Source organism: Somniosus microcephalus, chromosome 1, assembly GCF_052327205.1.
Source record: "Somniosus microcephalus isolate GS21.2 chromosome 1, FLI_Smic_1.0, whole genome shotgun sequence".
Lineage (NCBI taxonomy): Eukaryota > Metazoa > Chordata > Chondrichthyes > Squaliformes > Somniosidae > Somniosus > Somniosus microcephalus.
In genome coordinates, this window is record NC_140987.1 from 180,681,727 (window position 1) to 180,753,387 (window position 71,661).

Consider the following 71,661-nt stretch of genomic DNA (forward strand, 5'->3'; position numbering starts at 1 on the left):
CTATCTCACCCTGACTGTTTGGGGGCCTATAGTACACTCCCAGCAAAGTGCTTGCCCCCTTTTTGTTTTTAAGTTCTACCCATATGGTCTCATTAGAGGAACCTGCTAAGATATCATCCCTCCTTACTGCAGTAATTGACTCCTTGATTAATATTGCAACACCCCCTCCTCTTTTATAGCCCCCTCTGTCTCGCTTGAAGATTCTATACCCCGGAATATTGAGCTGCCAGTCCTGCCCCTCTCTCAACCATGCCTCTGTGATAGCAACAGTATTATACTCCCATGTGTTCATCAACACCTTCAATTCATCTGCCTTACTCGCAAGACTCCTTGCATTAAAATAAATGCCATCCAGCCTTGCCATACTCCCTTGTGCCGTTACATATTTGCTCTGCCTTCCAGACTGACCTATTTTTCCCTCTATATTTGGCTGTGTATCACCCCCTACTATAGCTCCACTCCGTATCCGATCCCCCTGCCAAGTTAGTTTAAACCTCCCCCAACAGCACTAGCAAACCTCCCCGCATGGATGTTGGTCCCGTTCCGGTTAAGGTGCAACCCGTCTGACTTGTTCAGGTCCCACCTTCCCCAGAAGCAGACCCAGTGATCCAGGAAACTAAAGCCCTCCCTCCTGCACCAACTCTTTAGCCACGCATTCATCTGTTCTATCCTTCTATTCCTATACTCACTAGCACGTGGCACCGGGAGTAATCCAGAGGTTACAACCTTTGAGGTCCTGCTTTTTAATCTGCTACCTAGCTCCCTGAATTCTTGTTGCAGGACCTCATCCCTCTTTCTACCTATGTCGTTGGTACCAATGTGAACCACGACCTCTGACTGTTCGCCCTCCCCCTTCAGAATGCCCTGCAGCCGTTCAGTGAAATCCTTGACCCTGGCCCCAGGGAGGCAACTTACCAGCCGCAGAAACGCCTGTCTGCACCCCTCACTATTGAGTCTCCTACCACTATTTCCCTTCCACTCTTACTCCTCCCACCTTGTGCAGCTGAGCCACCCACAGTGCCGTGAACTTGGCTCTGGCTGCACTCCCCAGAGGAACCATCACTTTCACCATTTTCCTACACAGAAAAACGATTGTTGAGTGAGATGCACTCTGGGGCTTTCCTGACTACCTGCCTGCCCCACTTCTTCTGACTGGTGGTCACCCATTCCGTTTCTGACTGCACTTTCTTAAGCTGTGGGGTGACCACGTCTAAAAAGGTGTTATCCATGTAACTCTCAGCCTCGCGGATACACCGCAGTGCCTCCAGCGGACACTCGAGCTCTGAAAACCGGATCTCAAGTTGGCCAAACCATTGGCACTTACTGTACATGTGGTCATCCTGCCTGCAAGAAGCGTCAAGGAATTCTCACATGCTGCAGGCCGTGCAACGCATGGGACTGAGGTCCCCTATCATACTTTTAGTTAAAAAACTCTTACCTTAAATTTAAACTCTCGGATTCTCGCTCTCCCGAACTACCTTAACTATGGACTACCTTAAAAGAAATAGACTTAAAATTGAAGAAAAAAAATGCACTCACCCACTACTCACCAATCAGCTTCTTCCCCTGCGCCGGCATCACTTTGGAACATGTATATCTTTTAATCTACACCAAGGCACTTAAATTTAGACGCCCAAGTTTGGAAAAAAAGCGAGAAATAGAGAAATACTCACCAACCAATCACTTACCTGTTACGTCCGTGTATAATAAGACACAGACTGCGGAGAACGGTACAACAGGTGTTTACTCAACGTGGCTCACACTGCAACTGCCTGTACAGATTACTACTCAGTGCTATATACAGGTGTGGTCACTGCCGGTACTACAGTATACATGAGCTGTAAAAAGTAGTTCCCCCCTTAAAGGTATATACATTACAATTCCTCCCCTTTTAGATTAACAGTACCATAACACTCATTTAACAATTAAATATCAAACTAATTACAATTAACACTTTTAACATGCAACATTAGCTGAAAATAGTCTATTTATATATTCAGTCTTTGGGGAGGCCTCCTGATCCTTTCTGGACAGCGCCTTTCCCGAGTGTCTTGCTCTTGGTGCGGAGGCGATTCTGGCCCCCTGTTGTCGGTTGGTTCATCAGCTTCCGATGCTACTGTTTCTGGGGTAGATGCGACCTGTACATTGGGTTCATCACCAGGTACGTATGGGCGAGGCATGGGGTTGACTTGTTCCTGTGACTCTAGGATCTGGTCAGCATGGCGTCTCCCAATGGCTTAAAATGGCATCTCCCGCGCTTTCCTTCCTCCCCCGCTGCTGCCAACGCCGCTCCCGGCAGTTCTCGTGTCAATGGCAGCGCCCTGTAGGTTTCACGCGCTTCTCCTGCGCTGCTGCCAATGCCGCTCTCGGCGGTCCTCGTGGCAATGGCGGTGCCTCGCGGGTTTCTGCGCGTCTCTCTCTCCCTCTCTCCAACGCAGCTCGGCCCCTGAACACCGGCTGCGCCCTGTGCACTCTGCCCTCTCTCTCTCTTCCCCGTCGATGCTGCTCAGCCCTTTGCTGTGCCGCTTGGTCGGGCTCTAGCCCGCCACTGTCCGGGAAGGGTCTGCGCACTACCTGTTGCTAGCCCGTTTCGCTGGACCACCTCGACTGGAAAGCCAAGCCTGGCTCTCGACAGCCTCCCCTGCAATTCTCGAGTCTCTGCTGGATGACTGGGCGGTTGCCCGTGGTTGACGCCTGAGTCTCTGGCCTTGACCTCCAATCCACTGATCTCCAGGAACGAATCCCCGGGAGGTGATGCAGAGTTGCAGGTAGGTTCGAACATGCCTCGTCGCCAATGCTGCGTCCGTGTATAATAAGACACAGACTGCGGAGAATGGTACAACAGGTGTTTACTCAACGTGGCTCATACTGCAACTGCCTGTACAGATTCCTACTCAGTGTTATATACAGGTGTGGTCACTGCCGGTACTACAGTATACATGAGCTGTAAAAAGTAGTTCCCCCCTTAAAGGTATATACATTACATTACCTGCTTTCTGGTGACGTCACACTTCGATTACTTTTTACTTCTTTACACTCACCGGTCCTTTGTAGCCGCTCTCGCTCTCCTGGGATCCTGCTGCTGTTCACTGCCGCTGAAGTCTCGCGCTCTCCTGGGATGCCGCTGCTGTTCACTGCCGCCGAAGTCTCGCGCTCTCCTGGGCTCCCGCTGCTGTTCACTGCCGCCGAAGTCTCGCTCTCTCCTGGGCTCCCGCTGCTGTTCACTGCCGTCTAAGTCTCGCTCTCTCCTGGGCTCCCGCTGCTGTTCACTGCCGCCGAAGTCTCGCTCTCTCCTGGGCTCCCACTGCTGTTTACTGGCGCCAAAATCTCACGCTCTCCTGGGCTCCCGCTGCTGTTCACTGCCGCCGAAGTCTCGCTCTCTCCTGGGCTCCCGCTGCTGTTTACTGGCACCGAAGTCTCGCTCTCTCCTGGGCTCCCGCTGCTGTTTACTGCCGCCGATGTCTCGCGCTCTCCTGCGCTCCCGCTGCTGTTTACTGCCGCTGAAGTCTCGCTCTCTCCTGGGCTCCCGCTGCTGTTTACTGCCGCCGAAGTCTCGCTCTCTCCTGCGCTCCCGCTGCTGTTCACTGCCGCCGAAGTCTCGCTCTCTCCTGGGCTCCGGCTGCTGTTTACTGGCGCTGAAGTCTAGCTCTCTCCTGGGCTCCCGCTGCTGTTTACTGCCGCCAATTCTCGCTCTCTCCTGGGCTCCCGCTGCTGTTCACTGCCGCCAAATTCTCGCACTCTCCTGGGCTCCCGCTGCTGTTCACTGCCGCCGAAGTCTCGCTCTCTCCTGGGCTCCCGCTGCTGTTCACTGCCGCCGTAGTCTCGCTCTCTCCTGGGCTCCCGCTGCTGTTTACTGGCGCTGAAGTCTCGCTCTCTCCTGGGCTCCCGCTGCTGTTCACTGCCGCCGTAGTCTCGCTCTCTCCTGGGCTCCCACTGCTGTTTACTGCCGCCAAATTCTCGCACTCTCCTGGGCTCCCGCTGCTGTTCGCTGCCGCCGAAGTCTCGCTCTCTCCTGGGATCCCGCTGCTGTTTACTGCCGCTGAAGTCTCGCTCTCTCCTGGGATCCCGCTGCTGTTTACTGCCGCTGAAGTCTCGCTCTCTCCTGGGATCCCGCTGCTGTTTACTGCCGCTGAAGTCTCGCTCTCTCCTGGGATCCCGCTGCTGTTTACTGCCGCTGAAGTCTCGCTCTCTCCTGGGATCCCGCTGCTGTTTACTGCCGCTGAAGTCTCGCTCTCTCCTGGGATCCCGCTGCTGTTTACTGCCGCTGAAGTCTCGCTCTCTCCTGGGATCCCGCTGCTGTTTACTGCCGCCGAAGTCTCGCGCTCTCCTGGGCTCCAGCTGTTGTTTACTGGCGCTGAAGGCTCGTTCTCTCCTGGGCTCCCGCTGCTGTTTACTGCCGCCGATGTCTCGCTCTCTCCTGGGCTCCCGCTGCTGTTTACTGGCGCTGAAGTCTCGCTCTCTCCTGGGCTCCCGCTGCTGTTTACTGCCGCCGAAGTCTCGCTCTCTCCTGGGATCCCGCTGCTGTTTACTGGCGCTGAATTCTCGCTCTCTCCTGGGATCCCGCTGCTGTTTACTGCCGCCGAAGTCTCGCTCTCTCCTGGGATCCCGCTGCTGTTTACTGCCGCCGAAGTCTCGCTCTCTCCTGGGATCCCGCTGCTGTTTACTGCCGCCGAAGTCTCGCGCTCTCCTGGGCTCCCGCTGCTGTTTACTGGCGCTAAAGAGTCGCTCTCTCCTGGGCTCCCGCTGCTGTTTACTGGTGCTGAGGTCTCGCGCTCTCCTGGGCTCCCGCTGCTGTTTACTGCCGCCGAAGCCTCGCTCTCTCCTGGGCTCCCGCTGCTGTTTACTGCCGCCGAAGCCTCGCTCTCTCCTGGGCTCCCGCTGCTGTTCACTGCCGCCGATGTCTCGCTCTCTCCTGGGCTCCCGCTGCTGTTTACTGGCGCTGAAGTCTCGCTCTCTCCTGTGCTCCCGCTGCTGTTCACTGCCGCCGAAGTCTGGCGCTCTCCTGGGCTCCCGCTGCTGTTCACTGCCGCCAAAGTCTCGTGCTCTCCTGGGATCATGCTGCTGATTACTGCCGCCGTAGTCTCGCTCTCTCCTGGGATCCCGCTGCTGTTTACTGGCGCAGAAGTCTCGTTCTCTCCTGGGCTCCCGCTGTTGTTCACTGCCGCCGAAGTCTCGCTCTCTCCTGGGATCCCGCTGCTGTTTACTGGCGCAGAAGTCTCGTTCTCTCCTGGGCTCCCGCTGCTGTTTACTGCCGCCGAAGTCTCGCTCTCTCCTGGGCTCCCGCTGCTGTTTACTGGCGCTGAAGTCTCGCTCTCTCCTGGGCTCCCGCTGCTGTTTACTGCCGCCGAAGTCTCGCTCTCTCCTGGGATCCCGCTGCTGTTTACTGGCGCTGAAGTCTCGCTCTCTCCTGGGCTCCCGCTGCTGTTCACTGCCGCCGAAGTCTCGCGCTCTCCTGGGCTCCCGCTGCTGTTTACTGGCGCTAAAGTCACGCACTCTCCTGGGCTCCCGCTGCTGTTTACTTGGTGTTGAAGTCTCGCGCTCTCCTGGGCTCCCGCTGCTGTTTGCTGCCGCCGAAGCCTCGCTCTCTCCTGGGCTCCCGCTGCTGTTCACTGCCGCCGAAGTCTCGCGCTCTCCTGGGCTCCCGCTGCTGTTTACTGCCGCCGAAGTCTCGCGCTCTCCTGGGCTCCCGCTGCTGTTCACTGCCGCCGAAGTCTCGCGCTCTGCTGGGCTCCCGCTGCTGTTTACTGGCGCTAAAGTCTCGCACTCTCCTGGGCTCCCGCTGCTGTTTACTGGTGTTGAAGTCTCGCGCTCTCCTGGGCTCCCGCTGCTGTTTGCTGCCGCCGAAGCCTCGCTCTCTCCTGGGCTCCCGCTGCTGTTCACTGCCGCCGAAGTCTCGCGCTCTCCTGGGCTCCCGCTGCTGTTTACTGCCGCCGAAGTCTCGCGCTCTCCTGGGCTCCCGCTGCTGTTTACTGCCGCCGAAGTCTCGCTCTCTCCTGGGCTCCCGCTGCTGTTTACTGGCGCTGAAGGCTCGTTCTCTCCTGGGCTCCCGCTGCTGTTCACTGCCGCCGAAGTCTCGCTCTCTCCTGGGCTCCCGCTGCTGTTTACTGGCGCTGAAGTCTCGCTCTCTCCTGGACTCCCGCTGCTGTTTACTGCCGCCGAAGTCTCGCTCTCTCCTGGGCTCCCGCTGCTGTTCACTGCCGCCGAAGTCTCGCGCTCTCCTGGGCTCCCGCTGCTGTTTACTGGCGCTAAAGTCTCGCTCTCTCCTGGGCTCCCGCTGCTGTTTACTGGTGCTGAAGTCTCGCGCTCTCCTGGGCTCCCGCTGCTGTTTACTGCCGGCAAAGCCTCGATCTCTCCTGGGCTCCCGCTGCTGTTCACTGCCGCCGAAGTCTCGCGCTCTCCTGGGCTCCCGCTGCTGTTTACTGCCGCCGAAGTCTCGCGCTCTCCTGGGCTCCCGCTACTGTTCACTGCCGGCGAAGCCTCGTTCTCTCCTGGGCTCCCGCTGCTGTTTACTGGCACCGAAGTCTCGCTCTCTCCTGGGCTCCCGCTGCTGTTTACTGCCGCCGATGTCTCGCTCTCTCCTGGGCTCCCGCTGCTGTTCACTGCCGCTGAAGTCTCGCTCTCTCCTGGGCTCCCACTGCTGTTTACTGCCGCCGAAGTCTCGCTCTCTCCTGGGCTCCCGCTGCTGTTCACTGCCGCCGAAGTCTCACTCTCTCCTGCGCTCCCGCTGCTTTTTACTGCCGCTGAAGTCTCGCTCTCTCCTGGGCTCCCACTGCTGTTTACTGCCGCCGAAGTCTCGCTCTCTCCTGGGCTCCCGCTGCTGTTTACTGGCGCTGAAGTCTCGCTCTCTCCTGGGCTCCAGCTGCTGTTCACTGCCGCCGAATTCTCGCTCTCTCCTGGGCTCCCGCTGCTCTTTACTGCCGCCGAAGTCTCGCTCTCTCCTGGGCTCCCGCTGCTGTTTACTGGCACCGAAGTCTCGCTCTCTCCTGGGCTCCCGCTGCTGTTTACTGCCGCCGATGTCTCGCTCTCTCCTGGGCTCCCGCTGCTGTTTACTGCCGCTGAAGTCTCGCTCTCTCCTGGGCTCCCGCTGCTGTTTACTGCCGCCGAAGTCTCGCTCTCTCCTGGGCTCCCGCTGCTGTTTACTGGCACCGAAGTCTCGCTCTCTCCTGGGCTCCCGCTGCTGTTTACTGCCGCCGATGTCTCGCTCTCTCCTGGGCTCCCGCTGCTGTTTACTGCCGCTGAAGTCTCGCTCTCTCCTGGGCTCCCGCTGCTGCTTACTGGCGCTGAAGTCTCGCTCTCTCCTGCGCTCCCGCTGCTGTTCGCTGCCGCCGAAGTCTCGCTCTCTCCTGGGTTCCCGCTGCTGTTCGCTGCCGCCGAAGTCTCGCACTCTCCTGGGTTCCCGCTGCTGTTCGCTGCCGCCGAAGTCTCGCTCTCTCCTGGGCTCCCGCTGCTGTTTACTGCTGCCGAAGTCTCGCACTCTCCTGGGCTCCCGCTGCTGTTCAATGCCGCCGAAGTCTCGTGCTCTCCTGGGCTCCCGCTGCTGTTTAATGCCGCCGAAGTCTCGCGCTCTCCTGGGCTCCCGCTGCTGCTTATTGCCGCCGAATTCTCGCTCTCTCCTGGGCTCCCGCTGCTGTTTACTGCTGCCAAATTCTCGCACTCTCCTGGGCTCCCGCTGCTGTTAAATGCCGCCGAAGTCTCGTGCTCTCCTGGGCTCCCGCTGCTGTTTAATGCCGCCGTAGTCTCGCTCTCTCCTGGGATCCCGCTGCTGTTTACTGCCGCTGAAGTCTCGCTCTCTCCTGGGATCCCGCTGCTGTTTACTGCCGCCGAAGTCTCGCTCTCTCCTGGGCTCCCGCTGCTGTTTACTGGCACCGAAGTCTCGCTCTCTCCTGGGCTCCCGCTGCTGTTTACTGCCGCCGATGTCTCGCTCTCTCCTGGGCTCCCGCTGCTGTTTACTGCCGCTGAAGTCTCGCTCTCTCCTGGGCTCCCGCTGCTGTTTACTGCCGCCGAAGTCTCGCTCTCTCCTGGGCTCCCGCTGCTGTTTACTGGCACCGAAGTCTCGCTCTCTCCTGGGCTCCCGCTGCTGTTTACTGCCGCCGATGTCTCGCTCTCTCCTGGGCTCCCGCTGCTGTTTACTGCCGCTGAAGTCTCGCTCTCTCCTGGGCTCCCGCTGCTGCTTACTGGCGCTGAAGTCTCGCTCTCTCCTGCGCTCCCGCTGCTGTTCGCTGCCGCCGAAGTCTCGCTCTCTCCTGGGTTCCCGCTGCTGTTCGCTGCCGCCGAAGTCTCGCACTCTCCTGGGTTCCCGCTGCTGTTCGCTGCCGCCGAAGTCTCGCTCTCTCCTGGGCTCCCGCTGCTGTTTACTGCTGCCGAAGTCTCGCACTCTCCTGGGCTCCCGCTGCTGTTCAATGCCGCCGAAGTCTCGTGCTCTCCTGGGCTCCCGCTGCTGTTTAATGCCGCCGAAGTCTCGCGCTCTCCTGGGCTCCCGCTGCTGCTTATTGCCGCCGAAGTCTCGCTCTCTCCTGGGCTCCCGCTGCTGTTTACTGCTGCCAAATTCTCGCACTCTCCTGGGCTCCCGCTGCTGTTCACTGCCGCCGAAGTCTCGCGCTCTCCTGGGCTCCCGCTGCTGATTACTGCCGCCAAAGTCTCTCTCTCTCCTGGGCTCCCGCTGCTGTTCACTGCCGCCGAAGTCTCGCACTCTCCTGGGCTCCCGCTGCTGTTAAATGCCGCCGAAGTCTCGTGCTCTCCTGGGCTCCCGCTGCTGTTTAATGCCGCTGTAGTCTCGCTCTCTCCTGGGATCCCGCTGCTGTTTACTGCCGCTGAAGTCTCGCTCTCTCCTGGGATCCCGCTGCTGTTTACTGGCGCAGTAGTCTCGCGCTCTCCTGGGCTCCAGCTGCTGTTTACTGGCGCTGAAGACTCGTTCTCTCCTGGGCTCCCGCTGCTGTTTACTGGCGCTGAAGTCTCGCTCTCTCCTGGGCTCCCGCTGCTGTTTACTGCCGCCAAAGTCTCGCTCTCTCCTGGGATCCCGCTGCTGTTTACTGGCGCTGAAGTCTCGCTCTCTCCTGGGCTCCCGCTGCTGTTTACTGCCGCCGAAGTCTCGCGCTCTCCTGGCTCCCGCTGCTGTTTACTGGTGCTAAAGAGTCGCTCTCTCCTGGGCTCCCGCTGCTCTTTACTGGTGCTGAAGTCTCGCGCTCTCCTGGGCTCCCGCTGCTGTTTACTGCCGCCGAAGCCTCGCTCTCTCCTGGGCTCCCGCTGCTGTTCACTGCCGCCGATGTCTCGCGCTCTCCTGGGCTCCCGCTGCTGTTCACTGCCGCCGATGTCTCGCGCTCTCCTGGGCTCCCGCTGCTGTTTACTGCCGCTGAAGTCTCGCTCTCTCCTGGGCTCCCGCTGCTGTTTACTGGCACCGAAGTCTCGCTCTCTCCTGGGCTCCCGCTGCTGTTTACTGCCGCCGAAGTCTCGCTCTCTCCTGGGCTCCCGCTGCTGTTTACTGCCGCCAAATTCTCGCGCTCTCCTGGGCTCCCGCTGCTGTTTACTGGCGCTGAAGTCTCGTTCTCTCCTGGGCTCCCGCTGCTGTTCACTGCCGCCGAAGTCTCGCTCTCTCCTGGGCTCCCGCTGCTGTGTACTGGCGCTGAAGTCTAGCTCTCTCCTGGGCTCCCGCTGCTGTTTACTGCCGCCGAAGTCTCGCTTTCTCCTGGGATCCCGCTGCTGTTTACTGGCGCTGAAGTCTCGCTCTCTCCTGGGCTCCTGCTGCTGTTTACTGCCGCCGAAGTCTCGTGCTCTCCTGGGCTCCCGCTGCTGTTTACTGGCGCTAAAGTCTCGCTTTCTCCTGGGCTCCCGCAGCTGTTTACTGGTGCTGAAGTGTCGCCCTCTCCTGGGATCCCGCTGCTGTTTACTGGCGCTGAAGTCTCGCTCTCTCCTGGGATCCCGCTGCTGTTTACTGCCGCTGAAGTCTCGCTCTCTCCTGGGATCCCGCTGCTGTTTACTGGCGCCGAAGTCTCGCTCTCTCCTGGGCTCCCGCTGCTGTTTACTGGCGCCGAAGTCTCGCTCTCTCCTGGGCTCCCGCTGCTGTTTACTGGCGCCGAAGTCTCGCTCTCTCCTGGGAACCCGCTGCTGTTTACTGCCGCTGAAGTCTCGCTCTCTCCTGGGCTCCCGCTGCTGTTAACTGCCACCGAAGTCTCGCGCTCTCCTGGGCTCCCGCTGCTGTTTACTGCTGCTAAAGTCTCGCTCTCTCCTGGGCTCCCGCTCCTGTTTACTGCCGCCGAAGTCTCGCTCTCTCCTGGGCTCCCGCTGCTTTTCACTGCCGCCGAAGTCTCGCGCTCTCCTGGGCTCCCGCTGCTGCTTACTGCTGCCGAAGCCTCGCTCTCTCCTGGGCTCCCGCTGCTTTTCACTGCCGCCGAAGTCTCGCGCTCTCCTGGGCTCCCGCTGCTGTTTACTGCTGCCGAAGTCTCGCTCTCTCCTGGGCTCCTGCTGCTGTTTACTGGCGCCGAAGTCTCGCTCACTCCTGGGCTCCCGCTGCTGATTACTGCCGCCAAAGTCTCGCGCGCTCCTGGGCTCCCGCTGCTGTTTACTGCCGCTGAAGTCTCGCTCTCTCCTGGGATCCCGCTGCTGTTTACTGCCGCTGAAGTCTCGCTCTCTCCTGGGATCCCGCAGCTGTTTACTGGTGCTGAAGTGTCGCCCTCTCCTGGGATCCCGCTGCTGTTTACTGCCGCCAAAGTCTCGCGCGCTCCTGGGCTCCCGCTGCTGTTTACTGCTGCTGAAGTCTCGCTCTCTCCTGGGCTCCCGCTGCTGTTCACTGCCGCCAAAGTCTCGCTCTCTCCTGGGTTCCCGCTGCTGTTTACTGCCGCCAAAGTCTCGCTCTCTCCTGGGCTCCCGCTGCTGTTTACTGGCGCTGAAGTCTCGTTCTCTCCTGGGCTCCCACTGCTGTTTACTGGCGCAGAAGTCTCGCTCTCTCCTGGGATCCCGCTGCTGTTTACTGGCGCTGAAGTCTCGCTCTCTCCTGGGCTCCCACTGCTGTTTACTGCCGCCGAAGTCTCACTCTCTCCTGGGATCCCGCTGCTGTTTACTGGCGCTGAAGTCTAGCTCTCTCCTGGGCTCCCACTGCTGTTTACTGCCGCCGAAGTCTCGCTCTCTCCTGGGCTCCCGCTGCTGTTCACTGCCGCCAAAGTCTCGCTCTCTCCTGGGCTCCCGCTGCTGTTCAATGCCGCCGTAGCCTCGCACTCTCCTGGGCTTCTGCTGCTGTTCAATGCCGCCGAAGTCTCGCGCTCTCCTGGGCTCCCGCTGCTGTTCACTGCCGCCAAAGTCTCGCTCTCTCCTGGGATCCCGCTGCTGTTTACTGGCGCCGAAATCTCGCGCTCTCCTAGGCTCCCGCTGCTGTTTACTGGCGCTGAAGTCTCGTTCTCTCCTGGGCTCCCGCTGCTGTTCACTGCCGCCGTAGCCTCGCACTCTCCTGGGCTCCTGCTGCTGTTCAATGCCGCCGAAGTCTCGCGCTCTCCTGGGCTCCCGCTGCTGTTTACTGCCGCCAAATTCTCGCACTCTCCTGGGATCCTGCTGCTGATTACTGCCGCCGTAGTCTCGCTCTCTCCTGGGCTCCCGCTGCTGTTCACTGCCGCCGTAGCCTCGCACTCTCCTGGGCTCCTGCTGCTGTTCAATGCCGCCGTAGTCTCGCACTCTCCTGGGCTCCCGCTGCTGTTTACTGCCGCTGAAGTCTCGCTCTCTCCTGGGATCCCGCTGCTGTTTACTGGCGCCGAAATCTCGCGCTCTCCTGGGCTCCCGCTGCTGTTTACTGGCGCTGAAGTCTCGTTCTCTCCTGGGCTCCCGCTGCTGTTCACTGCCGCCGAAGTCTCGCTCTCTCCTGGGCTCCCGCTGCTGTGTACTGGCGCTGAAGTCTAGCTCTCTCCTGGGCTCCCGCTGCTGTTTACTGCCGCCGAAGTCTCGCTTTCTCCTGGGATCCCGCTGCTGTTTACTGGCGCTGAAGTCTCGCTCTCTCCTGGGCTCCTGCTGCTGTTTACTGCCGCCGAAGTCTCGTGCTCTCCTGGGCTCCCGCTGCTGTTTACTGGCGCTAAATTCTCGCTTTCTCCTGGGCTCCCGCAGCTGTTTACTGGTGCTGAAGTGTCGCGCTCTCCTGGGATCCCGCTGCTGTTTACTGGCGCTGAAGTCTCGCTCTCTCCTGGGATCCCGCTGCTGTTTACTGCCGCTGAAGTCTCGCTCTCTCCTGGGATCCCGCTGCTGTTTACTGGCGCCGAAGTCTCGCTCTCTCCTGGGCTCCCGCTGCTGTTTACTGGCGCCGAAATCTCGCTCTCTCCTGGGCTCCCGCTGCTGTTCACTGCCGCCGAAGTCTGGCGCTCTCCTGGGAACCCGCTGCTGTTTACTGCCGCTGAAGTCTCGCTCTCTCCTGGGCTCCCGCTGCTGTTAACTGCCACCGAAGTCGCGCGCTCTCCTGGGCTCCCGCTGCTGTTTACTGCTGCTAAAGTCTCGCTCTCTCCTGGGCTCCCGCTCCTGTTTACTGCCGCCGAAGTCTCGCTCTCTCCTGGGCTCCCGCTGCTTTTCACTGCCGCCGAAGCCTCGCTCTCTCCTGGGCTCCCGCTGCTTTTCACTGCCGCCGAAGTCTCGCGCTCTCCTGGGCTCCCGCTGCTGTTTACTGCTGCCGAAGTCTCGCTCTCTCCTGGGCTCCCGCTGCTTTTCACTGCCGCCGAAGTCTCGCGCTCTCCTGGGCTCCCGCTGCTGCTTACTGCTGCCGAAGCCTCGCTCTCTCCTGGGCTCCCGCTGCTTTTCACTGCCGCCGAAGTCTCGCGCTCTCCTGCGCTCCCGCTGCTGTTTACTGGCGCCAAAGTCTCGCGCGCTCCTGGGCTCACGCTGCTGTTTACTGCCGCCAAAGTCTCGCGCGCTCCTGGGCTCACGCTGCTGTTTACTGCTGCCGAAGTCTCGCTCTCTCCTGGGCTCCTGCTGCTGTTTACTGGCGCCAAAGTCTCGCGCGCTCCTGGGCTCACGCTGCTGTTTACTGCCGCCAAAGTCTCGCGCGCTCCTGGGCTCACGCTGCTGTTTACTGCCGCCGAAGTCTCGCTCTCTCCTGGGATCCCGCTGCTGTTTACTGCCGTTGAAGTCTCGCTCTGTCCTAGGCTCCCGCTGCTGTTTACTGCCGCCGACATCTCGCACTCTCCTGGGCTCCCGCTGCTGTGTACTGCCGCCGTAGTCTCGCTCTCTCCTGGGATCCCGCTGCTGTTTACTGCCGCTGAAGTCGCGCTCTCTCCTGGGATCCCGCTGCTATTTACTGGCGCCGAAATCTCGCGCTCTCCTGGGCTCCCGCTGCTGTTCACTGCCGCCGAAGTCTCGCTCTCTCCTGGGCTCCCGCTGCTGTTCACTGCCGCCGAAGTCTCGCTCTCTCCTGGGCTCCCGCTGCTGTTTACTGCCGCCGAAGTCTCGCTCTCTCCTGGGATCCCGCTGCTGTTTACTGGCGCTGAAGTCTCGCTCTCTCCTGGGCTCCCGCTGCTGTTTACTGGCGCTAAAGTCTCGCTTTCTCCTGGGCTCCCGCTGCTGTTTACTGGCGCTAAAGTCTCGCTTTCTCCTGGGCTCCCGCTGCTGTTTACTGGTGCTGAAGTCTCGCTTTCTCCTGGGATCCCGCTGCTGTTTACTGGCGCTGAAGCCTCGCTTTCTCCTGGGCTCCCGCTGCTGTTTACTGGTGCTGAAGTCTCGCGCTCTCCTGGGCTCCCACTGCTGTTTACTGCCGCCGAAGCCTCTCTTTCTCCTGGGATCCCGCCGCTGTTCACTGCCACCAAATTCTCGCTCTCTCCTGGGCTCCCGCTGCTGTTCACTGCCGCCGAAGTCTCGCACTCTCCTGGGCTCCCGCTGCTGTTCACTGCCGCCGAAGTCTCGCGCTCTCCTGGGCTCCCGCTGCTGTTTAATGCCGCCGAAGTCTCGCGCTCTCCTGGGCTCCCGCTGCTGCTTACTGATGTGCCTCAATAATTCCGAGACTCGATGTTAGCGAAACAAAACAAGGCTTTTATTAACTTAGAAGGTAACACGCAGTGGAGAGAGGTATCTTCCATCTGGAGGTCTGCAGTACTGGATATGAGGCCAGGCTGAGCTTGCTTACATAGGGGCCAGGTATGGGTGGAGCCCTACACACAATACATTACAATATACAATACAATGGTGAGGAGACGGAACTGAGGTAAGGGAACTGAAACCTGAAACCAACCACAGTCACAGGCAGTGATGAATGGAATATTTCATCACATTCACCCCTTCTGTAGATTTAGTCTGCTCGGGGGCTTGATAGTCCTCTGCGACCGACGTGGCTGTTGTGGTGTCGCGGGTGTCGGCTGGGTGTCCCCAGTGGCCTCCTGTGTCTCTGCCGGGGGTGCCACCAGGGTTGTTGAAGGGGTAGTTGGTGGGGGCACCATTGGTCGATGTTCTTCCGGGGGTGATGAAAGAGTAGTGGGTGGGTGAGAGTTGCTGTGATCGTTGTTGTTGCTATTGCCGTGGTTGTTGTCGTTACCGGCTGGGGCGACGTCTTTTATGGACACGGTGTCCTCTCTTCCGTCGGCGTGCCGGACATACGCGTATTGGGGGTTGGCGTGGAGTAGGTTCTCTGGCTCCACGAGAGGGTCCGTCTTGTGGCCGCTCACATGCCTTCGCACGAATACCGGACCTGGGGTGGAGAGCCATGACGGCATGGATACGCCTGAGGTGGATTTCCGGGGAAAGACAAACATTCGTTCATGAGGCGTGGCATTAGTGGCAGTACACAATAGCGACCGTATCGAATGGAGCACATCTGAGAGGACTTCTTGCCAGCGGGAGATAGGGAGGCCCTTTGTCCTTAGAGCTAGAGTGACTGCTTTCCATACTGTCCCGTTCTCTCGCTCCACTTGACCATTACCCCGGGGGTTGTAGCTGGTGGTACGGCTCGTGGCGATCCCCCTGGACAGCATGTACTGGCATAGCTCTTCACTCATGAAGGACGCCCCCCTATCCGTATGGATGTAGCTCGGCATACCGAACAGGCAGAACAGGCTGTTGAGGCATTTAATGACCGTGGCGCTGGTCATGTCTGGGCAGGGGAAGGCGAATGGGAAACGGGAGTGTTCGTCCACGATGTTCAGGAAGTAAACATTGCGGTCGACTGACGGGAGGGGGCCCTTGAAATCTAAGCTGAGCCGCTCAAAGGGCCGTGTAGCTTTGATTAAGTGGGCTCTATCTGGGCGGTAGAACCGAGGCTTGCACTCAGCGCAAGTGCGGCAGTTCCTGGTCAGAGACCGAACTTCCTCAATCGAGTAGGGTAAGTTACGGGACTTTATGAAGTGGAACAGCCGCGTGACCCCTGGGTGGCAGAGGTCGTTGTGGAGGGTCTGTAGCCGATCCCCGGTGGCGCTGGCACACATCCCTCGTGAGAGGGCGTCAGGGGATTCGTTAAGGGCCCCTGGCCGGTAAATGATGTCATACTCGAAGGTGGAGAGCTCGATCCGCCACCTAAGAATCTTATCATTTTTAATCTTCCCCCTCTGTTTATTATTGAACATAAACGCTACCGACCGCTGGTCGGTAAGTAGGGTGAAGCGTTTGCCGGCTAGGTAGTGGCGCCAGTGGCGCACTGCCTCCACAATGACTTGGGCCTCCTTTTCTACGGAGGAGTGTCTGATCTCGGGCCCTTGGAGGGTCCTCGAGAAGAAAGCTACGGGCCGCCCCGCCTGGTTGAGGGTGGCCGCCAAGGCAAAGTCAGACGCATCACTTTCCACTTGAAAGGGAGTGTTCTCGTCCACTGCCCGTCGCGTGGCCAGCTCAATATCCTGCTTAATGCTTTTGAAGGCGGCGTGGGCCTCAGCAGAGAGCGGAAAAGAGGATGCTTTCAAGAGGGGGCGGGCTTTGTCGGAGTAGTTGGGGACCCATTGGGAATAATAAGAAAATAACCCCAGGCACCTTTTCAGGGCTTTGGGAGTGTTGGGCAGGGGCAGCTCCCGTAGGGGGCGCAATCGGTCGGGGTCTGGTCCGATTTCCCCATTCTCCACCACGCTGCCTAGTATGCAGAGACGCGTGGTGTTGAAAATGTACTTGTCCTCGTTGTAGGTGAGGTTGAGTTTTTGTGCGGTTTTCAGGAACCTCTCGAGGTTCGAGTCGTGATCCTGCTGGTTGTGACCGCAGATGGTGACGTTGTCGAGGTAGGGGAAGGTTGCCTGCAAGTGGTGGTCATCGACCATGCGGTCCATCTCCCTCTGGAAGACCGAGACCCCATTCGTCACCCTAAAGGGGACACTGAGGAATTGGTAGAGGCGTCCGTTCGCCTCGAAGGCGGTGTACGGGCAGTCCTCTGGTCTGATAGGGAGCTGGTGGTACGCTGACTTGAGGTCGATGGTGGAGAACACCCGGTATTGGGCGATTTGGTTCACCATTTCTGATATGCGGGGTAGCGGGTAGGCGTCTAGTTGGGTGTACCTGTTGATCGTTTGGCTATAGTCGATCACCATCCGTTTCTTCTCGCTACCCCTTACCACTACCACTTGGGCGCGCCACGGGCTGTTGCTGCGTTCAATAATGCGCTCTTTCAGGAGTCTGTCTACCTCGGTCGCGATAAACCGCCTGTCCTCCCAGCTGTACCTCCTGCTTTTGGTCGCTATTGGCCGGCAGTTAGGGGTAAGGTTCGCGAATAGCGAAGGCGGCTTTACCTTCAGGGTAGCCAGACCGCACACTGTGAGGGGCGGCTGGGGCCCACCGTACTTGAGCATGATGCTTTGGTGGTTGCACTGGAAATCCAGGCCCAAGATCACGCTCGCACATAGATTCTTCATGATTAATACTTTAAAATTATCGTATACAGTTCCGTTAACGGACTATTGTACCGTGCAGTAACCCAGAATGGTCGATGTCTGGGTTTTATCAGCCATAGAGATGGTACCCTGAGTAGGGACCACCTTTAGGGAGAGTTGTTGTGCCAGTTCAGGGTGGATAAAACTCTCCGTGCTTCCACTGTCAATTAAACATTTAACCCAGCACCCGTTTACCTCGATGTCCACCATTGATTTGGATAGCGGGTGCGGCCTGGTCTGGTCCACTGTGACCGATGCCACTGTAGGGCCCTGATCGAGACAAGATGGCGTCCACGCTGTCTGCTCACGAGATGGCGGACCCCATGAGGTCGGGCAAGATGGCGTCCAAGATGGCCACTCCCACGGCGCACACGCGGCGGTGGCGGGTTTTCCGGCCGGGTTCCCTCTGCACACATTCCCGAAGTGCCCCTTCTTACCGCACTTAAAGCAGGTGGTGCCTTTCGCCGGGCACAGGTTTCTGGTGTGCTTTGGCTGCCCGCAGAAGTAGCAGTTGGGTCCCCGACGCGTCGCGGCTGTCGTAGGGCTTCTGGGGGGAGAGCGGGGCCCCGACGGTGTCAGGCTGCCGGGCGGGGAAGATGCCTTCCAAGATGGCGGCGCCCTTGGTGCACACGTGGCGGCGTGGACGGCGCGGGCTGAAGAGTAGGCGTCCGAGTTTCTCTGGGCCACATCCAGGGATCGCGCGGTGTCCGCAGCCTGTTTCAGGTCCAATCCCGTTTTTTCCAGCAGTCTCTGCCGGATGTAAGTGGAGCTGAGGCCTGTGATAAAGGCATCACGAACAAGCTCGTCAGTGTACACTACGGCTTTTACATCTTGGCACTTGCAGTCTTTGCCAAGCATTTTCAGGGTGCCTAGGAACTCCTCCACCGATTCCCCAGGTCGCTGTGCGCGAGTAGCGAGCAGATGCCTAGCATACACCTCATTCGTAGGCTGCTGGTAATGCGCCTTTAAGATGTCGCAGGCGGCCAGGTACGTGTCGGCGTCTTGGATGAGGGGGTAAACCCGGTGGCTTACCCAATTCCGCAGAATTCCGAGTTTCATACTCGCAGCGTCTGTAGCGTCTTTGACGGCTGCGGAATTGTCCAGGAAGAATTCCATACACATAAACCAGTGTCCGAAGCGTGCCGAAGCGTCCGAAGCATGCTGGTCCAAATCCAAACGTTCGGGTTTTAGGAGTTGATCCATTGTGTTGAAAAATAAGTTAATAAAATTGATGTGCCTCAATAATTCCGAGACTCGATGTTAGCGAAACAAAACAAGGCTTTTATTAACTTAGAAGGTAACACGCAGTGGAGAGAGGTATCTTCCATCTGGAGGTCTGCAGTACTGGATATGAGGCCAGGCTGAGCTTGCTTACATAGGGGCCAGGTATGGGCGGAGCCCTACACACAATACATTACAATATACAATACAATGGTGAGGTGACGGAACTGAGGTAAGGGAACTGAAACCTGAAACCAACCACAGTCACAGGCAGTGATGAATGGAATATTTCATCACACTTACTGCCGCCGAAGTCTCGCTCTCTCCTGGGCTCCCGCTGCTGTTTACTGCCGCCAAATTCTCGCACTCTCCTGGGCTCCCGCTGCTGTTCACTGCCGCCGAAGTCTCGCGCTCTCCTGGGATCCTGCTGCTGATTACTGCCGCCGTAGTCTCGCTCTCTCCTGGGATCCCGCTGCTGTTTACTGCCGCTGAAGTCTCGCTCTCTCCTGGGATCCCGCTGCTGTTTACTGGCGCAGAAGTCTCGCGCTCTCCTGGGCTCCAGCTGCTGTTTACTGGCGCTGAAGGCTCGTTCTCTCCTGGGCTCCCGCTGCTGTTCACTGCTGCCGAAGTCTCGCTCTCTCCTGGGCTCCCGCTGCTGTTTACTGGCGCTGAAGTCTCGCTCTCTCCTGGGCTCCCGCTGCTGTTTACTGCCGCCGAAGTCTTGCTCTCTCCTGGGCTCCCGCTGCAGTTTACTGGCGCTGAAGTCTCGCTCTCTCCTGGGCTCCCGCTGCTGTTTACTGCCGCCGAAGTCTCGCGCTCTCCTGGGCTCCCGCTGCTGTTTACTGGCGCTAAAGTCTCGCTCTCTCCTGGGCTCCCGCTGCTGTTTACTGGTGCTGAAGTCTCGCGCTCTCCTGGGCTCCCGCTGCTGTTTACTGCCGCCGAAGCCTCGCTCTCTCCTGGGCTCCCGCTGCTGTTCACTGCCGCCGAAGTCTCGCGATCTCCTGGGCTCGCGCTGCTGTTTACTGCCGCCGATGTCTCGCTCTCTCCTGGGCTCCCGCTGCTGTTTACTGGCGCTGAAGTCTCGCTCTCTCCTGCGCTCCCGCTGCTGTTCACTGCTGCCGAAGTCTCGCTATCTCCTGGGATCCCGCTGCTGTTTACTGGCGCAGAAGTCTCGCGCTCTCCTGGGCTCCAGCTGCTGTTTACTGGCGCTGAAGGCTCGTTCTCTCCTGGGCTCCCGCTGCTGTTTACTGGCGCTGAAGTCTCGCTCTCTCCTGGGCTCCCGCGGCTGTTTACTGCCGCCGAAGTCTCGCTCTCTCCTGGGCTCCCGCTGCTGTTTACTGGCGCTGAAGTCTCGCTCTCTCCTGGGCTCCCGCTGCTGTTTACTGCCGCCGACGTCTCGCTCTCTCCTGGGCTCCCGCTGATGTTTACATGCGCTGAAGTCGCGCTCTCTCCTGGGATCCTGCTGCTGATTACTGCCGCCGTAGTCTCGCTCTCTCCTGGGATCCCGCTGCTGTTTACTGCCGCTGAAGTCTCGCTCTCTCCTGGGCTCCCGCTGCTGTTTACTGCCGCCGAAGTCTCGCGCACTCCTGGGCTCCCGCTGCTGTTTACTGGCGCTAAAGTCTCGCTCTCTCCTGGGCTCCCGCTGCTGTTTACTGCCGCTGAAGTCTCGCTCTCTCCTGGGCTCCCGCTGCTGTTTACTGCCGCCGAAGTCTCGCTCTCTCCTGGGCTCCCGCTGCTGTTTACTGGCGCTAAAGTCTCGCTCTCTCCTGGGCTCCCGCTGCTGTTTACTGCCGCTGAAGTCTCGCTCTCTCCTGGGATCCCGCTGCTGTTTACTGGCGCTGAAGTCTCGCTCTCTCCTGGGCTCCCGCTGCTGTTTACTGGCGCTGAGGTCTCGCGCTCTCCTGGGCTCCCGCTGCTGTTTACTGGCGCTAAAGTCTCGCTCTCTCCTGGGCTCCCGCTGCTGTTTACTGCTGCCGAAGTCTCGCTCTCTCCTGGGCTCGCGCTGCTGTTTACTGCCGCCGATGTCTCGCTCTCTCCTGGGCTCCCGCTGCTGTTTACTGGCGCTGAAGTCTCGCTCTCTCCTGCGCTCCCGCTGCTGCTCACTGCTGCCGAAGTCTCGCTCTCTCCTGGGATCCCGCTGCTGTTTACTGGCGCAGAAGTCTCGCGCTCTCCTGGGCTCCAGCTGCTGTTCACTGGCGCTAAAGGCTCGTTCTCTCCTGGGCTCCCGCTGCTGTTCACTGCCGCCGAAGTCTCGCTCTCTCCTGGGCTCCCGCTGCTGTTTACTGGCGCTGAAGTCTCGCTCTCTCCTGGGCTCCCGCTGCTGTTTACTGGCACCGAAGTCTCGCTCTCTCCTGGGCTCCCGCTGCTGTTTACTGCCGCCGAAGTCTCGCTCTCTCCTGGGCTCCCGCTGCTGTTTACTGGCACCGAAGTCTCGCTCTCTCCTGGGCTCCCGCTGCTGTTTACTGCCGCCGAAGTCTCGCTCTCTCCTGGGATCCCGCTGCTGTTTACTGGCGCTGAAGTCTCGCTCTCTCCTGGGCTCCCGCTGCTGTTTACTGCCGCCGAAGTCTCGCTCTCTCCTGGGCTCCCGCTGATGCTTACGCGCGCTGAAGTCGCGCTCTCTCCTGGGCTCCCGCTCCTGTTCACTGCCGCTGAAGTCTCGCTCTCTCCTGGGATCCCGCTGCTGTTTACTGGCGCCGAGGTCTCGCTCTCTCCTGGGCTCCCGCTGCTGTTCACTGCCGCCGAAGTCTCGCTCTCTGCTGGGCTCCCGCTGCTGTTTACTGGCACCGAAGTCTCGCTCTCTCCTGGGCTCCCGCTGCTGTTTACTGCCGCCGATGTCTCGCTCTCTCCTCGGCTCCCGCTGCTGTTTACTTCCGCTGAAGTCTCGCTCTCTCCTGGGCTCCCGCTGCTGTTTACTGCCGCCGATGTCTCGCTCTCTCCTGGGCTCCCGCTGCTGTTTACTGCCGCCAAAGTCTCGCTCTCTCCTGGGCCCCCGCTGCTGCTTACTGGCGCTGAAGTCTCGCTCTCTCCTGCGCTCCCGCTGCTGTTCACTGCCGCCGAAGTCTCACTCTCTCCTGGGCTCCCGCTGCTGTTTACTGCCGCCAAAGTCTCACTCTATCCTGGGATCCCGCTGCTCTTTACTGCTGCCGTAGTCTCGCACTCTCCTGGGCTCCCTGATGTGCCTCAATAATTCCGAGACTCGAAGTTAGCAGAACAAAACAAGGCTTTTATTAACTTAGAACGTAACACGTAAGAGAGAGAGATGTCTTCCTTCTGGAGACTGAAGCCAGACTGGGTTAGCTTACAAACGGGGCCAGGTATGGGCGGAGCCCTACACACAGCACATTCCAGCACATTCCAGTATACAATACAGCACATTCCAGTACACAATACTATGAGGTCTGGGGGAAGGGAAATGACACTGAAACCGATCTCAGTCACAGGCAGTGATGAATGGAAACATTTCATCACATTCACCCCTTCTATAGATTTAGTCTGTTCTGGGGTTTGATAGTCCTCTGCGACCGACGTGGCTGTTGCGCTGCCACGGGTGTCGGCTGGGTGTCCCCGGTAGCCTCCTGGGTCTCTGCCGGGGGTGCCGCCAGGGTTGTTGAAGGGGTAGTTGGTGGGGGTGCCGTTGGTCGGTGTTCTTCCAGGGGTGATGAAAGAGTAGTGGGTGGGTAAGAGTTGCTGTGATCATCGTTGCCGCTATTGCCGTGGTTGTTGTCGATGCCGGCTGGGGCGACGTCTTTTATGGACACGGTGTCCTCCCTTCCGTCGGCGTGCCGGACATATGCGTATTGGGGGTTGGCTTGGAGTAGGTGTACTGGCTCCACGAGAGGGTCCGTCTTGTGGCCCCTCACATGCCTTCGCACGAGTACCGGACCTGGGGTGGAGAGCCATGACGGCATGGATACGCCTGAGGTGGATTTCCAGGGAAAGACAAACATTCGTTCATGAGGCGTGGTATTAGTGGCCGTACACAATAGCGACCGTATCGAATGGAGCACATCCGAGAGGACTTCCTGCCAGCGGGAGATAGGGAGGCCCTTGGTCCTTAGAGCTAGAGTGACTGCTTTCCATACTGTCCCGTTCTCTCGCTCCACTTGGCCGTTACCCCGGGGGTTGTAGCTGGTGGTACGGCTTGTGGCAATCCCCCTGGACAGCATGTACTGGCGTAGCTCTTCACTCATGAAGGACGCCCCCCTAGCCATATGGATGTAGCTCGGCATACCGAACAGGCAGAACAGGCTGTTGAGGCATTTAATGACCGTGGCGCTGGTCATGTCTGGGCAGGGGAAGGCGAATGGGAACCGAGAGTATTCGTCCACAATGTTCAGGAAGTTAACATTGCGGTCGACGGACGGGAGGGGGCCCTTGAAATCTAAGCTGAGCCGCTCAAAGGGCCGTGTAGCTTTGATTAAGTGGGCTCTATCTGGGCGGTAGAACCGAGGCTTGCACTCAGCACAAGTGCGGCAGTTCCTGGTCAGGGACCGAACTTCCTCAATCGAGTAGGGTAAGTTACGGGACTTTATGAAGTGGAACAGCCGCGTGATCCCTGGGTGGCAGAGGTCGTTGTGGAGGGTCTGTAGCCGATCCCCGGTGGCGCTGGCACACATCCCTCGTGAGAGGGCGTCAGGGGATTCGTTAAGGGCCCCTGGCCGGTAAATGATGTCGTACTCGAAGGTGGAGAGCTCGATCCGCCACCTAAGAATCTTATCATTTTTAATCTTCCCCCTCTGTTTATTATTGAACATAAACGCTACCGACCGCTGGTCGGTAAGTAGGGTGAAGCGTTTGCCGGCTAGGTAGTGGCGCCAGTGGCGCACTGCCTCCATGATGGCTTGGGCCTCCTTTTCCATGGAGGAGTGTCTGATCTCGGGCCATTGGAGAGTCCTCGAGAAGAAAGCTACAGGCCGCCCCGCCTGGTTGAGGGTGGCCGCCAAGGCGAAGTCAGACGCATCACTTTCCACTTGAAATGGAGTGTTCTCGTCCACTGCCTGTAGCGTGGCCCGCTCAATATCCTGCTTAATGCTTTTGAAGGCGGCGTGGGCCTCAGCAGAGAGCGGGAAAGAGGATGCTTTCAAGAGGGGGCGGGCTTTGTCGGAGTAGTTGGGGACCCATTGGGAATAATAAGAAAATAACCCCAGGCACCTTTTCAGGGCTTTGGGAGTGTTGGGCAGGGGCAGCTCCCGTAGGGGGCGCAATCGGTCGGGGTCTGGTCCGATTTCCCCATTCTCCACCACGCTGCCTAGTATGCAGAGGCGCGTGGTGTTGTAAACGCACTTGTCCTCGTTGTAGGTGAGGTTGAGTTTTTGTGCGGTTTTCAGGAACCTCTCGAGGTTCGAGTCGTGATCCTGCTGGTTGTGACCGCAGATGGTGATGTTGTCGAGGTAGGGGAAGGTTGCCTGCAAGTGGTGGTTATCGACCATGCGGTCCATCTCCCTCTGGAAGACCGAGACCCCATTCGTCACCCCAAAGGGGACTCTGAGGAATTGGTAGAGGCGTCCGTTCGCCTCGAAGGCGGTGTACGGGCCGTCCTCTGGTCTGATAGGGAACTGGTGGTACGCTGACTTGAGGTCGATGGTGGAGAACACCCAGTATTGGGCGATTTGGTTCACCATTTCTGATATGCGGGGTAGCGGGTAGGCGTCTAGTAGGGTGTACCTGTTGATCGTTTGACTATAGTCAATCACCATCCGTTTCTTCTCGCTACCCCTTACCACCACCACTTGGGCACGCCACGGGCTATTGCTGCGTTCAATAATGCGCTCTTTCAGGAGCCTGTCTACCTCGGTCGCGATAAACCGCCTGTCCTCCCAGCTGTACCTCCTGCTTTTGGTCGCTATTGGCCGGCAGTTAGGGGTAAGGTTCGCGAATAGCGAAGGCGGCTTTACCTTCAGGGTAGCCAGACCGCACACTGTGAGGGGCGGCTGGGACCCACTGTACTTGAGCGTGATGCTTTGGTGGTTGCACTGGAAATCCAGGCCCAAGATCACGCTCGCACATAGATTCTTCATGATTAATACTTTAAAATTATCATATACAGTTCCGTTAACGCACAATTGTACCTTGCAGTAACCCAGAATGGTCGATGTCTGGGTTTTGTCAGCCATAGAGATGGTACCCTGAGTAGGGACCACCTTCAGGGAGAGTTGTTGTGCCAGTTCTGGGTGGATAAAGCTCTCCGTGCTTCCACTGTCAATTAAGCATTTAACCCGGCACCCGTTTACCTCGATGTCCACCATTGATCTGGATAGCGGGTGCGGCCTGGTCTGGTCCACTGTGACCGATGCCACTGTAGGGCCCTGATCGATACAAGATGGCGTCCACGCTGTCTGCTCACAAGATGGTGGAGCCCACGAGGTCGGGCAAGATGGCGTCCAAGATGGCCGCTCCCACGGCGCACACGCGGCGGTGGCGGGTTTTCCGGCGGTTGGTTTTCCGGTGGGGTTCCCTCTGCTCACCTTCCCGAAGTGCCCCTTCTTACCGCACTTAAAGCAGGTGGTGCCTTTCGCCGGGCACAGGTTTCTGGTGTGCTTTGGCTGCCCGCAGAAGTAGCAGTTGGGACCCTGGCGCGTCGCGGCTGTCGTAGGGCTTCTGGGGGGAGAGCGGGGCCCAGCCGGTGTCGGGCTGTCGGGCGGGGACGATGCCTTCCAAGATGGCGGCGCCCTCGGTGCACACGTGGTGGCGTGGACGGCGTGGGCTGAAGAGTAGGCGTCCGAGTTTCTCTGGGCCACATCCAGGGATCGCGCGGTGTCCGCAGCCTGTTTCAGGTCCAACCCCGTTTTTTCCAGCAGTCTTTGCCGGATGTAAGTGGAGCTGAGGCCTGTGATGAAGGCATCGCGAACAAGCTCGTCAGTGTACACTGCGGCTTTTACATCTCGGCACTTGCAGTCTTTGCCAAGCATTTTCAGGGTGCTTCGGAACTCCTCCACCGATTCCCCAGGTCGCAGTGCGCGGGTGGCGAGCAGGTGCCTAGCATACACCTCATTCGTAGGCTGCTGGTAATGCGCCTTTAAGATGTCACAGGCGGCCAGGTACGTCTCGGCGTCTTGGATGAGGGGGTAAACCCGGTGGCTTACCCAATTCCGCAGAATTCCGAGTCTCATCCTCGCAGCGTCCGTAGCGTCTTTGACGGCTGCGGAATTGTCCAGGAAGAATTCCATACACTCAAACCAGTGTCTGAAGCGTGCTGATGCGTCCGGAGCATGTTGATCCAAATCCAAACGTTCGGGTTTCAGGAGTTGATCCATAGTGTTGAAAAATAAGTTAATAAAATTGATGTGCCTCAATAATTCCGAGACTCGAAGTTAGCAGAACAGAACAAGGCTTTTATTAACTTAGAACATAACACGTAAGAGAGAGAGATGTCTTCCTTCTGGAGACTGAAGCCAGACTGGGTTAGCTTACAAACGGGGCCAGGTATGGGCGGAGCCCTACACGCAGCACATTCCAGCACATTCCAGTATACAATACAGCACATTCCAGTACACAATACAATGAGGTCTGGGGGAAGGGAAATGACACTGAAACCGATCTCAGTCACAGGCAGTGATGAATGGAAATATTTCATCACACTCCCGCTGCTTTTCAATGCCGCCGGAGTCTCACGCTCTCCTGGGCTCCCACTGCTGTTTAATGCCGCCGAAGTCTCGCGCTCTCCTGGGCTCCCGCTGCTGCTTACTGCCGCCGAAGTCTCGCTCTCTCCTGTGCTCCCGCTGCTGTTTACTGCCGCCAAATTCTCGCACTCTCCTGGGCTCCCGCTGCTGTTCACTGCCGCCGAAGTCTCGCGCTCTCCTGGGATCCTGCTGCTGATTACTGCCGCCGTAGTCTCGCTCTCTCCTGGGATCCCGCTGCTGTTTACTGCCGCTGAAGTCTCGCTCTCTCCTGGGCTCCCGCTGCTGTTCACTGCCGCCGAAGTCTCGCTCTCTCCTGGGCTCCCGCTGCTGTGTACTGGCGCTGAAGTCTAGCTCTCTCCTGGGCTCCCGCTGCTGTTTACTGCCGCTGAAGTCTCGCTCTCTCCTGGGCTCCCGCTGCTGTTCACTGCCGCCGAAGTCTCGCTCTCTCCTGGGCTCCCGCTGCTGTGTACTGGTGCTGAAGTCTAGCTCTCTCCTGGGCTCCCACTGCTGTTTACTGCCGCCGAAGCCTCGCTCTCTCCTGGGATCCCGCTGCTGTTTACTGGCGCTGAAGTCTCGCTCTCTCCTGGGCTCCCGCTGCTGTTTACTGCCGCCGAAGTCTCGCGCTCTCCTGGGCTCCCGCTGCTGTTTACTGGCGCTAAAGTCTCGCTCTCTCCTGGGCTCCCGCTGCTGTTTACTGGTGCTGAAGCCTCGCGCTCTCCTGGGCTCCCGCTGCTGTTTACTGCCGCCGAAGTCTCGCGCTCTCCTGTGCTCCCGCTGCTGTTCACTGCCGCCGAAGTCTCGCTCTCCCCTGGGCTGCCGCTGCTGTTCACTGCCGCCGAAGTCTCGCTCTCTCCTGGGCTCCCACTGCTGTTTACTGCCGCCGAAGTCTCTCTCTCTCCTGGGCTCCCGCTGCTGTTTACTGGCGCCGATGTCTCGCGCTCTCCTGGGCTCCCACTGCTGTTTACTGCCGCTGAAATCTCGCTCTCTCCTGGGCTCCCGCTGCTGTTTACTGCCGCCGAAGTCTCGAGCTCTCCTGGGCTCCCGCTGCTGTTTACTGCCGCCGAAGTCTCGAGCTCTCCTGGGCTCCCGCTGCTGTTTTCTGGCGCCGATGTCTCGCTCTCTCCTGGGCTCCCGCTGCTGTTTACTGGCGCTGATGTCTCACGCTCTCCTGGGCTCCCGCTGCTGTTCACTGCCGCCGAAGTCTCGCTCTCTCCTGGGCTCCCGCTGCTGTTTACTGCCGCCGAAGTCTCGCGCTCTCCTGGGCTCCCGCTGCTGTTTACTGCCGCCGAAGTCTCTCTCTCTCCTGGGCTCCCGCTGCTGTTTACTGGCGCTGTAAGAGCCATAAAAGCTTAAGAAAATACTTTAAAATATTGGTTAAATAGCATAATACAGTTAATTTACCTGATTGACTTATTGTATTAAGAAACCCCCTATTTTCTTGCTCCAGTAGTATAGTCCGAGACACCCCCTTCATTCTTGCCACAATGGTACAGTCCCTAAGCCACACATGGTATGCAGCCATTTTACAGTTTAAACTCCACGTGGCTGAAGGAGGCAGAAGTTGTGAGGTTTGGAGCAATACAGTTTTTGACCGTGTTCGTTTATACGTGTTTGCTTTGTAATTCCGTTTGTGAAGTGTTATAGTAAACAGTTTAAAAGACAAAGCTACGTTTGGGAACGTTTTATTTCGACACGCGTCTACTCGTTGTTAAAAGCCCCACAGCTAAGTGGCTACCTGTTTGGAAACTAAGAAGCGCCACTACAGGCGTCGATGTCTCGCGCTCTCCTGGGCTCCCACTGCTGTTTACTGCCGCCGAAGTCGCGCTCTCTCCTGGGCTCCCGTTGCTCTTCTAACTCAACTCAACTCCACCTTCCCACACTATTAGCATATCTGTTGGTTCCCTAAGTATCCAAAAATCTAGCGATCTCGGTCTTGAATATGCTCAACAACTGAGCATCCACAGCCCTCTGGGGTAGAGAATTCCAAAGATTCGCAACTGTGACCTCTAGTTCTAGACTCCCCAGCCAGGGGAAACATCCTCCCAGCATCTACCCTGTCAAGCCCCTGAAGAATTTTATACGTTTCAATGAGATCACCTCTCATTCTTCTAAACTGTAGGGAATATCGTCCTAGTCTACTCAACCTCTCCTCATAGGACTCTCCCCCTATCCCAGGAATCAGTCTCGTCAACTTTTGTTGCACTCTGTCTTAGGTAAGGAGACCAAAACTGTACACAATACTCCAGGTGTGGTCTCACCAAAGCCCTATATAATTGCAGTAAGACGTCTTTACTCTTATACTCCAATCCTTTTGTAAAAAAGACTAACATACCATTTGCTTTCCTAACTGCTTGCTGTACCTGCATGTTAACTTTCAATGATTTGTGTACAAGAACACCCAGGACCCTCTGAATACCAACATTTCCCAGTATCTCGCCATTTAAAAAATATTCTGCTTTTCTATTTTTCCTATTTCTCCATGTTATATTCCATCTGCCATGTTCTTGCCCACTCACTTAACAAGTCTATAACCCTTTGCAGCCTCTTTGCATCCTTCTCACAACTTGCTGCAGTCCTGCCAAGTCCAGTCGTGAATGGCAAAAGCCAAGGCTGAAGCATTCACAACAATCTTCAGCCAGAAGTGCTGAATAGATGATCCATCTTGGCCTCCTCCTGAGGTCCTCACCATCACAGAAGCCAATCTTCAGCCAATTTGATTCACTCCATGTGATATCAAGTAATGGCTGAACACACTGGATACAGCAAAGGCTATGGGTCCCGACAACATCCCGGCTATCGTGCTGAAGACATGTGCTCCAGAACTAGCCGAGTCTCTAGCCAAGCTGTTCCAGTACAGCTACCACACTGGCATCTAGCCGACAATGTGGAAAATTGCCCAGATATGTCCTGTCCACAAAAAGCAGGACAAATCCAATCTGGCCAATTACCGCCCCATCACTCGACTCTCAATCAGCAGCAAAGTGATAGAAGGTGTTGTCGACAGTGCTATCAATCGGCATTTACTCACCAATAACCTGCTCACCAATGCTCAGTTTGGGTTCCTCCAGGACCACTCAGCTCCAGACCTTATTACAGCCTTCATCCAAACATGGACAAAAGAATTGAATTCAGAGGTGAGGTGAGTGTGACTGCCCTTGACATCAAGGCAGCATTTGACTGAATGTGGCATCAAGGAGCCCTAGTAAAATTGAAGTCAATGGGAATCAGGGGAAAGACTCTCCACTGGCTGGAGTCATACCTAGCACAAAGGAAGATGGTTGTGGTTGTTGGAGGCTAATCATCACAGCCCCAGGACATCACTGCAGGAGTTCCTCAAGGTAATGTCCTAGGCCCAAACATCTTCAGCTGCTTCATCAATGACCATCTCTCCATCATAGGGTCAGACGTGGGGATGTTCGCTGATGATTGCACTGTGTTCAGTTCCATTCGCAACTCCTCAGATAATGAAGCAGTCCATGCCCACATGCAGCGAGACCTGGACGACATTCAGGCTTGGGCTGATAAGTGGCAAGTAACATTCGTGCCACACAAGTGCTAAGCAATGACTATCTCCAACAATAGAGAGTCTAACCATCGCCTCTTGCTATTCAATGGCATTACCATCGCCAAATCTCCCACCATCAACATCCTGGTGGTCACAGGGGTCACAGTCTGAGGATAAGGGGTAAGCCATTTAGGACTGAGATGAGGAGGAATTTCTTCATCCAGAGAGTGGTGAACCTGTGGAATTCTCTACCACAGAAGACAGTTGAGGCCAATTCATTAAATATATTCAAGAAGGAGTTAGATACATTTCTTAAGGCTAAGGGGATCAAGGGATATGGGGAGAAAGCAGGGACAGGGTATTGAATTTGGATGATCAACCATGATCGCATTGAATGGTGGAGCAGGCTCGAGGTGCCGAATGGCCTACTCCTGCTCCTATTTTTTATGTTTCTATGTTTCTATGTCACCATTGACCAGAAACTTAAATGCTATTCTGCGGCGAGTGTCTCACCTCCTAACTCCCCAAAGCCTTTCCACCATCTACAAGGCACAAGTCAGGTGTGTGATGGGATACTCTCAAGGAGTTCAACACCATCCAGGACAAAGCAGCCCGCTTGATTGGCACCCCATCCACCACCTTAAACATTCACTCCCTTCACCACCGGCACACCATGGCTGCAGTGTGTACCATCTACAAGATGCACTGTAGCAACTCACCATGGGTTCTTCGACAGTGCCTCCCAAATCCATGATCCCTACCACCTAGAAGGACAAGGGCAGCAGACGCATGGGAACACCGCCACCTTCAAGTTCCCCACCATCCTGACTTGGAAATATATCGCTGTTTTTTCATAATCGCTTGGTCAAAATCCTGGAACTCCCTGCCTAACAGCACTGTGGGAGTACCTTCACTTCACAGACTGCAGTGGTTCAAGAAGGCAGCTCACCACCACCTTCTCAAGGGTAATTCAGATGGGCAATATATGCTGACCTTGCCAGCGATGCCCACATCCCATGAACAAATTTTAAAAACTTTTCCACCTAGCTTTGTATCCTCAGCAAACTTGGATACGTTACATTTGCTTGCCTCATCTAAGTCATTGATATAGATTGTAAATAGCTGGGACCCAAGCACTGACCCTTGCGGTACCCAACTAGTTACAGCCTGCCATCCTGAAAATGACACTTTTATTCCTACTGTTTGTTTTCTGTCCATTAACCAATCCTCAATCCATGCTAATATATAACCCCAATCCCATGAGCTCTAATTTTGTGCAATGTCCTGTTGTGTGGCACCTTATGGAATGCTTTTTGAAAATCCAAATACATTACATCCATTGGTTTCCCCTTATCTCCCCTGCTAGTTACAACCTCATAAAACTCCAACAGATTTCTCAAACACTATTTCCCTTTCGTTAATCCATGTTGACTCTGCCCAACCATATTATGATTTTCTAAGTGCTCTGTTACCATGTCCCTATTATGTCCGTGTGTAATTGAGACACGGACTGCAGGAGTTGGTTACAACAGGTCTTTACTGAGTGGAGACAAACTGGAACTACTATGCAAAGTTACTGCACAGGCTTATATACAGGGGTGATCACTACTGGTACTGCAGTATACAGGGGCTGCAGAATGTAGTTCCTTCTGCAAAGTACATACACTACAATTCATCCCCTTTTAGCTAAACAGTACATAACATTCGATTAATAATTAAATAACATATTTACAATTACAGTTGCTAGATACATTAGCTGAAGTTAAGCAATTATAAGTTCAGTCTTTGAGGAGGCTTCCTGATTCTGTCTGGATAACGCCTCTTTGGGGTATCAGGTTCTTCTGGCAAAGTTGATTCGGGATCAACGTCGTTGTTTGGTTCGTCTGCTTCCAATATCACTGATTCTGAGGTAGATGCAATTGGTACTTTGGTTTCATCACCAGGTGCATCGGATCGTGGTGTGGAATTGACGTTTTCCAGTGACTGTAGAATCTGGTCAGCATGGCGTCTTACAATGTTCTCTCCAACATCCACGGTATACATTAGGTGTCCTTGCCGTGTGCAGATCGTTCCTGGCTGCCATTTCTCTGTGCAGTAGTCCCGGGCCAAAACTGGTTGACCTATCTTAAAACTCCTGGTCGGCCTTTCATTCATATTCTGAAACTGCCTGTTCTCCACATCTCTTCTGATGTTTGGCTTAACCAAATCCAAGCGGCATCGTAGTCTTCGATTGAAGAACATCATGGCTGGAGTTTGGTTGGTAACTGCATGTGTCGCATTCCGGTAGGCAAACAAGAAGTTATCCACCTTGTGTTGTAGGGGTATGTCTTCATTACACATTGCCTTGATAGCCTTCTTGAATGTTTGAACGAACCTCTCAGCCAATCCATTGGTGGCTGGATGATATGGGGCGGATGTGTAATGCTTAACATCATTGTTCTTTAAGAACCTCCGGAACTCTTCAGACACAAACTGTGGTCCATTGTCGGAGCAAATCTGTTCAGGCAGCCCATTTCTGGCGAATATGGTTCGTAAGACTGTGATAGTTTTTTCTGTGGTGGTTGAGGACATTTTTATTACCTCTGGCCACTTTGAATGTGCATCCACCGCAATTAAAAACATCGAGTCCATAAATGGACCAGCAAAATCAATGTGCACCCTTTGCCATGGAGATGAGGGCCACTCCCATGGATGTAGAGGGGCTTGTAGTGAGGCGTTTTGGACCTTCTGGCATCCTGTACAGCTCTTGGTTATCTCTTCGATTTCTCTATCGATTCCCGGCCACCACAGAAACGCTTTGGCTAAGTTCTTCATTTTTACCCCTCCCAGATGACCCTCATGAAGCTCATTGAGCACTCTATCCTTCAATTTGGGTGGAATTACTACTCTGGATCCACACATCAAGGTTCCTCTGCACACTGACAGCTGTTCTCTTCTCGGCGAGAATGCTGGCAACAGTGGTTCACCATGTGCTGGCCATCCCTTCACCGTTAAATCATAGACCCAGGAGAGTGTCGGGTCATTTTGTGTTTCCTTTTCTATGTTTGCATTCGTCACAGGTAGACATTCGACTATGGTCGAGTGGAATATCTCCACAGCATCCACTGAAGGTGCTTCTTCCACCGTCGGCAACGGTAGGCGCGACAATCCATCAGCATTCCCATGCTGTTTAGTTCCTTTGTACTCGATGTCATATTGGTGTGCCCCTAGGAAAAGGGACCACCTCTGTAGCCGTTGTGCTGTCATTATCGGGACGCCCTTCTGAGGGTTGAAAATGGAGACAAGAGGTTGATGATCAGTTAGTAGAGTAAATTTCTGACCGTGCAGGTAGTGATTGAACTTCTTCACCCCCCACACCAGGCTGAGGGCCTCTCTGTCAATCTGGGCGTAGTTACACTCGGCTGAAGTTAACGAGCGTGAGGCAAAAGATATCAGCCTCTCTGAACCATCAAGGAATTTATGTGACAGTACCGCTCCAATGCCGTAGGGAGACGCATCACACGCCAGTCTTATCGGTAGTGATGGGTTGTAGTGAGCCAACACTTCTCTTGAAGTGATTAGGTCTTTACTCTTCTGAAAGGCCCGCTTACATTCATCGCTCCATTTCCATGCTACTCCAGTTTGCAGTAGGGCGTTCAGTGGGTGCAGAATTCTGGACAAATTCGGCAAAAACTTATGGTAGTAATTCACCAATCCGAGGAATGACCTCAGTTGCGACACATTTTCAGGCGCTGGAGCCTTAACCACCGCTTCAATTTTGTCAGGGGACTTATGTAACCCCTCTTCATCAATCACATGGCCACAATACGATATCTGTTTCTTAAAAAACTCGCACTTGGGGCGATTGGCTCGTAGCCCATGTTCTCTTAGTCTAGTGAGCACCTGCTCTAGGTTGGCAAGGTGTTCACTGTCATCTTTACCTGTCACTAGGATGTCGTCCAAGTAACACTGAGTCCCCTGAATCACTTGCAGGACTTGTTCCATTGCTCTTTGCCATATCGCCGGAGCTGATGCTACTCCGAATACCAGTCGATTATACTGGTAAAGACCTTTGTGAGTGTTTATCGTGAGATACTTCCTAGAGGATTCTTCAACCTCCATCTGCAAATATGCTTGTGCCAGGTCAATTTTTGTAAAACTCTTCCCTCCAGATAGTGAGGCGAAAATATCTTATATCCTCGGGAGAGGACATTGTACTGTGTGAAGGACTGGGTTCACCGTCACCTTGAAGTCCCCACAGATGCGAACCTTCCTTGGCTCCTCAGACTTATTGTTTAACGTTTTCTTCATGACAGGAACGATGGGTGTCGCCCACTCGCTCCAGTCTACCTTAGATAACACGCCTGCATTCTCCAGATTCTCCAGCTCTGCCTCGACGGCTGGGCGAATTGCATACGGTACCGGTCTTGCTTTGAAAAACTTGGGAATTGCATTCTCTTCTATTTTTATCGAGGCGGTTACGCCTTTAAGAGTTCCCAGTTCTTGTTGAAAAACCTCTTTGGCGTTAGCTAAGATTTTTGACAATCGACCAGGTGTGACGTCGTCATCCTTTTTACCAGCCACCGTCAGTGCCTGAATGGACTGCCAGTCTAAACCTTTCTTTCTGATCCATTCATGTCCCAATAACGGTGGTCCACCATCTTGCAGTATGTACAGATACAATTTCTGTATTTCCTTGCCGTTGTATTCAACAGGCACCCTTATTTTCCCTCTGGGGTATACTTTCTGCCCCGTATACGTCTTTGTGGTGTATGTGCCTTTAAGAGCCCCAGGTGTGCTGTAATGCCGGTAATTGCCACTCGGGCTATATAAGCCTGTATATTGTGTATATCCGTTAGAACCTCCCCCCCCCCAGACTTTGCTTAGTAAATACCTATGAACCAACTCCTGTCTTCAGTGTCTTTATCAACACACAAACACTACAGTGGCGACAAAGTGGAAACGGACTTACCTGCAATTCGGCAGCACCTCAAGGACATCGATTCCTCGGGCGTCCAGAAGACTCAAGGAAGTGAGAGAAGCTGTGGTTTCACCAGCTGGCCAAGCTGGTGGCAGGTACTGCGCTAATCCTTCCTGGGCGTTAGGCTGGGGCTCCAGCGGCTGGCTCTACAGCTGAGACAGGCAGCGAAATCGGAGGCAAGCAATAACGGACTGGGAGGGAGCATTCGGGAGACGGCCGGCGCGGCAAGCAGGTCAGCATTCAGACCTCTGGCGGGAACGAGTCTCCAACAGTAAATTTAAAAAAAGAGAACGGAAACCGCAGTAAACAGCGTGGTTATCGGCAGCAGCGGCGGGAAAGCGCGGGCAGCGCCATATCTTTGCTGCAGAAAAGAAAAAAAAGCGCGGGAAGCGCCATATCTTTTCTGAAATGCCGAAGTCTGGTAATATTGATGCTTTTGATAGCGAAATAAAGGATTGGACCACATACGTGGAAAGAGTAGAGGTATATTGCACTGCAAATGGAATAGAAGATGAAAAAAAAGCTTCAGTACTTCTGAACTTAATGGGCGCAAAGACATACGGGCTGTTACGAAATTTAATCACTCCAGCCAAACCAAAGGACAAGAATTTTAAAGAAATTGTTGATACCCTACAGGAGCACTTAAACCCAACACCGCTGCTGATAGCGGAACGATTCAAGTTCTTCAAGAGAAATCAACACAAGAATGAAAGTAACGCTGATTACCTAACCGAATTAAGAAAGCTATCAAAATACTGCCAATTCGGGGCAGGACTATCAGATTATCTTCGAGACAAATTCGTTTGCGGTCTCTTAAGTGAAGGAACACAAAAAAGACTGCTTTCTGAAAAAGATTTAACATTGGACAAAGCTTTCAGTATGGCTGTATCATACGAAGCAGCAGCAAAAGGAGCTGCAGAGATACAACAAAAGGCACAGGACTTCGGCACCCATGAAATGACACAGGGCTTCGAAAGATGTTATCGCTGCGGCAGATCCACCCATAACCAGAGGGACTGCTGGTTCAAGGACAAAGCATGCAGGCAATGCGGAAAGATTGGACACATTGCACGGGTATGCCGATCAGGACAAAATAAGTCCACTGACAGAAAAAAAAAATCAATAAAGAAAAGTACAGGAAGGTACAAATGATGACGGACAGTAGCTCCGAAGACCAGAAGAGCGATTGCGACTTCGAAAACAAGAGACTAAGCTGTCTCAAATTACATAATGTACTTGCCAAAGATGATTACCAAACCATTTGGGTTACCCTCACAATAGCAGGGTCCCCAGTTAAAATGGAGCTAGATACAGGATCAGCTCTAACCGTAATAAATCGACGGGATTACGAGAGGCTATTTTCCGCATATACCTCTAAAAGACACATCCATTATCTTAAAAACATATACGGGGCAGAAAGTATACCCCAAAGGAAAAATAAGGGTGCCTGTTGTATACAACGGCAAAGAAATACAAAAGTTGTATTTATACATTCTACAAGATGGTGGTCCACCGTTGTTGGGACGTGAACGGATCAGGAAGATACGTTTAGACTGGCACTCCATTCAGGCACTGACGGTGACCAGTAAGGAAAAAAACAATGATGACATCATACCTGAACGATTAAAAGGCATCTTGGCCAACGCCAAAGAAGTGTTTCAAGAGAAACTAGGAACCTTGAAAGGCATCACCGCCTCAATAAAAGTGGAAGATGCAGCAATTCCCAAATTTTTAAGGCAAGACCTGTGCCATACGCAATACGTCCAGCAGTCGAGGCAGATCTGGAGAATTTGGAAAAAGCAGGCGTATTATCCAAAATAGATTGGAGCGAATGGGCAACACCCATCATTCCAGTCATGAAAAAAGTATTGAATAAAGATAAATCTGAAGAACAGAGAAAAATTTGCATCTGTGGTGACTTCAAGGTGACTGTAAACCCGGTCCTTCACACAGTACAGTGTCCTCTTCCGAGGATAGAAGATATTTTTGCCTCACTATCCGGAGGGAAACGTTTCACCAAAATTGACTTGGCACAGGCATATCTACAGATGAAGGTTGAGGAGGCCTCTAAAAAGTATCTCACGATAAACACACACAAAGGCCTGTACCAGTACAATCGACTGGTTTTTGGAGTAGCATCAGCTCCAGCTATCTGGCAAAGAGCTATGGAGCAAGTCCTGCAAGGGATTCCGGGGACTCAATGCTACCTAGACGACATCCTTATAACAGGAGAAAACAACAACGAGCACCTTGCCAATTTGGAGCAGGTGCTCACGAGGCTGAGAGAACGGGGCCTACGAACGAATCGCCCCAAGTGCGAATTTTTCCAAAATCAGATATCAAAATGTGGCCACATAATTAATAATGAAGGGTTGCATAAGTCACCTGAAAAAATTGAAGCGGTTATAAAAGCCCCAGCACCTGAAAATGTTTCACAATTAAGGTCGTTCCTGGGATTAATAAATTACTATCATGAATTTTCACCGAACTTATCAGCTCTTCTACACCCTCTCAATGAACTTCTACAAACAGGAGTGATTTGGAAATGGAACGAAGACTGTAAACGTGCCTTCCATAAATGCAAAGACTTAATCACATCCGAAGAAGTTTTGGCTCATTACAACCCATCACTGCCAATCAGACTGGCATGCGATGCATCCCCTTATGGCATAGGAGCAGTATTATCCCATAAATTCCCTGATGGCTCAGAACGGCCGATAGCTTTTGCGTCACGCTCATTAAACTCAGCTGAGCGTAACTATGCCCAAATCGACAGGGAAGCACTCAGCCTGGTATGGGGAGTGAAGAAATTCAACCATTACCTACACGGACAAAAATTTACCTTGTTGACTGATCATCAACCCCTCATCTCCATATTCAACCCTAAAAAGGTGTTCCCATTATGACAGCGCAAAGGCCACAGAGGTGGTCCCTTTTTCTAGGGGCACACCAATACAAAGGGTCAAAACAGCATGGGAATGCTGATGGTTTATCGCGCCTTCCGTTGCCAACGGTAGAAGAGGCACCTACAGTAGACCCAGTAGAGATGTTCCACTCTACCATAGTGGAATATCTACCAGTGACAAATTCTGCCATTGAAAGGGAGACGAGAAATGACCCGACTCTCTCACGGGTCTACGATTTAACAGTGAAGGGATGGCCAGCACATGGCGAACCACTGTTGCCAGCATTCTCGCAAAGAAGAAAACAGCTGTCAGTGTGCCGAGGAACCTTGATGTGTGGATCCAGAGTGGTGATTCCACCCAAACTCCAGGATAAAGTGCTAAAGGAGCTTCACGAGGGGCATCTGGGTGGAGTGAAAATGAAGAACCTAGCTAGGGCGTTTGTATGGTGGCCAGGTATCGATGGAGACATCAAAGAAATGACCAAGAGCTGCCTAGGATGCCAAAAGGTCCAAAACGCTCCACCACAATCCCCTCTACATCCATGGGAGTGGCCCTCATCTCCCTGGCAAAGGGTGCACATCGACTTTGCTGGTCCATTTATGGACTCAATGTTCTTAATCGCAGTTGATGCACACTCCAAGTGGCCGGAGGTAATAAAGATGTCCTCCACCACCACGGAAAAAACCATCACAGTATTAAGGACCATATTTGCCAGGAATGGGCTGCCGGAACAGATATGTTCTGATAATGGATCGCAATTTGTGTCCGAAGAATTCAGAAAGTTCTTAAAAAACAATGGGGTTAAGCACTACACGTCCGCCCCATACCATCCTGCCACCAATGGATTGGCTGAAAGGTTTGCCCAGACCTTCAAGAAGGCCATAAAGGCCATGGGTAATGAAGACATAAAACTTCAGCACAAGGTGGATAACTTCTTATTCGCATACAGGAATGCAACACATATGGTTACCAACCAAACTCCCACCATGATGTTCTTCAATAGAAACCTAAGATGCCGGCTGGATTTGGCCAAGCCCAACATCAGAAGGGACGTGGAGAACCGGCAGTTTCAAGGCATGAATGAAAGGCCAACTAGAACCTTCCAGATAGGTCAACAAGTTTTGGCCCGGGACTACCGTACCGAGAAATGGCAGCCTGGAACTATCTGCACACGACTAGGACCACTGATGTATACCGTGGACATCGGAGAAAGCACAATAAGGCGCCATGCTGATCAAATCATAAAGTCATCCGAAAAGGGACAACCTACACCACCACTCTATACATCTAACGATGAAGTAGAGATACCCATATCTACCTCCGATCCGGTGATACTGGAACCCGATGAACCCGACTCTGGCATTCAAGCCGAATCAGCCTTGCCAGAAGAACCTACTACACCACCAGAAACTACTACACCCCCGAGGCGTTATCCGGACCGAGTCAGGAAGCCTCCTGAGAGACTAACTTATAATTAATTAACTACAGCAATGTATATTATTTTGCTTATAACATGTAATTAATAATTACTTAAAATATGATGTACTAGTTAGCTAAAAGGGGAGGAATTGTGGTGTATGTGCCTTTAAGAGCCCCAGGTGTGCTGTAATGCCGGTAATTGCCACTCGGGCTATATAAGCCTATATATTGTGTATATCCGTTAGAACCCCCCCCCCAGACTTTGCTTAGTAAATACCTATGAACCAACTCCTGCCTTCAGTGTCTTTTTATCAACACACGGACACTACAGTCTTCAAGACAATGGATGTCTCTTTCAAGGGTATGTGTGAGAATAGCCGCTCGTAGTCTCGTCGATTCATGACGGTCAGGGCTGATCCTGTATCCAATTCCATTTTGACTTGGGACCCTGCTATCGTGAGGGTGACCCACATGGTTCGGTGATCCTCTTTTGCGATTATGTTGTGAAGTTTGAGACAGCTTAGTCTCTTGTTCCCGGATTCACTATCGCTCTTCTGGTCTTTGGAACTGCTGTCCGTCATCTTTTGTACTTTCCTGTACTGTTCCTTAGTAGCCTTTTTGTTGTCGTTAGTCTTCTTCCCAGACCTGCAAACTCGTGCAATGTGTCCCATCTTTCCGCATTGCCTGCATATTTTGTCATTGGACCAGCAGTCCTTCTGGTCATGGGTTGTTCTGCCGCAGCGATAACATTTTTCAAATCCCCGTGTCATTTCGTGGGTGCCGTATTCCTGTGGCTTTTGCTGTATTTCCGCAGCTCCCCTTGCTGCTGCTTTGTATGATACTGCCACGCTGAAAGCCTTATCTAGCGTCAGCTCTTTCTCTGAGAGTAACCTCTTCTGGGTTCCTTCACTCAGGAGTCCACAGACAAATTTGTCCCGTAGAGTATCTGTCAGTCCTGCTCCGAACTGGCAGTGCTTTGATAGCTTGCGTAGTTCCATAAGGTAATCAGCATTGCTCTCATCTTTATGCTGATTTCTCCTGTGGAATTTAAATCTTTCTGCTATCAGCAGCGGTGTAGGATTTAGGTGTTCCTGTAGGATATCAACAATTTCGTTAAAACTCTTCACCATCGGTTTGGCTGGAGTGGTCAGGTTCCGCAATAGGCCGTACGTTCTTGCGCCCATTAAGTTTAGTAGTACCGATGCCTTTTTCTCATCGGCTACTTCGTTTGCCTTGCAATACACTTCGACTCTTTCCACATACGTGATCCAGTCTTCTATTGCATTATCGAAGGCAGTGATATTGCCAGTCTTCGGCATCTTGGAAATCTAAGATGGCGCCTCCCGCGCTTTGCCTTCTTCCCCGATTTAACAAAATGGCGCCTCCCGCGCTTTGCCTTCTTCTCCGCTGCTGCTAGCACTGTTGCTGGCGTTTTATGCCTTGATGGCGACACCCTATGGTCTTCGCACACTTCTCCACCGCGCTGCTGCTAACGCCGCTCTCCGCGGTTCCCGTGGCAAACTGTAGCTCCTCGCGGCTTTCTGCGCTTCTAATTTCTTTTATTTTCCCGTCGTCAGAGCAACCCTACGGGACACTTTACTCCCTCTTCTCGGGTCTGTACACTGCCCGGCTTCGTTGCACCGGCCGCGCCCTGTGTGCTCCACCCTCTCTCTCTCTCTCCTCTTCCTGACAACGCTGCTCGGCCCCGTTGAAAAGCCACCCGATCGAGCTCTAGCCCGCCGCAGCCCAGGAAGGATCAGTGTACTACCTGCCACCAGCCCGATTAGCTGGAACACCATAGACAGGATAACCAAGCCCCGCTCTCGACAGCCTCTCCTGCAAATCTTCAACTCCGATGAATCATAGGCGGTTGCCCACGGTCGACGCCCGTTTCTTCTGTTTGTTTTTTTTTCTTTCTTCCTTCTGGCCTCGACCTCTAACAACTTCGCTTCAGGGCTGGACCCCCATGAGATGGTGCAGAACTGTAGGTAAGTTCGGATCTGCTCGTCGCCAGTATTATGTCCATGTGTAATTGAGACACGGACTGCAGGAGTTGGTTACAACAGGTCTTTACTGAGTGGAGACAAACTGGAACTACTATGCAAAGTTACTACACAGGCTTATATACAGGGGTGGTCACTACTGGTACTGCAGTATACAGGGGCTGCAGAATATAGTTCCTTCTGCAAAGTACATACACTACAGTCCCCAATAGTGGATTCGAGTATTTTCCCTACTACTGATGATAGGCTAACTGGTCTACAGTTCCCTGTTTTCCCTCTCCCTTCGTTCTTGAACAGTGGAGTTACATTTGCTACTTTCCAATCCACAGGGACTGTTCTTGAATCTAGGGAATTCTGGAAGATCAAAACCAATGCGGCCACTATCTCTGTAGCCACCTCTTTCAAAACCCTAGGATGCATGGGATTTGTTGGCTTTTAGTCCCATTAATTTCTCCAGTATTATTTCTTTGCTAATACTAATGTCTCTTTAAATGCTTGCCACGACTTATGTACTGTCATATCTTTTAATCTAGTTTCCCAATCTACTTATCCAACTTGTCCCTCACACCTATGTAGTTTGCTTTGTTCAGATTTAAGACCCTAGTTTTGGACATAACTAAAGCACTCTCAAACGCAGTATAAAATTTTATCATATTCCCTAGAGGCTCCTTTACTACAAGGTTATTAATTAACCCTGTCTCATTGCACAATACTAGATCTAAAATAGCCTGCTCACTAGTTGATTGCTCGACATACTGATCTAGAATCATTCTTGAATGCATTCCATGAACTTGTTCTCCATACTATTATTGCAAATTTCGTTTGCCCAGTCTATATGAAAGTTAAAGTCCCCCATGATTACTGTATTATCCTTGTTACATGCACCTCTAATTTCCTGATTTATACTCTTCCTGACACTACAACTTCTGTTTGGAGGCCTATAAACTACTTTCACCAATGTTTTCTGCCCCTTTTCATTTTTTAGCTCCACCCAAACTGATTCTACATCTTTATTTTCCGAGCTAAGATCTGTTCTCTCTACTTTCTTTATCCCATCCTCTATTATCAGGGCTACCCCCACCCCCTCCTTTTCCATTTTGCCTATCTCTTTTAAAGGTCAAATATCCTGGAATATTTAGTCCCCAAACTTGGTCATTCTGCAACCAGGTCTCCTTAATGGCTATTAGGTCAAACACATGTATTTCTATCTATGCTAATAATTCATCTATGTTGTTGCGATTGCTTTGCACATTCAGATATAGTGCCTTTAGATTTAACTTTTTTCTATTATTCCCTGATATCACCTTAGTCACTGATGCCTTTTTACTTTTGTTAAGCTCCTTGTCCCTTCCTGACCCACTCTGCTTATTTTTACCCAAATCGCTATACTGTTCTACAGCCTTGACATTTCTCTTACTGCTTTTGAATTTACCCTTTCCTGAATCCTCCCAACCCGCCATCATTAGTTTAAAGCCCTATCTACAGCCCTAGTTAGTCGATTCGCCAGGATACTGGTCCCATCCTGGTTTAAGTGGAGCCCGTCCCAACGGAACTGTTCCCTCTTGGCCTAGTACTGGTGCCAATGTCTCATGAATCGAAACCCCTGCCTCCCACACCACTCTTTGAGCCACGCATTTAACCTTCTAATCTGTTTGTTCCTATGACAATTGGTGCGTAGCTCAGGCAACAATCCAGAGATTATTACCTTTGAGGTTCTGCGTTTTAATTTTGACCCTAGCTCCTCAAACTCTCTCAGCAGAACCTCATTCCAGTTCTAGCTATATCATTGGTTCCTATGTGGACCACGACAACTGGATCCTCCCCTCCCACTCCAAGCTGCTCTCCAGCTGCGAGGAGATATCCTTTACCCTGGACAGGCAACACAGGCTTCGTAACTCTCGGTCGCGGCTACAGAGTACAGTATCTAGTCCCCTGACTCTACTGTCACCTACCACGACAACATTCCTTTTCACTCCCCCCACTTGAATGGCCTCCTGTTCCACAGTGTCGTGGCCAGCTTGCTTATATACCCTGAAGACTTTGCCCTCATCCAAAAAGGCAGCAAGAACCTCGTACCTATTGGATTATGGCAAAGACTGAGGCTCCTCCAGCACTGCACCCGAAATGCTGATTTGATGCCAGGGCTGCCATTTTGGAGCTTCACACTCCAGCCTACACCTTTCTTAACCTCACACAGCAGTAAGCAGCATGAGGACCCCACAGCAGTGCTAATTACAGGTTAGTCACTGTTTTATTTCTTCTGGCTGTTGCTGTAATTCTACGAGTTTTGGTGCTGTCTATAGTTGGTTAAAGTTTCAGTAGTCTACAGGGATTGGTCTAGCAGGTGTTGAAGTACTTTTTTGGTGACTTAAAGGCTTCTGCACAGATCAGTGGCTCCCAGACACGGGTGGACCTGTAGGCCTTCCTCTTGCCATTGAGCATGTGTTAATGGAGGTGGCCACCTGTTTCATTTTGGAAAGGATGGGCTCCAAGTTCGGCGCAAATTCATGTGCCAAGTTAGTGCTGGACTCCTCCATGCTCCTTAACATTGAAGGCAGGTTTTCCAGCAGGGTGCCCAGTGCACCAAGAATTTGGGTGTGTACACCCATCAGCTGGCCCATCTAAGTCATTATCTGAGTCCTCTGCAGCAGAATTAGTGTGCAACCTGCGCTATCCTTTCCCCCTGCCCCGGTTGCAGCACACTTGTGCCCGGTGTCACACCACGCGCAGATCCCACCTCTATGCTATTGTGGCGGTACCACTGGTTGTCCCTTACATTGAGACACATAATTCCCTTTAACTTACCTTACTGTATGTTTAACTTACCTTTTGGGGCCATTGCCCTTTTACCTTACCTGTTGGGGCCATTGCCCCTTTAAGATGCGCCCTAGCGCGCTGACGTCACGTCACGTATAACGTGATGTGCGTGCGCCGACACAGCCTGGCCTAGCATCTTCGGCCTCAACGGCCAGCCGACGGGAGCGACGCGATCCTCCGCTCCCGCGGCAAGCACCGGCACAGCCCGGCCTAGCGTCTTCAGCCTCAACAGCCAGCGACGCAATGACGCGCATCACGTGACGCCCTAAGCACGGGAAACGCGAACAACGTGATGATGCCACAACACAAATGTGATGACGTCATCACGCTCCCCACAGGACTGCAAACTCAGTCCTCGTGGAGTCCCCGCTGGGACAAGACCTGCACCACGGTGCTCCTACAGTCAGCCATCTTACCTGCTATCTTACCTGCTGTAATTAGCCTGTTCCTGTAAATAAACAACTTGTTAATAGTTCGTCGAAGTCAAACTCTCTTATTTAGTGGCGATCTACATGAACCGCTACATTGGTGACCCAACGACGTGAGTACGGGAGTTCATCAATTCCAACGCTACAATTGGTGAACCCGTATCCGTGAACGATTTTCACGGTAGCAACGTGCAGCCTGACCCTCGTCTTCCCACAAGACGACCAACGCACAACCGACGAACAACCATGGAACAGCAACCGCCTAACACCGATTCCACCAAAAGCGACCCCGTCTTTGCGTACGTATTCGCAACAGAAGCACAGCTTGGAGGTGAGCCCGTTTTTCACGAACGATCTCACAGAGGTAGAGCACGACCAACGGCAACCGTCGTCCACCAGCGCTACAATTGGTGGGTTTGTGAACGTCTTTCACAAACGAAGCACGCTATGGAAGCATCAGCCGTTCTGCTGTCGCTACCGCAATCCAGGGAGCCACAGTCTCCCTCATGCTTTATGAAGGAAGAAGCCCTGTTCGCCGAGAACATCGATGCGGCACAGACCACGCACGTGCTCACGGTCTCCGTATTCGACTCTTCTACCGCCACACGGATCGTCCACCTCTACGTCCAAAGCAACAGCAAGTATACATCTCTCCAAACGCGGGGTACAGCATGTTCGGGCCCACAAGATTGGAGCGCGCCCCGCGGGGATACCACGAGGACTCACCCCCGCGCAACACGAGGACGTACTCCTCGCGCACGAGGACACATCCCTCATGAACACCGACGACTCCTTCTCCGCCGACGACGCACCAGCCCTTCAGCCTGCTGGTTGTGTTACCTACTACACGATTCGGCGTGAACAAAAGCGTGCCGCCCTCCCGGCTGTTTTCTCCTGAATCTACAACAGTTTCAAGTGTTGCCGCCCTCCAGGCAGAGTTTACCCCGCCCGAAAGCAACAACAACCTGGACCGTTGCTGCCCTTTATCCAGTTTTCCCTTTAGCAAACGCAAACGTCTACTGAATCTGCACACATCGAGGACGGGTCCAACGGGCATCCTGCGGCCGCGATCAGCCATGTGAAAGTTGCTGGCCTCACCGATCACTGATCAACGCAGCAACTCTTCACCCTCCGTTGTGTTATCGTCGTAGCACTATGGCACGCCCCGTTCCGTGCGTTCCAGCCTCCCGAAGGTTTCGCTCACCTGTCGGCGAGTTCACCGACCTCACCAGTCAAGTCCTCCTGGATCGCCCGTTGGCGTTCCTGCAGATTTCGTCGGAACAAGGACTTGTTTCAACATCAACGGAGACATCGCCCGCGTCCGCCCAACCTGCCCGTCACTCTGACAAGGCCTGCTGTTTCGCACGTCTCCACGGTCCTTCGCCTGACGGGTACGTTTTATTCGCTACGACGCGCGTAAGGATCCGCTCACGAGCAGCATCTTCATACCTCACCTACCAAGTCGAGACAGCACGACCACCGTGACCACCAGCTCGTCAGACCATCTCATCCTTGGACTTTCGTTAAAGCGAATTCTGGGGGGGCCTATGTGGCGGTACCACTGGTTGTCCCTTACATTGAGACACATAATTCCCTTTAACTTACCTTACTGTATGTTTAACTTACCTTTTGGGGCTGTTGCCCTTTTAACTTACCTGTTGGGGCCATTGCCCCTTTAAGACGGCCCTAGCGCGTTGACGTCACGTCACGTACAACGTGATGTGCGTGCGCCGGCACAGCCCGGCCTAGCGTCTTCGGCCTCAACGGCCAGCCGACGGGAGCGACGCGATCCTCCGCTCCCGCGGCAAGCACCAGAACAGCCCGGTCTAGTGTCTTCAGCCTCAACAGCCAGCCGACGGGAGCGACGCGATCTTCCGCTCCCGCGGCAAGCACCGGCACAGCCCGACCTCCCGACTTCGGCCTCAACGGCCAGCGATGCAACGACGCGCATCACGTGACGCCCTAAGCACGGGAAATGTGAACAACGTGATGACGCCAGAACACAAACGCGATGACGTCATCACGCTCCCCACAGGACTGCGAACTCAGTCCTCATGGAGCCCCCGCTGGGACAAGACCTACACCACGGTGCTCCTACAGTCAGCCATCTTACCTGCTATCTTACCTGCTGTAATTAGCCTCTTCCTGTAAATAAACAACTTGTTAATAGTTCGTTGAAGTCAAACTCTCTTATTTAGTGGCGATCTACACGAACCGCTACACTATCCTTTATATTACGCGCGATGTCAGATTCTGAGCTTGTGGCTGCGACTGTGAAATCGAGTGAAGGTGTGTCTTCACTGTCTTCTTGCTCTTCCTCCACTGCCTGGACAGGTTGCAGTCCTAGGGTATGTGAAAGTTAAAAGGGACAAGGGTAGTTATGTGGTGAGGGGAGAGGAGAAAGTAAGAAGTGCAAGCTTACACCATCAGCAGCTTCTCTGTCAGAAAAGATTGTGGGATGAGGGAGAAGTGGGATGAGCGAAGAAAGATTGGGTATGTGGATATCCTCACCTTCATTGGCTTCATCCCTACTCGTGGCCATGGCCTCAGCAATGGCCCTTCCCCTAATAGCAGGCACCATCTCTTCCATGGGGTTAGAACATGCAGGCGCACCTCTCTACCTCTGGTTAGTTCCTGATGCCTCTGGTTGTGCGCCACCTTCTCCTGCAAGAGAGAGGGCAGTGTGTCAGTGAGTGTCATGCAATCTGTGTGGGTGATGTGGCTTTTATGGTTGAATAGCTGGCAGTGTGTGCAAGCTGTGAGATGTGGGTTTGAGGCTTGTAACAGTGTTAAGTGTGTGAAGGTGAGGTGAAGTATATGAGTCATGATTGATAGAGATTGTTGGTAGGTGAGTGATAGGGATGTGGCGAATTGAGCAGAGGCTGTGGCTAGTGGTGTAGTTAGTAGGATATGGCATTTGAAGATGCATTCGCTGACCTTGACCACTCTTGTGACATCATTAAACTTCCTCCTGCACTGCATCCATCTTCTTGGAGCTATACTCCTGGCATTGACCTCCTCCGCTATCTCCTCCCATTGCCTCTTAAGCATGTGTCTAGAGGGCACCCCCTGAGGGTACAGGACATCTCTCCTCTGTTCCACCTCTTCCACCAAGGCCTCCAGTGCAGCGTCCGAAAACCTTGGTGCCCACTCTCTCCCGTGGTCAGGCATTCCAGCACACTATCCCCAATGATCTCAGCATCTACAGCAACCACAATGCACCTTCCCTTTAAAAGGCGCAGGCTAGCTTTAAGTAGTGGTGGCTAGCTGTAAATTGTACTAGGAAGTAACCATATTGGCCCCCTGTTGATGCATGATGTCAATGAACAGCGGCTAGCGCTGGCTGCACACAGCAATAATTATAATAGTAGGCAGCACGAAGTTGGCGTCCTGTCTGCAATCTTCTGAATGAGCGCGGGTTAATTGTCCATCGCAATCCCTGCGCCCAATTTAACCGCCAGTACCTCTGCATCTGGCTGTGCTTTACCTGGCATGAGACTGCTTGATACTGACATTGGGTGCCTGAAATGGAAAGAGTTCCATTCCCCAACACTAACATCCCACCAATTCATGAGAACACAAGAAAAATACACTTTTTTTTTATTCATTCACAGGATGTGGGCGTCACTGGCAAGGCCTGCATTTGTTGCCCATCCTGAATTGCCTTTGAGAAGGTGGTGGTGAGCCACCTTCTTGAACCGCTGCAGTATATTTCTATTGTAGCAGTTTGGTACAAGAAAGTATCTTGCTGGGCCATTTCAGAGGGCAGTTAAGAGTCAACAACATTGCTGTGGGTCTGGAGTCACATATTGGCCAGACCGGGTAAGGACGGCAGATTTCCTTCCCTAAAGAACATTAGTGAACCAGATGGGTTTTTACAACAATCCACTAGCTTTTTTTAAATTCCAGATTTATTTAATTAACTGAATTTAAATTCCCTAGATACCATGGTGTGATTTGAATTCATATCTCCAGATCATTAATCCAGGTCTCTGGATTACTAGTCCAGTAACACACCAAAGAAATGCAGCCTGCCCAGCCAGTGGTTCACCAAGAAGAGGGAGAGGAGAGTGAAGAAGAAGAAGAAGAAACACCATCACTCGATTTCACACTCCCAGCCACCAGCACTTCAAGGTCATCCCGCAAGGCTATCTGCAGTGTCCCCCACTGAAAGTCAGCAGCCTTGCACCAGTCATGCTGCAGCCACTGGGGTAGCACTGCATGATATCAGTAGGATAGGCAAAGGCACACACAAGATAGTCACTAAAGGAATGCATAAAGGCGATGAGTTGATTTCTTGATGTCATATTGGATCGATGGATGTATAAAGTTGGAAAGTTTGCTTTTATTTCAGCATTGTGGCCAAGAGGATGTTGCGATGGTCAGTAACAGAGGGAAGGTAAGGTGTAGGACAAATGTTGAAAGGAGAGGAAATGTTGGGGTTATGGTCACTGGTACCGCAGGCGGATGATTCTATCCCGTATATCCCAGCCAGAAAGGGCTGCCTGTTTTGCATCCTTCCTTCTGCTTCCTCCTCTTCTGCCTCTTCCTCTTCTGCCTCTCCCTCTTCCCTTTGCGAGTAGATGCTGTAAATCTAAAATAAAAGCATAAAATTCTGGAAATACTCAGCAGGTCAGGCAGCATCTGGACCTGAGACGTGAACTCTGTTTCTTTCTCCATGGATGTTGCCTGACCTGCTGAGTATTTCCAGCATTTTCTGTCTGCTCAGAGGCCTTCCTTTACCATCCGAGGCCTTGCAAGTGTCCAGAAGTACCCCCTGCATAGTTAAAAAGCTTTTAACATGTATTGTACCAAGCCACTACTTCAATAAAAAAATTTAAATGTCCACAAGGTTAAATGCAAACTTACCTGTGTGTGTCCCTTTAAGAGGTGCTGACAGCATCTCTGTCAGTCTGCTGAAAGCTGGGTTTTCATGACGAGCTTAGTGCTGAACTCAGTGCTCAAGTCAAAATTTGCTGAGGTAATGTTAAGTCAGCGAGCCATCACCCGCTCTTAATTTAGATTTCCAGGGCTAGCGCTGCTATCGGCCAAAATGGCAGCTGTCGAGTTCCGTGCCAGGGAAGGGCGCTAGAGTGGCGGCCGCCATTTTTCCACTGGATCGTGGTGGTAAGTGGCCCAATTTCTAGGCCAAAGTGTTTTGTCCCTCACTGATGTGTGAGCTTTTGGTACAATTCTGCAAGAATCTACAGAATTGAGTTCCTTTTCCAGGTTGTCCACTGTCTCCTGCAGTCCCCCTCCACAGCCTTAAATGCCATCTTTTGTCGTTGATTGCCTGAAGATCGCTGCAAAATCAATGTGGACATAAGAATGATCTGTCTTAAAATGGCTTGTTTGCACTCTCTGATAATTCTGTTTCAAAGTGAATTGTGCCCAGAATGTGTTGCTCACACCTCCAAAACACAAGGGCCTCTTTCTGTGCTGTAAAAACTCTATGACTTCTTCCTTACTCGGTTCGCTTATAGAGTCATAGAGTCATAGAGTTTTACAGCACAGAAAGAGGCCCTTCGGCCCATCGTGTCTGCGCCGCCCATCTTATCTAACAAGTCTGAAGATCAAGTACAGAAAACAATTACAGCGTACAGACAAACAGGCACCAGCTACTGGGGCGAAAGACACATGAGCCTTAATTTTAATTTATACAAAAAATATAATATATATATATATATGGTTAAACTTATTCGCATTTAAATGTATACAGCGGCATGACCACTAAACCTAAAATAAAAAAGGAATCACAAATAAATGAATAAATGGTTTTTAAAAAAACGTGACTGGAGTCAAATATTTAGGAACACAGTTAAAGTTCAAGGAAGATATGAAGATGTTTTTCTGCCTTCAGAGTGATGTGACCCACATAATTTCCTGCTGAACGGATTCTTCTGTGGAACCACAGGAGGTTGCAGTATATGAGACATTCATTGTAATGCTTTTAATGGGAGTGGGGGAGGGCAAACCTTGTTTTGTCACTGCCCAGGTTTTTAAAAAACTAATAAAAAGAAACATACAGACAACTGTGGAGAAAGAAAAAATGAACTTGAAATTATATAGTGCCGCTCACGACTTCAGGATGTCCCAATGAGCTTCACAGCCAATGAAGCACTTTTTTTAACTATAGTAGGGTGCTGGAATCTGCTGTTGTCAGTGAAACTCATACAGTAAAGTTTTGGTAACAGACAGAAAAAGACTGACTATTTCATTGTAAGGGTATTACTCAGGCATTGTTAATAGATGAGTGTTTGTTTCTGGCAGCAGAAAAACTTTGGTGCGGGCGTAAAAAGGGCATTATAGGATTGGCCGCTCGCTATACACGCCACCTGATTTTCCTTTCCATCGAAGTGAATGAAATCAGGCGGAGTGTGTAACAGGCGGCCAATCCGATATCACCCGTTATACATCCCCGCCAAAGTTCAATGTGTGTGCAATGTATGGCCTAGAATTTCCGCTAGTTTGCGTTGATTTTACCAGCGCAATTCACCTGAAATTGGCCAAGCCAGTGAAAAGATCGCGGAATTTTTAAGTGCAAGTTACGTTGAGCATAAATCGAGTTTCTGCGATCTTTAACGCTAGTTTAAAAAATATCGCGCTGGAAGCCAGCCCTGCCCTCAAAACTAGCCATGGCCCCCAGATCAAATTAAACGCCATCCTGAATTCTGCCAATTGCGCTTGTTTACGACCGTTTTAGGTGCACCGGCACTATTAGATACATTTGAAAAGTTTTCAAATACAAAAAATATTAAATTTACTAAGAAACTGACTAGTGTACACCAATGAAACTAGTAAATAGTCTAGTATAGTTTTTTTTAAGTAATTTTAAAGTGATTTAAAATCAGATAACTCACGGGTGGCGGATTAGATACGCTTATTTAAAAATGCTTATTTTTTGCGATATTCAGTAGTATTAATAAAACTGCACCAGGCCCCCACTCTTAAATACATCAAGGAATATTTTTTAATGCAATGCAAAAAGAATAAATAATTACGTTCTAAAATTGTGCTGGTTCATAGAAGTTTTATGTTTATGATTATGCAAATGAGTTTCAGCGGAAACCTAAACCATAACTTCACTTCGGAAAACCAGTGCAATTTCAATCGCAATTTGCACCCAGATTGCTGATTGCGCCCAAAGCGGAACCTCCACCCCCCTATATTTTTATAAATACTAACAGGATATACATGCACATTTTAACATACATGGGGAGATTTTGCTGTGTCCAGGGCCAGGTTCACTGGAGTGCCTGGTTGCAGTGAATATTAGATAATTGGGGGGTTCAGAACATACACTTGTAAAAGAACCCACTCCATTAATTTAAACGGAAGAAAAATCAAGCGGGTTCCTTGACAGTGCGCATTTTGATCTGCCTGATTTTATAACTTTTGCGTTCCGAAGATCCAATGCGTTTGAGCCCAAACCCAGGAAAATCTCCCTATACACACACACAAAACCTTGAATTCTATCTGATGTATTTTCTTGCTTAGAATATTCAAAATGAGTGCTTTCAGCCCAGCACTAAGCTTGATGAAATTTTCAGATCGATTCCTATCTTTAGTAGCACTTTTTACTGAAATTAATCAAGCAATTTTTTTAATTTTATTACTGAGATGACTTTAAGGAAACACTGGGGGGTGAGTTTTAATTGTCGCCCACCCATTTCGAGTGGCCAGCAAAGGAAAAGAGAAGGGAACCTCGGCCATACCTTGGGTGCCCAAGTCCCCCTTGATGCAATGTTCAGCATGACCACTCCACTGACTTCATGCCCGTTTTGGATAGACATTTAAAATTGTCCTCAAAATATAAATTGTTTCTTTTTAATTCATTCTTGTTATGTATTGTGTGTTCTATTGTGTGTTCTCCTCCCACCTGTGGTGGCGCTGTCACAGGAGATAAATGGCTGGGTGTTCTCTGTTAAGTTTAGCTCTCTTTGTTCGGAACTTGCCAGAACTTCCTTTCCTTCCAATAAAGCACTTCATGTTTGAATCTCTGAGTTCTGAGTCCTAAATTGTGTCTAGGTAGAAAGGTACTGACACAACAAGTGGCAACGAGGAGCGGATGAATCTGTGTACGTTACGGGTGCAGTGAGTAAACAGAAAATTTAATTTGAAACGTGAGATGGCTACTATATTAGGAAACATCAGTGATTTTGATGAAAATGTGGAGCAATGGAGCGCTTATACAGAACGTTTTGACTATTTTGTATTGGAGAATGCGGTGGCAAATGAAAAGGTTGTGCCTAACTTTTTGAGTGTAATCGGGCCGAAGACATTCAATTTACTTCGCAGCCTCGTGCAACCAGATAAGCCAGGAACTAAAACATAAAAGCAACTAGTGGAAATTCTTGGAGCACATTTTTCACCAAAACCTCTGGTTATTGCTGAGAGGTTTAGATTCCATAAACGGAATCAAGAGGAGGGGGAATCAGTGACGATGTTTATTGCTGCTTTAAAAAGGTTGTCGGAACACTGCCAGTTCAAGGAGGTGCTGAATGACACCATTAGAGACAGACTTGTGTGTGGTCTGCAAAATGCAGCCACACAGAAGCGCCTTCTTACTAAGGACAACCTTACTCTTGAAAAGGCCATTGAAGTTAGTGTCTCCATGGAGATGGCGGAAAAAGGAGGCTCACCAGTTGAGTTCAACAGGGAGAGTTCACAAGGTGTCGTCTGAGCCTAAACGTGTGCGGAACGGCACATGTTGCCGTTGTGGGAAAACGGGCCATCACGCTAATGACTGCTGGTGCAACGAAGCTTTCGCCCAAGCAAAGAAAGCATTGCTGAAATCGGAGGTCCTGACACACTTCAACCCAAAGCTACCCCTGCAGCTAGCATGTGATGCATCACCATATGGTGTGGGAGCAGCCATATCCCACATCATGCCTTCGGGTGAAGAGAAACCTATCGCCTTCGCATCACGCACCTTGAACAAGGCTGAGAGTAACTATGCACTGATCGAGCGCGAGGCCTTGGGAATCGTTTTTGGAATTCAAAAATTTCATCAGTACCTGTTTGGGAGAAGGTTCACACTCCTGATGGACCACCGTCCATTGACTTCAATCTTCGGGCCCCACACCGGAATTCCGTCTCTCGCTGCAAGCAGGATGCAAAGGTGGGCTTTACTGTTGTCAGGACAAACATACGACATCAAATATCGCAAATCAGACTTGCACGGCATCGCAGACGGTCTCTCGAGGCTACCCTTGCCTGTTACTCCCCCAGAGCCTCGTCAGATAGACATCTTCTACTTTAGACAAGTGAAGGGAGCACCTGTTACTGCAGTTCAGGTGCGAAGGTACACCCGCAACGATCCAGTCCTGTCTGAGGTAATGGACGATGTCATTCGAGGGAGAGCTATAGGAGATTCTCCTAGTTTGAAACCTTACATTTCAAAAAGAAATGAGCTCTCCATCCAGGCAGGTTGTCTTCTTTGGGGACGCTGTGTCATCATTCCGCCACCTCTGAGGGAACCTATACTGCAACAACTTCATACAGGCCACAGTGGGATGGTTCGGATGAAGGAAATGGCAAGAAGCTACTTCTGGTGGCCAGGTCTCGATGGGAATATTGAGGAGAAAGCCAAAACATATTCCCCATGTCAAAGGGTCCGGAATGTTCCACAGCTGGCAACCCTACACCCCTGGGATTGGCCTGCAGAAGTGTGGCAGCGAGTACATGTGGACTTCGCCGGTCCTTTCGAAGAGAAGATGTTTATGGTGGTTGTAGATGCTCGTAGCAAGTGGCCGGAGGTCGCTGTGATGAGGTCTACCATGGCAGAGAAAACAATTGAGAAACTTGGTGAGATGTTCAGCCGTTATGGCTCACCGGAACAACTCGTAAGTGACAACGGGCCACAATTTGTATCACAGGAGTTTGCAACCTTCCTGCATGTGAATGGTGTCCAACACATCAGGTCTGCGCCCTATCATCCCTCTACTAACGGCCAGGCAGAAAGGTTTGTGCAAACTTTGAAGCACGCCTTGAAGGCATCGCAAGGTCAGGGCTCAATCCACCAACGTCTGAACAGCTTCCTGTTGTCCTACAGGAAACAGCCGCATGCCACAACCAAAACTTCCCCCACTTCGCTCATGATGAAGAGGCAGTTGCGGACATGTTTTGACTTACTCAAACCTCCAAGGGCAGAGCAGGTTGTCCATCATCAACAACAAGCTCAAGTTGAAAAGAGAGAGAAAAGAGCCAAGGAGAGATGGTTTCATCCGAGAGAGCACGTCCTAGCTCGAAACTACAACACTGGACCGAAATGGGTTCCTGCTACGGTGATCGCGCAGACGGGCCCTGTGTCTTACATGGTTGAGACTGCTGAGGACGTCGTCTGGAGAAGACACACAGATCAACTGTTGCTCGGAGCAGAGACAGCCACAGAGGCTCCAACGGCTGGTTCCCTGAACTGTTTCCGGATGATACCGCAAACCAGCATCCTTTGCCACAGTGCTCTTCTCCAACACAGGAAGTCAAAGAGACTGTTCCACCTGCGCAAACTCCTGACTTTCGACTGACACAGGCACCTTCTCCATCCAGGCCTGTGTCAATGCCTACTGCTGTGGAAGCCAGCGATGACCGCCGGTATCCTGTCAGAGAGCGGCGGCCTCCAAGACGCTTGGATCTGTAGGCTTAGTGACTTACCCACAAGACTGGGGCAGAATAAACCCCAGGGTAAAGTCAGGGGTTGAGGCAGTCTACCTCTACCCTAGGTTCGTTGAGTGCATTGAAAGTAACTTACCTGTTGAGGAATAATGTGGACCTTCCATTTAAGAGGGGAGGAATATGTTATGTATTGTGTGTTCTATTGTGTGTTCTCCTCCTACCTGTGGTGGCGCTGTCACAGGAGATAAATGGTTGGGTGTTCTCTGTTACGTTTAGCTCTCTTTGTTCGGAACTTGCCAGGACTTCCTTTCCTTCCAATAAAGCACTTCATGTTTGAATCTCTGAGCTCTGAGTCCTAAATTGTGTCTAGGTAGAAAGGTACCGACACAACAATTCTCACATAACCTGTTTGGCAGCAGCTTGTCAGAATTATGCATGAATTCTCTCAGGGTATCGCTGATTATTCTTTACAGGTGAAAGGTTCAGCACATACATATCCTCTTGTAAACCAACAGAGAAGCTTAGAGGTTTCACTGGGTCCAACTCCAGACCTCAACTAACTAACCACTTTCTCCTTGCTGACTCCCCCTGCTGGCCAAGATCCAGTAAGCACTCCCATCCAACTGCAGAATTCTATGACGGGTGAATTTCTTCAAGGATTCTCCTGTTCCACTGCCGTAACTTTGGCAGAAATTTGGCAGAAACCACATTTATGTGCATATCATGGATGAGTCAAACATTTCTGCAACCAAACATCAGGAAAACCGAAGCTATCATTTTTTTTGAACCCTATCATAAACTCTGCATCCTCACCATTAATTGCATCTCCTTCCCTTGCCCACTCACTTTGGCTGAACCAGATGGTGCAAAACGTTGTTGTCTTGTGAACGGTGGTGGAGTGCTTGTGCCCATAATAGGTGCAGATAAAGGGCAGAAATGGAAATGAGGTGGCAGAGGGCATTCCCAATCTTTGCTCCATGGTCCACATTTTCTTGCCCCTGAGGGATACCCATTTTGAGAGGGGCCAGAAGAACTTGATGTGAGGGGGCAGGAATCATGCCAAAGGAAGTCCTGTAGTCTGTCTGGCTTCTCTTTGTGGACAACAGCCAGAAGGTACTTGAACCAAAGATCATTCCAACTGCTCTAGATCTCTCAGACCTGCAGCAGTGGCTGTATTTCCAACCGTTTTTCTTGACACAAGGCCCTGCTGGAGGAAGGCCTGGACAGGAGCACTGGGGATAGGAGAATGACCTGAACCTGGAAAAAATTGGGTTCAAGTCATTACAGGTGGAGTGCAATTTGAGTATGCTTCACCTGCCTGCTGCCCAGCTACAGCTGGGACAAGAAAATTGTTGGCTGCCTCCTTATTTTCACCTTTGCCAAATTGCCTGGCTCAGCTCATGCCTCAGACCTTCCACTGCTAAAACTTATATCTACAGTTTTGTCCAATGTCTTCCTTTCTGACATCTCATAATTGCAGGGGACAGGGGAGATACAGGTAGGGCTGGTAATGGGAAGAGTCCATGGGAACATTAGAAGAAAGTGTCATGTGTAATGGTTTGTTGAACGATGCTTGCGCTAGTGGCTCGTCTGGTGCCTCAGGCTCCTTTAGCTGCTCTTCAGTGGACTCTTGATCCAGCTATTCCAGGTGATTGCTCTTTGAGTAGCGAGGCTCTGGAGAAAGCAGCAGGCTTTAGGATGCCAATGGTGTGCTCTTTAATGGATCTGGTCAAAGCATGTGCCTCATTGTATTTGTAGTCTGCTAGTATACAGAGATGTTGCACAGGCGTCATAAGCCAAGTCAGTAGCAGCCTACCATGACCCAATTTTGACTTGCTGGGTTTCTACAAATAATGGCCCAGAACTTCGGGTCTCCACGGGTGAGTACGCACGGGGTACTCACCCGTAGGCCCAATGGAAGTGCTGGTTTTCTGCATGTACTGCGCATGCGCGGGAAACCAGCACTTCCGTTCCCCTGAAAGAAGGGGTTCAGAAGTCAAACGCGTGCGCAGGAGAGGCTGCGCGTGCGCATTGAACTTACAGCTTTTTTGCAGGTTTTCCCGGGAGGGTAAGTCTCCAGAAGTTAGACATATAAAAAGCAGTCGCAAAGCCTGCTTTTTACAAGGTAAGTGGTGAATTAATTAAAATTAAAACATTTTTTCCACAGGTTTATTATTTTTAAATACTTTAAAGCAAGGTAAGTTTATTTTTAGCCCCGTTAGAAAATAAAATTATTTTTTTCAAAAATTTAAATTGTTTAAAATAGTTATTTCATGTAATTTATAATTTATTTTAAAAATTTGATTTTTAAAAAACTTATTTGAAGATTTAGTGATGTTTTGGGGCCGTAGTATTTATAAGTTTTGACAGCCCTTCTTGTCAAACTTATGAATGAAGCATTCCCTACTCCGATTGGCTCTCCATGGCCCACATGATCCCAGGGGATGCATCGAACTAACTGCGCCCCTGGGATACGCAAGCACTGTGTGCTGGCAGTTGGAGCAGGCCCAGGATCGGAATTCCACGGGGGCCCACAGCTCAACAGCCGGCGCGCAAGGTAAGTACAGGTCGGGGGCTTGCGCCCGCGGGAAGCCCCCGACCCGAATTTCTGGGCCAATGATGGTACAATGGACTGGCATAAAGTGAATGGCCCAGAATTTGCTGGCGCAGGGCATCTCACAGCATACTCCGTTAGTTAGACATTTTCCGTCACCCTTCAGCTCGAAAAACTTTTGCCCTGGAAGTTTCTGGAAGTGCGAGCACTATTCATCTGGGACCTTTGTGAACGATGGGACTGACAGTCTATCATCTTAACCAACGGGATTTAAAGAGTGAGAAAGAAAAAGAGGAACGGTGGAGAAGGAGAAAGGGTGAATTAAAGTCAAATCATAGAAACGTAGAAGATAGGAGCAGGAGTAGGCCATTCGGCCCTTCGAGCCTGCTTCGCCATTCAACGAGATCAAGGCTGATCATCCAATTTCAGTACCCTGTCCCTGCCTTCTCCCCATATCCCTTGATCCCTTTAGCCTCAAGAAATATATCCAACTCTTTCTTGAATATATTTAATGATCTGGCCTCCACCACCCTCTGTGGCAGAGAATTCCACAGGTTCACCACTCTCTGGGTGAAGAAATTCCTCCTCATTTCAGTCCTAAATGGCTTACCCCTTATCTTTAGACTATGACCCCTGGTTCTGGACTCCCCGGCCATCCGAAACATCCTTCCTGCATCTAGTCTGTCCAGACCTGACAGAATTTTATAGGTTTCGATGAGAGCCCCTCTCAATCTTCTAAACTCCAGTGAGTATAAGCCCAATCGACACAATCTCTCCTCATACATCATTCCTGCCATCCCAGGTATCAGCCTGGTGAATCTTCGCTGTACTCCCTCCATGGCAAGAATGTCCTTCCTCAGGTAAGGTGACCAAAACTGCACACAATACTCAAGGTGCGGTCTCACCAAGGCCCTGTACAACTGTAGCAAGACATCCTTGTTCCTGTACTCGAACCCTCTTGCTACGAAGGCCAACATACCATTTGCCTTCTTAACCGCCTGCTGCACCTGCATGCTTACCTTCAGCGACTGGTGCACAATAACACCCAGGTCTATTTGCACTTCCCCTTCTCTCAATCTATTGCCATTCAAATAATAATCTGCCTTCCTGTTTTTGCCACCAAAGAGAAATAAAGAGGGAAAGAAAGATTTAGTGAGGAAAAAAGAGACAGAAGAGTAAGAAAAAAAATTAAATTTATCATTTTCAAAATCTCTAACATTTTAATACTTGTAGGAATGGGACTCCACAGTTTAAATTGTTCACTTTCTAGTCCAGAGAGTTTGATTGGCATTGTAGGAACATAAATCTCATCATTAAAAGTGTTTAATTGTTAAATTCCAGCCCTATCTTTCTGTGGTGAGTTACATTGGCAATTAATGCACAAATATGGCAACTTCATGAAACTCACGTGGAGGTTGAGGGCAAGTTGTCATTTTTGCAAGGCTAACGATGGAGTGGCACAAACCATCCAGCAATTTGTGGTGATTCACAATGTATCTGATTGTTCTGGCAAACAATGCATCAAGCATCTGTTTTTTTTCAATAAGACACTGCAGACTGATGTTGCAGATGTCCATACTGGCCCGCTGAAACAGCCCGAGAGAAAGGAGTTCAAGGTGGCTCTCGCCTTCATTGCCACTGGAATCACTGTGCTTGCCCTGGAGTGTCACTGTATGTCCTCCTGCATCATGTTGTACAAATCTGTCATTGCTTCCCTTGTGAATCAGAGCTCCAAAAGCATTACTGCTCTGTTCAGTCCAGATAATTCCTTTGTGGATGATACATTCTGTTGGCAGGGTGCTGGCAGGTGAAAGCCCTTCTCCTGCGATGGTGCTGCACTTCCCTGGCACCCAAAAGTTGTTCCTGGTATTCCTCCCTTTCCTCCAAGTAGCCCAATGGGATTCTTAATGGAATATCCATTGTGCTAAGACAGATGGTGAGAGCAGATGGTGAGTCTGTAACCCACGGGTCTCCCTAAAAGCTCACGGACACAGTGCAGCCTAGTGTAGCAAAAACTTTGAATTCATTGGCCTAGAAATTCAGTGGGTTGCGCCAGCCGCTAACGCCATAAAAGGGCTATATTTCCGGCGCTAGACACTTAGCGCCTGAACGCAGTCCGATCTGCGCCGACGCCCAAATTCAGTTGACATTTAGCGCCGGCGCAAAGTGTTTGCACCCGCTCAGGTGCGCGCGCAGCTTATGACGTCATATCGTCGCGCAACGCTGTTTGTGCGCCCCAAACCGGAAATTCAGTGGCGCCCGCCCAATGTGGGCGTGGCGCTGCTAAGAACTGTGAGGTGGAACGCAAAAGAGGCCCTGTGGGCCTCGGGGAGCGCAAATTAAAGGGCACTTACACTGACCTATAAAGCCCAGCCATTTTGCTGCAATGACTTTACTGCTTTGGATTTCTGGACAGAGACCAAGGGACAGAGGTTACAGATTTGGGACAACATAGGAGAGGTATTTTTGGCTTCTGGCCAGTGCTTTGACATTTGATTCATTGTGATTTATCTGTTCTCAACTTTATTATGGGGGCTGTATGGGGGGCCAACCCTCAGTTGCAGCATTATGTGCAAAGGGCTCGCAGACGCTGTGAGAGAGGGCCAGCCATGCCTAGACGCAGAGGGGCCATCAGGCGTCGGCAACGTAGGCCTTACCCACTCAGGCAATACCGGCAGCAGGTGTCCTATCTCACCATGACTGCGGCGCATTGTGTGAAGAGGCTGCGCTTCAGAAGGGAGGTGGTTGCAGAGATCTGCCAGCTGCTTCACACAGATCTGCGTCCACAGCTGATGTGCAGGACGTCTCTCTCGGTGGAAGTGAAGGTCACGGTGGCTCTGAACTTTTATGCAAGCAGCTCCTTCCAAGCCGCTGCTGCGGACATAGCGAACATCTCCCAGTTTGCCGCGCATCGCTGCATCCGGCAGGTCACCGATGCACTTTACGCGAGGAGACACCAATTCATCTCCTTCCCCATGACCCGACAGAGGCAGGAGCAGTGTGCAGTCGGATTTGGCAGGATCGCGGGCTTCCCCATGGTGCAGGGCGCCATTGACTGCACGCATGTGGCTATGCGGGCACCTATCCACAATGCCGAGGATTACCGCAACCGGAAGGGCTACCATTCCCCAGCTGGTGTGTGACCACAGGCAGCGCATCCTAGCTGTCAATGCCCGCTTCCCAGGAAGCAGCCACGATGCATTTATCCTGCGCCAGACTACTGCGGCTGACATGTTCGAGGCACAGCCTCCACCAAGGGGATGGCTTATCGGGGACAAGGGCTACCCTTTGTGTACATGGCTCATGACCCCGCTCCGCGCGCCCAGGACCCCAGCGGAGGAGGCATACAACGAAAGCCATCAAGCCACAAGGAACATCATCGAGCAAACGATAGGCATCCTCAAGCAACGGTTCCGCTGCCTGGATCGTTCCGGAGGATCTCTTCAGTATTCGCCGGATAGAGTCTCCCAGTTCGTCGTCGTGTGCTGCATGCTGCACAACCTGGCTATCCGCAGGACTCAGGCACTGCCACCTGGCATTGCACCACCACCTCAGGAGGACGAGCAGGAGGAGGAGGAGGAGGAGGAGGAGGAGGACCAGCCCAGGAGGGAGCGACAAGGGCCAAGGGCCGTCCGCCGGGGGCTTATTGATCGACACTTCTAGGCCCCCTGTCAGGGAATGGCCTGTGGCAATGAACGCACCTGAGGCAGCCGCTCCGCAAGCCCTCAGCCAGTTAACGCAACAACCACTTCAAACATGACACCTGGACATGCTGAATAAATCAAAAGCTTTATTTCACAAACTCAGGGCCCTTCCCACATGAAACAGAAAAACAGACAAGACCCCCAAAAAACAGTCAAAAACATCTGTCACTCCCAAAACCTGGGGAGGACTAACAAAACTTGCCCATCCAAAAGGCCTTCAACAGCGGCCTTACAAAAATAAGCCCCCCCCCCACACCAGAGACACCCCCATGAAAACAAAAAATGCCTTGATCCTCGGCCTTAACAAAATAATGCCCCCCACAACACAAGCCCCCCAATATAAAAGAAACCGCTCTCACCACACTCTAATGGGTGTGCCGAGAGGGCGAGTCCTTAGACAGGCTTCTCCGGCCCCTGGCCGACCTGCTGCTCCGCCTCAACCTGGGCCCTGCGGGTGTGGCGAGGCTGGGGGAAGGCTCATGAGGGCCACAAAGCGTGTCGGCAGATGCCCTTGGGGGTCAGCCTAGACGAGGCCTGGCCCGGGAGGGGCCGGCTGCTGACTGCTGCAGCTGTGGCTGGGCAGCATCAGTCTTAGCAGCAGCTCGTCGCACCTTGGCTGGGGGAGTGGCAGTGTCGGCAGCACCATTGGGGGCAAGCTGGCTGATGGCAGGTGCGCGCTGCTCGCCAGAGACACTGGCACTCGGCCGGGCTGGCAGTGTAGCAAGCGCAGCAATCTGGGGGAGGCCAGACCGCTGTGCTGCAGCAGGGCGGCGGGTGCCATGGCGATGCCTCCGTGCCACAGCGAGTGTGGCAGAAGTGAGTGCCCGAACTGCCCTGGTATGTGCCCGCATCAGCTCTGCCAGTGTGTGGACGGCACCACTCATCTCGCGAGTCACGTCCTGTGCTGCCGCCAGTTGCTGCACACCCGCGTCCTGTGCTGCCGCGAGTTGCTGCACACCCCTGTCGTGCGCTGCGGCCAGTTGCTGGACACCCCTGTCGTGCGCTGCCGTGAGTTGTTCGAACCCCCTGGCCTGTGATTCCCCGAAAGCCACCACACTCTGAGCCAGGGACTCAATGGCGTGAGGCATCTGTTCGACCACCCCCATGAACTCTTGGTGGCGCCGCTCAGACGCCGCCGACATCTCATCGAGGACGCGCACCTCCTGGGCGAGGACCGTGTCCGGACTGGAGGGCGGACTCTCCCTCCGGGGAGAAGGCCGCCGAGCTGGCCGACCCTTCCCGCGTGCGTCGACCCCACTTGGGCCAGGTTCTGCCCTCCCCTCCAACACCTCCCCCCTCTGGGCAGAAGGCCGGCGTGCTGCCGGAGCCTTCCCGCGTGCGTCCACCCTACTGGGACCAGCTTCGGCCCTCCCCTCCAACACCTCCCCCCTCTGGGGAGAAGGCTGGCGTGCTGCCGGACCCTTCCCGCGTGCGTCCACCCTACTGGGACCAGCTTCGGCCCTCCCCTCCAACACCTCCCCCGGCTCTCCTGCAGGCCAGACGTCTCCCCTCCATTGCCATCCCCTGGCGTGGAGGAGGGTTCCCCCGATGTGCCGCCTTCCTCCTGGTCCTCGACGTCCTCCTCCTCCAAGGGCCTGGCTCTCTGTGCTTCAGGGACCACCTCCTCCTCACCAGCTGAAAGCAGGAAGGCACAAGAGTAGCTTTAGAGTGAGGACAGGCCGTCAGCGAGGGAGGCCTGAGTGGTGCATTATGCGCATTTGTCGGTCAGTGGGAAAGGATGTAGATCTGAAGCGCGAGGGCAACGAGAGAGGTGCAACCGGTCATGTCCTTACCAGTGGGTACCAGTACAGGGTCCGCCTCACCGATCGCGACAGGGCCAGTCACCCGGCCACGCATGAGTCGTGCCACGCTCTCCTCCAGATCAGTGAGCGCCTGGTACTTGGGACGGCTTCCACCAGTGACAGCCTGGCTCCTTACATTGCTCGCCAGCTTGGCCTGCAAGAGAAAGGACGGCCTCTAAGTACAGTGTGGTGCTCTGTCGCTGGGTGCACTGCCTCCCATGGTGGAATAGCTTGGCCAGTGTGGTGCCCTGTTGCTGGGTGCACTGCCTCCCATGGTCGAATAGCTTGGCCAGTGTGTTAAGTGCAGAAAGTGCTATTGATGAACATGCAAGTGCCATTGCTGCGGGAGGAGGGCTGCCCATTAGGCCTTTGAGGTCCCTTTGCCCATAATGTGAGGTGCACATGCAAGGATGAGGGGGACACTGGAAAGGGTACTCACCTTCACCATCCGAGTGAGGTCGTTGAACTTCTTGCGGCATTGGTCCGCACTCCTGGGGACATCACAGGTGGATGACACCCTGCGGGCGATTTTGCCCCAGGCTCTCCTGTACTGGCTCCTGGGAGCCTTCCTGCCACTGTCCGGGCACAGGATCTCTCTTCTCTTCTCCACACCATGAATGAGCACACTCAGTGCATGCTCTGAGAAGCGCTGCGCTCGCTCACGGGCCCTCTCCATTGCTCCAGGCGCTATTTTGGCACACCAGTAGTGCTGAGGCCTAGCTGCAGGGCTCCAGTATGCAGGGCGTGGCAGCAGTCAAAGTTGACCCTTCCCCCTTTAAGAGCTGGCCGGCGTCAGGGTGTCTGCTGTCAATCAAAACATGACCGCACCTGCGCTGCGCCCGGCTTCGGCGTTATTAGGCCGCACCGCCGGCTTAGCGCCGGAACACAGCATTTCAACGCCAGTTTCAGCGCTCGGCCAAACTTAGGGCCAACTCTACTGAATTTCGGCGATGTGGCCTACACTTTCCGGCGGCCGCTAACTTTAGCGAGCGCCCGACTTTAGCGCCCCAAAAGTGTCCAGACTGAATTTCTAGGCCTTTGTCTACTAGCTGCCAAAAGTCAATTTGCCCCTCCAAATCCAAGCTGGTGCCTATCCCTTTAAAGACACAGCCTAGTAATTGAGTGCCCAATTAGCCTATCGCCTGAAACCAGTATTAAAGAAGGAAGTTGATGCAGAAACCAATTTCAGCTTACTTCCCTTTGTTTCCATCTAACTTATATTTCAATACCTGTTTCGGGGCAATGTCTCCGCCTGCCCAACTCATGACCAGAAATGTGTGTTAAACACGAGCAGTGCAGAGTTCAGTTACATTGGGTTTCTGCCATTTATTCTTCATCCTAGCCCTCTGAAAATTGGTGCACATGGGGCATGTTGGCTACTTGTATTTGCAATCATTTATTTGCGATGTGTTTGTGCATCATGCAGCTATGTTTCTCCATTGACGATCCTATTCGTTGTGTGCTATTTTGAATCTAGCCACATGTTTCAAATCATTATTTTTGTTTTAAAATACTCCACTACTTTCTGAAAAAATTCACAACTTGGTTGACTGTAATTTTCTGGACATTCTAATTGACCTCTGTTGCAGACATCGCGGGATCTAAATTTAATATAGTTGTGCCCGTTTTATGGGCCTGAAACGGGCAGAACATAACCAATTTAGCAGTTCAGAGGCCTGCACCTGATCTGCACGGGAGTTCAGGCTGAATTGGTCAGGGTCATTTTTAGCGGCCCTAGTGGCACAAGCCAACATGGAGAGGTTGGAGGATTCAAAAGTTAGAAAAAAATAGCAAAATGCAGAGAATGTTGAGAATGTGAAATTCTCTGTCACAAATAATTGTTGAAGCAGAGTTCATAATTGAATAGATATTTAGAAAGTTGCATGAAAAAGAGGAATATTAAAGTGTATGAGGCGCAAGCAAGGGAATTGGATTAAACTAGATGACTGATGTAGAGAAAAATGCAGGCACAGACTTGATGGAATGGCCTGATTTTGTGGGCCCATTGCCTGGAAGACCATAGTAGATTGTTGCATGAAGAATTTAAATCAATCCTCAGACAGGGAGCCTATTTTAAATGCCCCCATCAATTTGTAGCCTGTCTTGCCAGCTTTGCATTAATGGTGGATTTATTACAATTCCTGGTCACAGAAGATCTGGTGGGGCCACGGTCTCAGTGCACTAGTTGTTACAGCAGCAGCGTGGAATCGCTAAAATATTGTTACTTCTTGTTGAAATTTTGTTGATGAAAATATCTCTTAGTACATTATGTTCAGAATTATTAAACTTAACCTATGATTTTGTTTCCATTTCATTAAGGGTATTTACACACTTCCTGTTATATGAATCACAAAAATGGGTGGAAAACTGCCATGTTGGTTTAACCGCTGTTCTCAAATGATTGTTAATCTGAAGTTCACCAGCAGCTTTAAGGCATGAAAGCTGTTTTGAGCACACAAAGGAAATGGAGATTTTATCATTCAATTATCTTAAAGCCTAAGCTGTTTTGTTCCCTTTTACTACTTTCCAAAACATACTAATCTTATACATACATCTTGCACAACTGTTGAGATGAATTGGCTCAGAGTTAACAAGCTACTTTCAGTGCACCATTGGCACATGAACTTTTGAGGCCTGCAAATTGTGGGATAACCTATTTCAGCCAGGCTGCCACCTCACATTGGCTGCGCTGTTGTTCCCAAGAAGTTCTGAGGCCCTCCCGCAATATGCACACTGATGCTACCTGAAGCTGACTATAATAAATGGTATTGAGGGTGGCCAGCGCAGGATTGGCTAAATTCTGTGATTTGCATCCCCAATGCACCAAGGGTAATTTAGAAGAGGCATACCTGTTACCAGCATCGACTGATTCTAGTGAATTTGCTTTAATTAGGAGCCTGCAGCCTGGAGAAGCTTTGAAGATTGATTACTTGATTTACAGGAGAGTTTGGAGCATTTTTTTCATGTAGAGCTGCAATTGTCTCTAACAGTCTGAGATACATTTTTTTCCCCAACAAGTTAAAGTCATGGGGGTCAATTTTGTGTTTTGGGCAACCAACCATTTCTGCATGTTTAATGTTTCCTGATCCAAGAAAATGGGTCTGGGTCATGGTAGGGTCAGAGCTGTGCAACTGTCCCAGAGGAAAAATCAGCCCATTCAGTCTTGCACAGCATTCAAGTTAACTTAACATACTTAAAACTTGTAATACTTTTAAATTCATACTTCACACTTTAGTGCTCAGAAAGTAGTTAAGTATAATGAGCTGCATTCAGATTAACTTTAAATGCTGTGCTTGTCAATGTATCTCAGTAAGAGGAGGGCAGATGCTGAGCAGTTCTAGACACAGGCAAACGTGTCACCCCTCTGTGCCCAGCCTTGAAAATAGCTCAGAAAAGGAAGCTTTTACTTGCATGTTATTTTAGTACCTTATCCCGGAGCGTTCTTGTAAGACTGGGAAAGAAAGAAAGACCTATAATTAGTCTTATTACTTCTCAACGACTGTTGAATTGTGAGTTCTTCATGCGAAGAAGTTGTAAACGTGTGGATAGGATTGTGATTAATTCTCTTCATTTTGTTAAAAAGTCACTTTACATTGCTTTGAGAGCTATTACTTATGAAAGCTTTCGTCTTCATAATTGGAACCTGTGCTTGCAGTTCAATTATTGTGAAATATACACAACCATAAACAATTGATGGGAACAGGTCAACGCAGATGATGCCCTGTACCGAGCTGCCACACTTAGCTAATACATTGTCTGGAAAGACTCATTTACCAATTAGCAGAAAAGATGTTGGTGTTTTTCTACATTGTTACATTTCCATCAGATTATTTGTTTTACTACTCTGTGCAATTTAGTTTTGGAAGATTGTATTGTGCACAAATTCAATCAAAAAATTGTTCTTAAAATAATTCTAAAACATATTGAAGTGCTTAAGGCATAAACAAGTTCATTAATTTCCCCAACATGCTTCCCTCCCTCTCTCTAGTAAAAGTGTTGAATATTGATATACCACAATCTGAAGCAATTTATTAGGTAGCATTTTCTTTCTGTAAAAAACAGTTTTGCTAGTTTCCATGGTAATCTAAAGTAAGGGGTAGAGATTCAATCATGCACGTGCCTGTTCACGTAGTCCCAGGAAAACATTACATTTGTGCTGGGACCTTATTAAAATGATTCAGGCATGCAGCCAACGTTCCCCATGTTATTCATTGGCTGCACACCTGTTTGTGGGGCGCCAGAAATCGGGCGATCTGACATAATTAAAGGTCGACAGCACCTCTTAAAGAGGAGGTTGTAGTGTATGTAACCTGTACCACCTTAAGAGACTACCTTAAGGTGATGAACTACTTTCTGATGGCTCCTGTATATTGTAGTACCGGTGGTGACCACACCGGTATATAAACCCTGTGGAGCAGTTTGTATTTCAGTTCAGCCCTGACCCTCAATTACTAAAGACCTGTTTAAGTATTCTGTTGTCTGTGTCCAGTTATTCAGCATAACTACATTTGGAAAACACAGACTCAACAGTGGCGACGAGTCTGATCGTACCTAGCGGCAGTTTTGCATCCAAGGAAGCTTCGTCCTCAGAACGGGCGTCGAAATGGGGCATCCGCCCTCATCATCCTGCTGAGCACCGCATCGCACGGGAGGCATCGAGAACCCGGTTTGGATTTGCTGGCCACGAAGTCCACCATCAGCAACAGGCAGTGATCATCCCTTCTACGACAGCGGCGGGTAAGCCCGATCTAGCGACACGGAGAGAAAGTCGGCCGAGTTGTCAGTGGGAGAAGGGGAGGGAAACCGAAGAAAAGGGCGGAGAACACGACCGCAGCCGGTGTAAGGGGCCGGACTGCAATCGGGCAGAGACGCGCAGCAGCCAGAAAAGCGTTAATGTCCACGAGGACCGCGGGAGCGGCGGGGAACAAGAGCAGCAGCGTCGGGGGAAATAAAGGACCGCTGGGAGGCGAGAACGGCAACAGCGCGGTAATCGCCATTTTAGTCGGCGGGGGAAGAAGACAAGCGTGGGAAAAGCCGCCAAGCGCCGGAAGCCGCCATTTTGGAAAATAAATAAAATAAAGGAAACTCAACAAGATGCCAAAAACGGGTAACATCACTGCTTTTGATAGCGATGTAGAAGATTGGGCCACTTATGTGGAACGCGTTGAAGTTTACTGTACAGCGAATGAGGTACCGGCGGATAAGAAAGCACTAACCATATTAAACTCGATGGGTGCGAAGACGTACGGGTTATTAAGGCACCTTGTAACACCAGATAAACCGGTAGGAAAGAGTTTCGCGGAGATTGTTACTATCCTGCAAGAGCATTTAAACCCCACGCCGCTGCTGATAGCGGAACGATTTAAATTTTACAAAAGAATTCAGCTTAAAGAGGAAAGCAACGCTGAATTCTTAATCGAACTGCGCAGGTTATCAAAGTACTGTCAGTTCGGTACAGGACTAGCAGATGCTCTGAGAGATAAGTTTGTGTGTGGGCTACTAAAGGAAGGAACCCAGAAGCGACTGCTAGAGGAAAAGGATCTTACGCTGGACAAAGCTTTCAGCATTGCAGCATCGCACGAGGCAGCAGCATGAGGCACTGCGGAAATGCAGCAAAGGCCATCGGAATTCAGCACCAAAGAAATGGCATTGGGTGCAGTAAAGTGTTATCGTTGCGGAAGGACAACGCATGATCAGAACCAGTGCTGGTTCAAAGATAAAGAATGCAGGAAATGTGGCAGACTTGGTCACATAGCGAAAGTATGCCGGTCAGGAAAGAAGACCAGCAACAAAAAGTCGCTGCAGGAGAAGTACAAGAAAGTACACAAGGTGACAGAGAACAGTTCGGATGAACAAAAGACGGATTCAGACTCCAGCAGTAAGGAACTGGGTTGTCTAAAAATACATAATGTGGGTAACACAGCAGACCACCAAACTATCTGGGTCATGCTTCGGATAGCAGGAGTCCAAGTGAAGATGGAATTGGACACTGGATCGGCATTGACGGTCATGAATAAGCAAGAGTACAAAAGGTTATTCTCACACATTCCCCTGAGGGATACGGAGATTGTATTGAAAACATACACGGGGCAAAGAGTATACCCCATCGGAAAGATAAAGGTAAAGGTGGTCTACAATGGTAAAGAAAGTCAGGGAATGGACTTGTATGTGTTACCTGAGGGAGGTCCACCACTACTGGGACAGGAATGGATCCGGAGAATAAATATGGACTGGCATTCCTTACAAGCACTAACGGTAGATTCCTGTAAAGAGGACGACGTCAAACCTAAACGACTGTCCAAAATATTGGACGATGCTAAGGAGGTGTTCCAACAGGGACTGGGAACACTGAAAGGAATTACGGCAAACATCAAGGTTGAAGAACATGCAAACCCAAAATTTTTCAAAGCCAGACCGGTACCTTATGCGATACGACCTGCTGTGGAAGCAGAGCTGGAAGGGCTAGAACGTTCAGGAGTACTGTCAAAGGTGGACTGGAGTGAATGGGCCACGCCCATTGTTCCCGTCATGAAGCGTTCATTGAGCAACAAGCCGGGGGAGCCTGGGAAGGTTCGCATCTGTGGCGATTTCAAGATCACTGTTAATCCGGTTCTTCACACGGTGCAATATCCGCTTCCACGGATTGAGGATATCTTCGCTTCGCTGTCTGGCGGGAAACACTTCACCAAGATAGACCTGGCGCAGGCGTACTTACAGATGGAAGTTGATGAAGCGTCACGCCAGTATCTCACGATCAACACACATAAGGGCTTATATCGGTATAATAGACTGGTTTTTGGAGTGGCATCGGCTCCAGCGATTTGGCAAAGGGCTATGGAGCAGGTATTACAGGGAATTCCAGGCACACAATGCTACCTGGACGACATTCTGATTACAGGAGATGATGATAAGGAACACCTCGCTAATTTGGAGCAGGTGCTCACCAGATTGAAAGAATATGGACTCAGAGTTAATCGCCAGAAATGTGAGTTATTTCAGAAGCGAATCTCGTACTGCGGTCACGTCATTGACCAGGAGGGGCTTCATAAGTCACCTGACAAGATCGAAGCTGTTGTGAAAGCTCCCGCTCCGGAAAATGTATCCCAGTTGAGGTCGTTCCTTGGGTTGATTAACTATTACCACAAGTTTCTTCCAAATTTATCCACAGTGTTACACCCGCTGAACACTCTTTTGCAAATGGGAGTACCATGGAAGTGGAGCGAGGACTGTAAGCGGGCTTTTCAAAAAAGCAAGGCACTGATCACCTCTAAGGAAGTGTTGGCTCACTTTAACCCAACGCTGCCTATTCGTTTAGTTTGTGATGCTTCTCCATATGGTATCGGGGCAGTGCTCTCACATAAGTTGCCAAATGGCTTGGAAAGGCCAGTCGCGTTCGCATCCAGATCATTGACCTCCGCTGAGCGCAACTATGCTCAGATAGATAGGGAGGCTCTCAGCCTCGTGTGGGGAGTTAAGAAATTTAACCATTACCTGCAAGGCCAAAGGTTTACGCTGCTGACAGATCACCAGCCGTTGGTTTCCATTTTTAACCCTAAGAAGGGTGTTCCGGTTATGATGGTGCAGAGGCTTCAGAGATGGTCCCTTTTCCTAGGGGCACATCAATATGATATTGAATTCAAAGGTACAAAGCAACATGGTAATGCTGATGGGCTGTCGCGCCTGCCACTACCTACAGCGGAAGAGGCACCAGCAGTTGACCCTGTCGAGATATTTCACTCGAGCATCATCGAATGCTTACCAGTCACCAATGCGAGTATTGAGAGAGAGACCAGAAACGACCCGACACTGTCTCGGGTCTACGATTTGACAGTGAAGGGATGGCCAACACATGGCGAACCACTGTTACCTGCATTCTCAGCCAGACAAGAGCAGCTGTCCGTCTGTCAAGGAACATTGATGTATGGAACAAGGGTGATTATTCCTCCTAAATTAAGGGAGAGAGTTCTGAAGGAACTGCATGAAGGTCATCGGGGGGGAGTCAAGATGAAAGGCCTTGCTAGGGCTTATGTGTATGGTGGCCAGGTATCGACAAACAAATAGAGGATCTGACTAAAAGCTGCTCAGGGTGCCAAAAAGTTCAAAATGCACCTCCAATTGCACCGCTGCATCCGTGGGAATGGCCTTCAACCCCATGGCAACGTGTGCATATCAACTTTGCAGGTCCATTCATGGATTCCATATTTTTGATAGCGGTAGACGCACATTCTAAATGGCCAGAAGTGATTAAGATGTCGACCACTACCTCTGAAAAGACGATCGCAGTTCTAAGAACCATATTTGCAAGGAATGGGTTGCCGGAACAAATATGTTCAGACAACGGACCACAGTTCGTGTCAGAAGAATTCCAGAAATTCATGAAGAAGAATGGGGTGAAACACTATACATCTGCCCCATATCATCCGGCTACAAATGGGTTGGCCGAGAGATTTGTACAAACGTTCAAAAAGGTGATAAAGGCCATGAGCGAAGACCATATTCCACTACAACACAAGGTGGACAATTTCCTGATGGCATATCGAAACGCCACGCATGCAGTGACAAATCAAAGCCCTGCCATAATGTTCTATAACCGGAGGTTGCGGTCCCGGTTGGATTTGTTAAAACCCAATGTGCGTAGGGAAGTCGAAAACAAACAATTCCAGCACGTAAATAACAAGGGCACTCGGAGTTTCGAAATAGGACAACCAGTGTTGGCCAGGGACTATAGGAATGATAAATGGCAATCCGGAACAATTCGTGCCCGACAAGGACCCTTGATGTACACGGTAGACGTTGGTGAGAACGTAATACGACGTCATGCTGACCAACTTGTGGAATCGAGAACAAGGGTCGACCCCATGTCTACGGCAGAGACACCAGTTGAAGAAGTTATTGAGCCTGTAGCATCTACCTCAGACTCGAACGTACATGATGATGTTCAATCCATAAGAGATCAAATGGATGAGTCACCCCAGCAACGAGAACCAGAGACCCCTGAAAGGCGTTATCCGGCCCGGATCAGGAGGCCTCCTCAGAGACTGAATCTTTGAACAGTTTTGTATGAAAGTTGTATATATGTTATCCATGTTATGTTTAAATTGGGGTGTACACTGTTAAGCTAAAAGGGGAGGAATTGTAGTGTATGTAACCTGTACCACCTTAAGAGACTACCTTAAGGTGATGAACTACTTTCTAATGGCTCCTGTATATTGTAGTACCGGTGGTGACCACACCAGTATATAAACCCTGTGGAGCAGTTTGTATTTCAGTTCAGCCCTGACCCTCAATTACTAAAGACCTGTTTAAGTATTCTGTTGTC